The 64,949-nt window shown below is 45.0% G+C and overlaps 2 protein-coding genes across 2 annotated transcripts; one reads left to right on the top strand and one right to left on the bottom strand.

Annotated features, from left to right (window-relative positions):
* The first annotated feature begins 9,443 nt into the window (after positions 1-9,443).
* Positions 9,444-44,401, top strand: shc3 (SHC (Src homology 2 domain containing) transforming protein 3). The gene is made up of 12 exons (XM_066645888.1): positions 9,444-12,289; positions 21,718-21,788; positions 25,658-25,721; positions 28,669-28,788; positions 30,397-30,450; positions 30,612-30,663; positions 32,058-32,187; positions 33,996-34,143; positions 36,372-36,426; positions 38,683-38,877; positions 39,093-39,400; positions 41,142-44,401. Exons 1-12 carry the CDS (start codon positions 11,663-11,665, stop codon positions 41,268-41,270), a joined length of 1,953 nt encoding a protein of 650 aa, XP_066501985.1. The 5' UTR covers positions 9,444-11,662; the 3' UTR covers positions 41,271-44,401.
* Positions 44,402-48,917: 4,516 nt separating this feature from the next.
* Positions 48,918-52,591, bottom strand: LOC136668443 (sphingosine 1-phosphate receptor 3). Its single transcript, XM_066645965.1, has 2 exons — positions 52,406-52,591; positions 48,918-51,861 (listed from the first exon to the last, which is right to left on the bottom strand). Exon 2 carries the CDS (start codon positions 51,650-51,652, stop codon positions 50,570-50,572), a length of 1,083 nt encoding a protein of 360 aa, XP_066502062.1. The 5' UTR covers positions 51,653-51,861; positions 52,406-52,591; the 3' UTR covers positions 48,918-50,569.
* Between the last annotated feature and the right edge of the window lie 12,358 nt (positions 52,592-64,949).

The following is a 64,949-nucleotide window of genomic DNA, read 5'->3' as shown; positions in this document are numbered from 1 at the left end:
AGAGGTGAGGCTGGGTGAGTGTGTCATATTGCCCACAAAACATAAATGGATAAAATACCGTGACGTGCTGATTTTCACACACGGTTTGTTCCCTACACCCTTGTGAATTTGTCATAGAAAAATGTGTGTATTTACCTATATGTTGTACGCCATTGTTGGTAACGGTTGGGCAGTTATTCAGAGTTAACATTAACAGTTTAGTCAACCAAGCGCACTGTGTAGGGCGTAGAGAGCGATTTGGGACAGACGCACTTAAAATGGCGGCAAACGGTCGCAGCAAATGGACGACGCAAACGGACAAATGAACCAGGAGACGAGTGAATGATTTGAGTTTAAACGTGACTTAAAATAATGTTAAAGACCTAAATGAGAAGAGTCTACCTCTCAAAGACAAGTAGAGAATATTTGGGGGAGGTTGAATATTTATAAAACGATAATGGTTTCCTCAGGATATTTTTTTTCACTCACCAGCTCAACACAAGTACTAAACATTAATGTCACGAGACATACAAATTTTATTTCAAAGTTTACAATTAGGCATTCGTATGTTTTAAGTTATTTCACACAATTCAGAGGTTAATGTTGGAAATCATTGCCAGTGGAATAAGAAAAGCTAACGTCAGAGTGCCCCCCAGCAGTGTGCTGTTTGTTGTCCAGAATTAATCATGAAACATCAGCACCAGATTTCACTAAAATATGGCTGAATGCCATTCACAAAATGTTCCAATATCTAGAACCCCCCCCCAGTAACTGATTAACTATTTAACCTGATCACACATGAATAAAGGCACACTCAATTACAAAAGTAAAACACTTGATTGCAAAAGAAACTAACAGTGTTAGTCAATGATTTATCAGTGTAATGTTGTGTATATAGGGAATGCATTCGATGATCATATTCTGTATTACCACCATCTGCTTCAGTTGACAGAATTCATGATGATGGATATGGGAAGAGAATGAAGTACTAGAAACCACTTAGATGGCAGAGCAAGAGCAAGTTTTATAAAATTGACAGAAAGAGTTGTATGAGGTGTGTAATCATTCTGATATTAGAAATCAGGAAAGTGTAGGAAATGTCCTGTTTAAACTTAAGGGATGATTACATTTTTAACAAAATTATATCTTTTCAGGGCTGTCATATTGTGTGCGTGAAAAATATTTTCCATTGCGGTATAATCACTGTCCAATTAAAAAGCATCTTTTAATACATCATTTGAACACAACAGCTGTCCTTTACACTTTGTGAAAATTACTTGATGAATTGACCAATTGAAATATTCCAAAATTACTAGGAATAAAATATTTTTAAACTGACTTCCACTGAAACTTAAGAAGGTTTTCCTTCTTCTGTAAAGTTACTATTTTGGGGGATACATGTATTTAATTGGATAGTGTTGATATGGACAACACGTGTTTTCGTTCACCATGATAAGTCTACAAGAGAAGTTTGGGATAGAACATGATTTACTCTCATTTAAAGGCGACATCCAAGATTTTAATAAAAAAAAAAAAAGTTTTATAAATATCTGAGGATATGACCTCACCATTTGCTGGAAATCCGATCTAAAGTGTATTCGAAGCACCGTATCTGTAAATGGGTAAAAAAAACAAAGTGTCTCGTCTGGTATGCTAGGCTTTCTCTCTCGTTCACGGTAGAAAGGTGGCATTTTTGAGGATTTTAGACAATGATGAGATCACCAAATGTTGAAAAGTGTGAACCGAGATGAGAATATTGCTCTATTCCTGCTCTATAAGTGTAACTTGTTTTTGCTGTTGGTGGAAATGACTCTAAGCAGAGAGCTACATTAAAGTAATCACAGACCTAATGTGCTACAAAACTAAACAAATTGAGTACCAAATGCTTTTCTGTCGTAATTCAAACAGTGAATAAAAACATACAAATTAAACTTTAGCCGTGTGCAAAAAAGTCGTTTTTCCACTCAAACATACGGTTCCACCTCAAAAGACGCAGAACCTCTGAACATACATAAACAAACCCCACAAACGTAGACATACACATATTAAACCCTTTTCTTCCAGAAACGAACGCTCTTTATTTAATACACATCTAGACATGCTTTGGTCAAAATAACACTTGGATCAAACACCACATCACTTTTCTTACCCTGACTAAACCGCCCTTTTCAGAACAACCTGTTTCAGCTCCTTTTGAGAATAATAATCTGTCAACTTTTAGGTGTGAGGTGCCCTTTTCTTTGTTATTGTTTTAACCATATTCAATCAGTAAACTAGTTTCATGCTCGTTGTGTTTGTTTTCCTTTAGGCAAAATCATCTTTGCATTCTCACATAAATGTAGGTCCAGTGCTGTGATTGGAGAGGCTCAGACTGATCCAGCTCTGTGATTGGAGAGACTGAGGGAAGGAGGCGGACCCGTTATAAAGGTAAGATGGAGGTGTAAATCAGGTCTCATTTGATTCCATCTTTTCAGACTTCAGGCAGATCATAAAAACTGACTGAGTTATTTTATTTCACAGTTTGTGGTCGGTAAGATCTCAAGTTCCCCTCATTAATGCACTCAAAATGTATTTATTTATTTTTAATAATATGTCCCCTGGAAGTGTCCTTATTTACTCCCAGTCTTACACCTATGGGCAGTTTCACACAGCTAATCCACCTACCAACACTCGGAGGAAACACACCACACTCTATAAAACCAGTGACTCAAAGTGGGGATTGAGCCCAGGACCTTGTGAAACTGACGCAGTGTCCCGGGGGGCTCTACCTGCTGAAATTGTCCACTGTGCTGCCCCTATTTTGTCACCATCACTGCTACATACCATTCTCAGTGCAGAACATTAAAACCTTAAATGTACCTTAAATACGCTGATACTAATTATGTTTTAGGCGTAAAGACAAGTTTTAAAGTGTTTCAAATATTCAAAAATATTCTCTTGTCATTTTATGATAACTGTTGTATAGTAAAATATATAAAATTATATATATATTTGGAGATGACTAAAATCAAAATCACCATTTTAAATCGTCTAAACCAAAACTTACATATACTTTTGGATAGAATATTATCCCCAAGAAGCATTGCAGCGTTTTTTTCTGATGGAGCTCATAACGACTGCAACAACCAATAAATTCTTCACTTGTCATTTTAACACTACAGTGGAACCTCTACCTACGAACTTGATCTGTTCCGTGACCCGGTTCGTAAGTAGAAAAGTTCGTTTCTCGAGTCAATTTTCCCCGTTTAAAATAATGGAAAAGCAATTAGTGTGTTCCAGCCCCCGCCCTGAAAGTCACCCTTTTTGCACTGATATATGTTTACAACACTCTCAAATTAGTAAAAAAATACATGTAGCGTTACTAAAAATAAAAAAGAAATACAGTGGTAACAGTAATAAAAAAGAAATAATAAAGTTGTAAGTGGTTACACATTGCTACCTTGAAGACGTGACGACTGGCTGGAGGAGTAACACAGGCACTGGCTGTATGACGGGGGGTGGGGGGAATAACGGAGAGTAGGTGGTGAATGTGGGGAGACGAAGCTTCGATACGGCTTAACTTAGCACGAATTTCGACGTCTGCTATTTACGCTAATGCTAAATTGCTAAAGCTACAATGTGCTAATCTTAAAAGCTCACTCAAGTCTGGGCGCTGGGAGACTCGCCTATTGGGGTCAGTGGACATTTCCAGCCGCCGACTCGGAGGAGGCTCGGGTTCGTTTCTAGAGTCGTGGTTCGTTGGTGGAGGCAAAAAATTTTCAAATGCCCGGTTCGTATCTTGAAAAGTTCGTTAGTAGAGGTTCCACTGTACTTTACTTTAAGGTTATTTTTTGTTGAATATAATGACAATTATATTGAATAAAATGTTGAATAAAATGACAATTGTCATTTTTAATATTACACAACACTTACCCCAAAAATTACTAATAAAGTAGGAGAATGTCTGAATATTAAATTAAATTTCAATTATACATTAATCAAAAACACTTTAAGACATAAATAATATATTTTATATATTTATTTAATAGATTATTTAAACTTAATTGAAACCTATGTGCTGTGTTTGTGTGGTGAGTTTAGAATGGTGCTGGTGCAGTGTGCTATGCTGAATGTGTGTGTGTGTGTGTGTGTGTGTGTGTGTGTGTGTGTGCAGTCAGGATGTACAGTATATATTAATAGCAAGATGGGAGTTGGTAACCTAGTAACACACTTCCTCAGCGCCCCGTTCCCCAACACCACTCTTCAGATGGTGATGGGTGATGGCATGAACACCAGCAAACTGCAAACCTCGCAACACACCAGCCAACGGGCATCAGCCTCATCCCAGCTGTCAATCACTACGTCCCACCCCCTCCCCCCATTCTTGTTGCTATGCTGTCTTTGAAACTATGGCTACGGTAAAGGTGCCTGTTCAGAGTAAACCACCTCTTCTCTTTGCCTTTGAGGTTATTATTTGTATATTTCATGGGATGATAATGGTATTATCTGTCTGTAAAAGCACAGGAAATCACAGCATTGTGTGTTGATCTGCTTTGCCTTGGGACAAGCGACTTTCGGTATGAAACAAGCTTGCCTTAGCGTCATTAGTGCTATTGCTGTATTATGCTCAGTGACACAGAACACACATCTGATTGAGTAATGATTAATGCCCAGAATTAGACTGTTTCTTCATTAATTTTGAATAATGCATTTCCCTATAACAACATGTGGGTGTTTACTGCAGCAGCCCTACCACGGAGTACTTAAACCCATACACACACACACACACACACACACACACACACACACTTGGGTCATTTTATATGTTCCTTGATTAGGACCATGTGTAATTGACTGTTTGTTTGTTGATTGTGCACAGGTAAATCCAAGCTCACAGGTAAAACTCACACACACACACAGAAAAATACATGTATCTATGAGAATTAAAAAGCAATTTATCTGAGCAGTAAAGGTTTATTTCCTCAAAGCAAACTCACAAACACTAATTTTAGAATAAAAAAATGTAATATTGTGTGTGTGTGTGTGTGTGTGTGTGTGTGTGTGAGAGAGAGAGAGAGAGAATGTGTTGGTTTGAGGTTTTCGTCCAGTCCCTAGTTTTAGAGGTTAATAAATGCTTCGTTGTGTTAAATCAAGTGTGTTGTAGATTTAACAAATCCATACAATCAGGAGAACATCTGGGAACAAACTTGGTTCTTCACATTCGCTCACAACTCAGATACTAGTTTTTAGGGAAGTGAATCCTTCTACTTTTACTGTAATTATGTTTTTGTATTAATAGTAATTATATATGCAATTTTTTGCCACTACCACGCTTACTGAGAAGTGTGGATTTTTTTTAATAATAATAATAATATTCATCTTGGGTGTCTAAGACCTTTGCACAGTACTGTAGACATATATATAAAACAAAGTTAAATTACTAACAGGGCAGCACAGGTAGTGTCACAGTCACACAACTCTGTGAGGAGTGTGGTGTGTTCTCCCTGTGTCTGTGTGGGTTTCCTCCGGGTGACTGACTGTGAGGAGTGTGGTGTGTTCTCCCTGTGTCTGCGTCGGTGTCCTCTGGGTGACTGTCTGTGAGGAGTGTGGTGTGTTCTCCCTGTGTCTGCGTGGGTTTCCTCCGGGTGACTGTCTGTGAGGAGTGTGGTGTGTTCTCCCTGTGTCTGCGTGGGTTTCCTCCGGGTGACTGACTGTGAGGAGTGTGGTGTGTTCTCCCTGTGTCTGCGTCGGTGCCCTCTGGGTGACTGACTGTGAGGAGTGTGGTGTGTTCTCCCTGTGTCTGTGTCGGTGTCCTCTGGGTGACTGTCTGTGAGGAGTGTGGTGTGTTCTCCCTGTGTCTGCGTGGGTTTCCTCCGGGTGACTGTCTGTGAGGAGTGTGGTGTGTTCTCCCTGTGTCTGCGTGGGTTTCCTCCGGGTGACTGTCTGTGAGGAGTGTGGTGTGTTCTCCCTGTGTCTGCGTGGGTTTCCTCCGGGTGACTGTCTGTGAGGAGTGTGGTGTGTTCTCCCTGTGTCTGCGTGGGTTTCCTCCGGGTGACTGTCTGTGAGGAGTGTGGTGTGTTCTCCCTGTGTCTGCGTGGGTTTCCTCCGGGTGACTGTCTGTGAGGAGTGTGGTGTGTTCTCCCTGTGTCTGCGTGGGTTTCCTCCGGGTGACTGTCTGTGAGGAGTGTGGTGTGTTCTCCCTGTGTCTGTGTGGGTTTCCTCCGGGTGACTGTCTGTGAGGAGTGTGGTGTGTTCTCCCTGTGTCTGCGTGGGTTTCCTCCGGGTGACTGTCTGTGAGGAGTGTGGTGTGTTCTCCCCGTGTCCGCGTGGGTTTCCTCTGGGTGCTCTGGTTTCCTCCCACAGTCCAAAAACACACGTTGGTAGGTGGATTGGCAACTCAAAAGTGTCCGTAGGTGTGAGTGAATGTGTCAGTGTGTCTGTGCTGCCCTGTGAAGGACTGGCGCCCCCTCTAGGGTGTTTTCCCGCCTTGCGTCCAATGATTCCAGGTAGGCCATGGACCCACCACGACCCTGAACTTGATAAGCGCTTACAGATAATGAATGAATGTATTAGGGGGTTGTGTGTATGTGTGTGTTAAAGACTGCAAAAGACTGTGATCAAAGATGACTTCATTAATAGACTGCTGCTTCTTAGAATAGAACTGAATGTGCATTATTCCTCTGTTTATAATGAGGTCCATTTAACGGGAAGTGAACAATTCTGTTAAGAAACTTTAGTGGCAGACTTTTCTTAATAGGTTTATTTCGTGTCGGTCTTTTTACAGACACTTTTCAGAGGAGTGGGAGTTACCTGCTTTTTAACCCAACACAGAGACACAGAGGACTGTGGCTTCTGTTTAGATGTTTTGTGAAGTGGAAGGTTGAAAGGGAAAAGCCCTTGGCTTCCTCTTTATTGTTCAGCCACCTCTCACTGTTATACTCTCTCTCTCTCTCTCTCTCTCTCTCTCTCTCTCTCACCCTCCATTTCCTGCCAGTTTAATGAGTTAGTGTAGGAGTGGACCTGACACACTTCAGTCACGACTATGGAGATCACCACACACACACACACTCATTCTCTCTCTATTTCCATCTCACTCTATTTCCTCTTTTATTGCTTTTATTTTAAGCAAAAGTTCAGGTGATTTTCATTAGAGGTTCCACCACATGGGGTGTATATATATTTTGTTCCAATGTAATGCTACTGTGCTAAACTGCACATTTAAATGTTATGGTCTGCTATAGTTGCTGTTTCTGTAGGTCATATATGTAGAATGAATATACATTTACAAAGACCACAATTAGATCACATTTCTATGAAACATTCTGGACATCTACATCGGTCCGCAATCCCCATGTTGTCCCCTAAACATTCTCACCGTTCACAGCCAACTGAACTATCCTGAAAAGGAGGTAAACCTTATTCTTAATCAGGACTTTGTGAAGAATATTCCGATGTATTCAGATGTAAAGAGCCCCGGCCCCACAGACATGTGTAAATAAATTATTTAGTGTGTTGCTGGCTTTGCAGCATGAGCTGATGCATTTAAGAATGAAATGAACCCAGTGAACTGAGGTGAGTAATGCACCGTGAGAGCCAGAGCTTTAAAATGTTTAAAGGCATAAGAAACACTCCTGAATATGACGACCGTGGCTCTGACCCTCTAAAGAAATGCCGTACGGGGTTTATCATCACCACGGGGAAGTAGCAGCTGGTTTTCCTTGAGCATTTGCCTGCAACGTCTCAGCAAACTGAGAGCTGAATTGGCTTAGACCACATTTTATTATGGTGTCATTGCAGCATCGCAGGGAGGAGCTGGCCTAGTTGTGTATTATTGTATATAATTAACTAAGATGTCTGAGTTAGTTGAACGACACAAAGAGAAGTCTGTATTTGTTTGTTTGGTTTGTTGAGGTTTGTTATCCATTTATCAGAGATGGGGAAGAATAATTAATTCAGTAATCAATAATTGCTGTTTTCTCTTAGGGGAACTGAAATCACCCTCTGCCTCATTTACTGTGTCCTGACTGTGAATGATGTGGGTAAGCAACACTTCAGAGGGAGCCTGAGCCTTTGAGCATGAAGTCTGTGCGTCAACCCAGAACCTACATAAAGCACTGACCAGTCAGAACAAAAGCGTGAGACTTAAACGGGTGAGTATCTACCAAACCTTATGAAATCTATTAAAAATAAACAGTGCAGGCCAAACAGGAGAAGGGTGACCTACATTTTTATTTGTTTAAACGTATTAAAGCCACACTACGTAATATTTTACCTTAAAATTGCAGCTTCCAAATCATTGTGGTGCTCCACTGAGCTATAATCGTGAGAATAAAGCCTCTGGGCTCAGCACTGCAGAAACGGCACTATGTAATGGCTAGACAATCAAATAAAAGCAGATAAAGAGTTTCTCCATTTTTCTGCCCAAATGAACAGAACACACGCTCCGGTTCTGGAGTCACCCAGGGGTCCATAAGCCCTTAATGAGATTATGAACGATAAGATGATGTCAGAATGCGAAATTCTATGTCACATTTTAAATGTATTTTTTTGCAATCTCACCTCTCACCTGTTACTGCAGTAGATAATGGGTCTGTCCCAAAACCTAATGAGCTGTCTACAGAGGGAGCGTTTTACATCACAGTGAGCCTGCTTCCGACACATAGGCTCTCCCAGTTCTTAGACACCTTAAATACGCTGCCCACTGTCATACCTTAATCTGGCTGAAGTTTAAGGCAGCACCGAATCATTCCTCAGCCACTAAGGCAATCCCAAGCACATTTCTCTTATATTTCGGCCTTCTAGAAGAGCACAAAAAAAAAGGATAACCAGAAGGTCAAGATCCATGGCGCTAACACACTAAGGTGACGCTAGCGACTGAGGGAAGTAAACACTGGTGGGTGCGGTGGACAGAAACAAGCTGTGACACATTCAGTCTCTAACTACAGTGTCTCAATAATCGGCCTCGTGAGGACAGACATCCGTTACAACGCTGCCGACTTAAACAGCAGCTTATGGAGACCTATAGTGTTGGTTAAAATATAGCATGAGGACGTTATCCGTAATAATATAATACATTTAACCCTTGATATCATCATACACAATATTACTGTCTGTCTGTGTAATTTAGTTTAAACTGAGAAAATGAACCCCAAGATAAAACTGGAAGATGAATCACTTGCAGCATGGCTTTCTGTGTGACATTCATACTATGAATGCCTGGTCAGGACGTCTGAATGAGAAAAAGGAGCCCCTAGAGGGCAGGCGGAAATAGGGGACATCAGCTTCAGTTTCATGCCCTTAACTGATCCCCATTACATGCTAATCAAATCTAAAGCACGCTCTGACAGTGGAGGAGCGCCGCAGCGGCCGGAGCGACTGAGAGCACCAACCCTGGTGTTATTTTAAAAAGATGAAGTAGTCTGCTGATTTTGCAGTGGTGCGTCTTTTTTGAGAATGGTCTCCTCCGTCACCTGAGCCGAGAATGGTTCGTCCCACTATTCAGCCTGCCTACCCTGAATGAGTCATCCTGCCCGGCTCTGATTGGCCGGCTGGGTTGCATCCTGAGGGATTTTGCCTTGCAGAAGGAGAAGAGGCCTGCCTCCATTCACAGAATCGAGGCCGTGCTCGCCTGCTGCCCCATTCACAGCCGGACCCAGTCCGATTTGGCCATCTCCTGCTTTTTCAGCATCCTTTTCTCCGGCCTGAATCTTTGCTCTCTCCATCCGCAGCAGCTTTGAGGGGCAGAACTGGTCCCTCCTTTTTTTTTTCTTTCCCCTGTTGTCTCTGGAGAACAGAAACGTGCTGCCTCTATTTGCCTGCCTCTCTCTCTCTCTCTCTCTCTCTCTCTCTCTCTCTCTGTCCTTTTCCTTTTTTTTTGATTTGCAGGAAGGCAAGACATTGGTAGGGACTGCAGTGCGAATGCTGCAGCAATGAGAGCAGAAGAGAGAAGAAGCTTATGAATGACGGACGGTCTCCTGGTGCACACTCCTGTGGACAATTTTACATGAATGGCGTTTTCTCTCTCTCTCTCTCTCTCTCTCTCTCTCTCTCTCACTGTCTGTTTCTCCCGGACTAACGCTGTGCGCTTCACACCGCTAGCTGCGTCTTAATGAGACACCGATAGATCGGACCGTCTGATTTGTTATGCCATTCCATTCAGATGCCAGATCTCTTCTTAGTGTTGTGCTGTTGGTGTGATGATTAATAATTGAGCAGGAGAATACAACACAATAGCCTGCTCTTATTCGCCTTTAACAGCAGAACAGTGTGTTTGAACAGTGTCTGTCTGCTGTCTTTCAGTATGTAGAGGCAACCGGACACGACGAACTGTTAAACAAAGAAATGTCTTCAGCTTTATGTTGCGGTTTCCAGAATAATCCCGATCCCGGCTGGTCACCATGGAGAACGCAGTGATATAGGCGCAGTGGAGAATGAGGCAGATGGACGTGGTTCAGGTTATTTATGCGTTTGTTTTTAGGTAAGGTTTCAGGGGCTGTGTTTTATCTGCAAGGCTGGCTTTTCCCATGCTGTCGGATCCTATTATTTTTATCAATGAGAGCTCTGCTTCTGATGGAGGCAGCGCAGAGCCAGTGAGCTTTGTCGTTCTGTGAGGTGTCTGGAAAATTAGTCGTCATCATGGAGAGTGGTTTAACTTTGATTCTCTCCTGTGGACAAAGAAACGGAGGTCTCGGCCCTGGCGCTTGTTACAGCGTGGTCTAATGTCATCGTTTGAGGCACGTTGTCTTTTTCCTGTGATCATGGCGTGTGACGGCCATTAGCTGGTATGTTACATTATTTCCATTCATGCGTTTGTTGGTGCTCCTCTTCTGCCTGGTGTTATCGTTTCTGATCAGTTGTTGTGGAGGAGACCAGGTCTCCATGGATTTAGACTCAAACCCAACACACAGTACGTGCTTTACGTTGGATTATCGATTATCTTTGAGCATCTTTATTCATTCCTTTTTCTTCTTGGAGTGAATTAAATGCTGAAACATTCCTGCGGATGATAAAATATTGTTGGGAGGAAATTTGAGAATTTTTGAGAAATTTGAGGTTCTAGTGTGCTGTAAGTGGGAGGCTTTTTTTATTTTTTTTCTGCAACAGGAAGTGATCTGCGGTGTTGAGTGAGTCTTTTGTTGAGAAGGTTTCTCTCTCTCTCTCTCTCTCTCTCTCTCTCTCTCTCTCTCTCTCTCTCTCTGCGAGTGAGTCATGCGTGTGCACAGATCCGCCAGGCTGCGGGGAGAGAGGGAGACATCTCCTTCATAAAGCTCCTCTTTTCTTCTCTATCGCTGGACCTCCATCGCCGAAGAGGAGCATCTCCCCACTTTCCGCTTCCCGTTTTTGTGTATCCCACCCCCTACTTCTGTTTCACCCCCACCTGCTTCTGTCTGAGCCTCTATGGATTGTGCGTTGTATTTTCGGCCCCCGGGGTGGCGTGGTGTGTAGGATTTTTGTAGCGTTCGTTTGTTTGTCTTCACAGCAGCAGCAACAGCAGTGGCAGCCGACCGTCGTGGTCACAACACTGCTTCAGCCACTGGTTCCGAGCCGAGGATCAGCAGGCGGAGGGCGCACTCGCTTCCGCAGTCACAGTAAAGCCTTGTAGGTCGTCCGTGGGGCTTTTCCTTTGAGGTCCCAGCATGTTGGAAGAGTGGACAGTGGTCAGCTTGGCCGTGCGTACGTAAGTAGGCAGGGCAGGCAGAGGGGCATGCTTCACCGCACCAAATACAACCGCTTCAGGAATGAGTCGGTGACGTCCGTCGACGAGCTGCTCCACGGCCTCTCCATGAACGCCACCAAAGTGTCGGCCGCTCCACCGCCGCCACCGGCCGGACACCAGACCCCTGCGTATGCGCCGCCGGCCGAAGTGATGCCCCCCGAGCCGACGGCGCCGACCAACGAGGACTCAGGCACCACCCTCTGCACCCTCATCAACAAGGTCTCTGGCCTCAAGTTTGCCAACTCTGGTGGAGGCCTTCTGGGCATCAAGGGCCTCCCATCTGCTGTCAAGGACCTGGCAGTGTCCAAGCTCCAGGGGGGAGGAGGAGGGGGAGCAGGAGGGGGGGCTTCGGGCAGCCCTGGATCATCCGGCCTCGTTCTGGCCGCCGCTGGGGGCAGCTCGTGCGCTTCTGGACAGCAGGAGCCAGGCTCCATGAGCTCCGCCGGGAAGAAGGGCAGAATGGACGAGGCTCCGACTGGAGGCGGTGGAGAGGACTGGAACCTGGGTGCTGCTGCCAGCGGTGGAGGATGCGCAGGGCTGGTGAATAAGCCCTCTCGAGGATGGCTGCACTCCAGCGAAAAGATATCCGGACCAGGAGTGACGTACGTCGTGAAGGTGAGGGTGTTCTGTTCTCTCTACTCCTCTTTTAGTCGTCCGTAAATCCCCACCCCACCTCCTTGTTTATTTTCGGTTTCATATTTCTCTGTCAACCCCTCGTCTAACCTTCAGTTGTTGGCATTTTGCAAGAAACAGAGGAATAACGGCAGCAGGCATCTGGCTTGGTTTGATTCAGCAGGAGAGTGGAGAATGGGGAGGGCTTTGGAACTGGCGTTAAATAATGCAGGCGATGGGGAAAAAGGTGTTCAGTGGAAAAGCACCGGCTCTTGCAGGCAAAAGTATGTGGTGGAGGTGGAATAACAAAGACGACACTGGCTAGAACGCATCAGCCTGTGAGGTTTGCTGAAACCGTGGCACTGTGCTTCACCGTCGTTTCACGGCGTGTGTGTTTGTGTGTACTGAAGACAAACATCAGGCTCAGCTTTGAGCTTTGTTTCTCTGCCATCACTGTCTCCATGTGCTATTAGCTGACTCTCTCTCTCTCTCTCTCTCTCTCTCTCTCTCTCCCTCCCTCTCTCTCTCTGTCATATGTGCAGCACGGGCACTGTGCGGCCAGGTTGTCCATGTGACAGACTATTTTTACCGCTAGCGCTGATCTATTCAAACGAACACCAAGTTTATCTCATCAAGCGGAAACGGGATGCAAATATTGTAACCACGGCGACCAGAGTTGAGGTTGCGGAGTTGCTTTCACACCAGGGACGTTCATAAATCACAGTTGTGGTCGTACGTACGTAATGAATTTGAAGAAAAAGGGATTTGTTGTCATTTTCTAAAGCTGTAGCAGAAATGTTAATCACTCCAGATTTATGGGTTTTGTGTTCTTCTTACCTGGGGATATCTTTAAGTCAGTTCTGAACAATGTTGACCAACGTTATATAGGCCTCGTATTATTTATGCCTGTTTGTTTTTAACAGAAACTCAAAGAAAGGAATCAGCAGCCGTCAGTGTGATCTGTGCCCTCGCGTTATTATTTTAATTGGCATAGCTTCCATAGATGATATTACTTCTATTAGTACACAACTCGTTAATGTTACATTTTAGTGTTAGACGTCCCTATATTGCACTTCTGCTGGAAGCACAGCAGAGATAAACATATTTTAGACATGCTGTAGACGATCCTGCACTGCGCTGTCCTTCTGGCTTCATCAGTTCATCATGCAATGTGTGATTAGAAATGCATTGAGGTAAAGGTGACTTCGATTTCTACAGGATGATTCATGCTTCATACCCTTGTTGCTTTTTTTTCCAGTGTGAATCACCCAGTGCTACAGCCTCAGAACTCAGTACCCTCCACACACACACACACACACACACACACACACAGGAAGAGAGAGAGTGAAAGAGTGAGTGAGTGAGTGAAAGAGTGAGTGAGTGAGTGAATGAGTGAGTGAGTGAAAGAGTGGGTGAGTGAGTGAATGAGTGAGCGAGTGAGTGAAAGAGTGAGCGAGTGAGTGAGTGAAAGAGTGATTGAGTGAGTGAGTGAGTGAATGAGTGAGTGAGTGAATGAGTGAGTGAGTGAAAGAGTGAGTGAATGAATGAGTGAGTGAATGAGTGAGTGAGTGAATGAATGAGTGAGTGAGTGAGTGAATGAGTGAGTGAGTGAATGAGTCAGTGAGTGAATGAGTCAGTGAGTGAATGAGTCAGTGAGTGAATGAGTGAGTGAGTGAGAGTGAGTGAGTGAGTGAAAGAGTCCGTGAGTAGTAGAAAGAGGAAGTAGGATTTTTATTTTTTGAGTTTCAAAAGAGTTGCATCTCTAATTAAATATAAAGTCAGTCTTAATGTTTTTTGCATTCTACTGCATACGAAGGAGCCAGGGCTTGTGTGTGTGTGTGTGTGTGTGTGTGTGTGTGTGAGGCACAACTAAAGTCTCTTTTCCATGCTTACTCTTGTATTTAAATATTGACTTAAATGTGTGTGTTGTCAATGACCTCATTTTTAATGAAGACCCGTGTGTGTGTCACGTCACGCTACGCTGCACTAAAAGGACAGTGACTGAATTCGACCGGACGCTGTTTTTGACACACTTTCACACACAGTGCATTAGGCCAAAACATGCTGGAAATACTGTCCGGTTCTCACTGTGTGAGAGCGTAGCCTGATCATTTATTCTTCGTAGCCTAAGTGACTTAATTTTAATTGATTTAGAAAAATAGTATAGTTTTATACTAAGAACTGAACAGAATATGAGGAATTTCTGGGAAATTCTACTTTTAATGGAGATGTTGTGGGGTTTTTTTAAGCTCCTCTTAATGACTGGCTTGATTAGAGATTATAAACCACGTCTCGTGCACTGAGTAAAAACGAAGAAAACGAGAACGGAGAAGAAAGAGAACCTAGCGAAAACGGCTAAAATCCAAAGCTCCTGCTCCTCGCACGGGTCGGGGGTGAACAGAGAGCCGCTCATTAACATTCCAATGGATAGGCGCTGAAAGCGGGCATTCTGAACAGGGCTGAGAACGCTGCTGTGGGGTTTGATCCTTGTGGTGTTTTGACCAATGTTTTAAATTTTAGTGATGATCTGTCATGACTACATCCATAACAGTGTAGCACCTGCTGCGTATTACCACACCTATCAATTTCTTTAGGTTTAGGAAGTGCTCTGATGAATTGTTTATGCAGCACATCGCCTTTTCTGTCATCTGTGGTTCTTATTCTGTGTAGTGAATGATAGTTTGCGTCTATGATTCTGGGGAAACGCTGCTCTAAGCTCCTAAAATCCCCCAGATGCCTCTGCCATGAGCGCAGAGAGAGAGAGAGAGAGAGAGAGAGAGAGAGAGAGAGAGAGAGAAAGCCTAGCATACTGGACTGAGAGAATATGTTTTTTTACTCATTTACAGACTGGGGCTTCATTACATCCGACAGGTTTCTATTGTGCAAACAGACTGGAGAGCAGCACATGGTGATGAAACATCTCCTACATGTTATAAAAAGTAATTTTTGATCACAATCATGAAATTTGTGGCAATTAGGAAAATTTACATACTGTGAGATGAATTGTTAACTGACACAAATATTGTTTATTATTTATTCATTCATTGTCTGTGACCCTTATCCAGATCAGGGTCCGGAGCCCACCCTCAGTCAAAGGGCGCATGGTGGAGACACACCCTGGATGGGGACACCATGTTTTTGTAATAATGTAAATAATTAGTTTCAGTGGAATATGACACCCATCAGACAAAATTATTAAAAAAATCAGACGGGTACTGAGCAGATAACAGAAAAATATCAGTGTATCAATGTATCAGGGACATTCTTAAAGATGTGTACTCTTAAAATGTTATTTAAAGCTACACAACATTCACACTCACAGGGAATAATGTCTCTCTGGGTTCTGGAGTAGTTCACGATTGTCACAAAACAGTGTTTCCTCACCATTTGCATGCTCTCACATCTGTTTGTGTGTTCGAAAGTGGTCTAATGTGTTTACGAAGCCCCAGTGTCTGTTTATGAATGAAAAACATATGGGCTCGGTCTAGTATGCTAGTCTCTCTAGCATAGTTTCTCTATGCTAGTTTCACACCCTCTCCTCTCTCTCTCTGTCTCTCTCTCTGTGTCTCTCTGTCTCTCTCTCTCCCTATGTGTCTCTCTCTCTCTCTGTGTCTCTTTCTCTCTGTGTCTCACTCTCTCTGTGTCTCACTCTCTCTGTGTCTCTCTCTCTCTGTGTCTCTCTCTCTCTCTCTGTCTCTCTCTCTCTGTGTCTCACTCTCTGTCTCTCTGTGTCTCTCTCTCTCTCTGTGTCTCTGTGTCTCTCTCTCTGTCTCTCACTCTGTCTCTCTCTCTCTGTCTCTCACTCTGTCTTTCTCTCTCTCTGTCTCTCACTCTGTCTTTCTCTCTCTGTGTGTCTCTTTCTCTCTGTGTCTCTCTGTCTCTCTCTCTCTGTCTCTCACTCTGTCTTTCTCTCTCTCTGTGTCTCACTCTCTCTGTGTCTCTCTCTCTCTGTCTCTCTCTCTGTGTCTCACTCTCTCTGTCTCTCTCTCTCTCTGTGTCTCTCTCTCTGTGTCTCTCTGTCTCTCTCACTCTGTCTTTCTCTCTCTCTGTGTCTCACTATCTCTGTTTCTCTCTCTCTCTCTCTCTCTCTCTGCTCATGGCAGAGGCATCTGGAGCTGTTTTAGACAACAGACATTACTGCAAACGTTGAAAAGCACTTAAACTTAAATGAGGATATTGCTCTATTCCTTCTCTATAGTAACAGTAATATTGACATATTGTTGCTGTTTCAGGTCACTTAAGGTGGAAATGTCTCTAAACTCAGGAGACAGCTAACTGCATTAGCGACAGTGCTACGAAACTAAATGACTCGAGTTACACACGTGAAACAATGTTCTGTCAAATATATTATATTATATACTACACTATGTCATATATATCCATATTTGCTTTGTATTTTAAAAGTTAAGTGCAAAAATAAAAAATGTTTGCAGCGACTATTTCCCCACTAGTTTAGCAGCTACAGTTTAACGGCAATCTATAAAGCAGATATAACATGTCACAGGCAATTAAATTTACCCCCCCCCCACACACACACATACAAACACACAAAATGTATGTAGGAGAGAGTGAGAAAAAGAACATGAGGATTACACACTGAGAACAGTGTGTCAGATCACATATTCGAGGTGACTGTGCCATGTGCCTGGTGCAGTGATGAGGCGAGTTAGTGGGTTGAATAACGCAATATCGAATGGCACCTTTAACGTTACATAACTGCCCAGAACATGCTGCCTGTGGTGACCTCTGGGACTGGACACTGACTGTGATATATTCAGATTTAAACTTGAGTGGCACCCGAGCCCTAAGCCAGTGCTGAGCAGAAACCCTTTATCACAGCAAAGGGAAGATTACTGAAGCTCCTTGAAGCTCTAGGATGCTTCTGCATAACGTTGTTCTCGACAGTACATTTTAGAACAAGAAACAAATCTATTATTAATCTGACTTAATGCCCCTTTCCTCTGACTCACACCAAATTTAGTGTTTTTCAGATAATGACAGAAACATCACAAACATCAGATCAAAAACTACACCAGCGATGAGAATCTTTTCTGTATGCAGCTAAAAATAAAAAGCTGCTGAAGAAGCTGCTCAGCTTCTACCACAGTAGTCCCCTGCTCGTCCTCATGCTCAGCGTCCTCTACTGTTTAAAAGCATCTGTAAAGTGCCAAATGCATGAGCTGAAGTCATAGGATGAGTATCATAGTTCATTCATTCATTCATTCATTATCTGTAACCCTTATCCAGTTCAGGGTTGCGGTGGGTCCAGAGCCTACCTGGAATCATTGGGCACAAGGAGGGAATACACCCTGGAGGGGGCACCAGTCCTTCACAGGACGACACACACACACACACACACACACACACACACCTACGGACACTTTTGAGTCTACTGACCAATGTGTGTTTTTGGACTGTGGGAGGAAACCGGAGCACCCGGAGGAAACCCACGCAGACACAGGGAGAACACACCACACTCCTCACAGACAGTCACCCGGAGGAAACCCACGCAGACACAGGGAGAACACACCACACTCCTCACAGACAGTCACCCAGAGGAAACCCACACAGCCACAGAGAGAACACACCACACTCCTCACAGACAGTCACCCGGAGGAAACCCACGCAGACACAGAGAGAACACACCACACTCCTCACAGACAGTCACCCGGAGCGGGAATCGAACCCACAACCTCCAGGCCCCTGGAGCTGTGTGACTGCGACACTCCCTGCTGTGGCACCGTGCCGCCCCAAATATCGTAGTTATTTTCCATTATATATTTTCGGGCACTGAGTTTAGAACATTGCAGTAAATGGTGAAAATTCATTCCTTTTCCAGTTCTCATTCTAAAGGAGCATCTGTGCCCGGCTTTGGTCAAAACGCCACAAGCATCAAACCCCACAGCAGTGTTCTAGCCCTGTTCAGAACAGCCTTTTTCAGCTGTTCCTTTAAATGATAATGAGCTCACTGTTTACACCGACACGAGCGCACAACAGTGCAGGTTTTTACCTGTTTTCGCTGTGTTCTCGTTATCTTTGAGTGTCCAAAAAAGCGGATCCGCTGTGATTGGAGAGTCTGTCTCTGCATGTGACATCAGAAGCAGTGAGGAATGCTTAGTCATGTGTGCTACTAGAATATAAATAAAACAATATTTACTTTCTTTCAACGGTTTCTGGGTTGAAGGCAATGTTTCATGTCCGTAGACAGATGCAGAGAAGGCCCTATATTTTTGCAAAGTCATAAAGAATAAAATACCTGAATGTCTAAGATCCAAATAATGCATTAAGGCACATAGATTGTGACATTTCAGACCCATTTCAAAGAAGAAACCCAATCACACATCACAGATTTTCACCAAACAACACGTATGTTTGGACTGCTAGGCCACGCTAAGGAAACCCATCAGTACGCTCCATATCCCTCACAGTCACTGACCTGAGGCGAGGATCAAGCCCAGGAACCCGAGACCACCTGCAGCATGACCATCCTGCCCAATGTCACGTGTTATCCATGTACTTTTAAATCACATTCTAGATTTTTGTAACACACGCTCACACACATTTTCTACCCAGTCGGTAACACATGTAATCAGTGCCCTCTCTACGTCTGCTTTACCTCAGCTCTTACACCAGCACAGCACCGCTGCATGAGTCACCTGAACACAGCAGTGACTCACCTGACCCGTCTCCCTCTAACCTGAACACTCGCTGTATCAATGAGATGAATGAACGAGTGAATGATTCATGTGCCTTGTTTCCTTGTGAACACAGCCCAATGATTCACCCTGAGTCTTCCAGCTCTCCTAACTCTCACTGCTGCAGTACTAGTCTATATATGACTCCCTGCCAGATATCCTGAATACTGATATTAACTGTAACAAGAACCCCGGCTTCAGTTTCTTTGCCACTAGCTCTTAGAGCCCCTCTATTAAAGGCTTACATTATCAACCAGAAATACGTTCCCTAATCCTGAAAATCACCTGTTATTTATGCAATGTGCAGCAGTCTAGAGTAGCTGTATATGAGCACAAAATCACCATGGCCAACGCAAAATGGCAAAATTCTTAGAATCAATATCAGAACGTACAGGGCTTGGAGAATGAAAGTGAAACACCTGGTTTTAGATCACAGTAATTTATTAGTATGGTGTAGGGCCTCCTTTTGCAGTTCGTCTTGGGAATGACATACACAAGTCCTGCACAGTGCTCAGAGGGATTTGAAGCCATTCTTCTTGCAGGATAGTGGTCAGGTCTCTACGTGATGCTGGTGGAGGAAAACGTTTCCTGACTCGCTCCTCCAAAACACCCCAAAGTGTCTCAATAATATTTAGATCTGGTGACTGTGCAGGCCATGGGAGATCTTCAACTTCACTTTCATGTTCATCAAACCAGTCTTTCACCAGTCTTGCTGTGTGTATTGGTGCATTGTCGTCCTGATACACGGCACCGCCTTCAGGACACAATGTTTGAACCATTGGATGCAAATGGTCTTACTGGTGCAGTGTGGAGTTAATGAAGATTGTCCACCAGGCTGCTCCAATTTAGCCATGACACCTCCCACACTACAATGACAGCTGTTTCAGTTTCATTGTCTAACCCCTGTATATATTGTGAATACAAAACAGAAAAAATGGTTACTTTATTACTTTTTGCTGATATTTGAAACTTATTTTCATTTGCATTTTGCCAGTCTTTGGTTTCATTGCTTGGGGTTTTTTTCCCACCGATAAGGTCTTTGCTTCTGGAATCTCTCTTCGCTTCTGATTTTGGAACACTTTTCACAACCAAAATACACACACACACACACACACACACACACACACACACACACACACACACACACACACAAACAAACAAAGCCAGGAGTAATAATTCTTGACAAATTCTTTTTTAAAAATAAAATTGTGACAACAGTAGATCAACAGATGTTTTTACTGAATAATCTCCTTGAGAATGAAATGCATTTTCGGCCGTGTCCGCTGTACCCACTCACAACGCAAACTCACCGTCCTGCTCCATCGATACACGTGCACAAACGTCCCAGATGGGAAACACTGACTGGATCTCTCATCAGGAATTTTTAGATGCTGAGACATGTATGCTCAAAATATTCTTTTAATATAATACTTTTTCCCCCAAATATTCTGACTTTATTGTCAAACGTATCTGAGTTTAATCTCAAAGGCGTCATAGCTGCATGATACGTTTATTTCTATGTCAGCAACGTCTGAACACTTTTGACGCCACCTCTGACACAGTTGAGAAAGGCTGATCAAGAACAAATGACTGAAAATTAGTCCCTGACCACACTACAAATAGAAAGCACGATGGGCAGGTGTCCACAAAAGATCTGATGTTTGGACCAAAGCATGGTTAAGGCCTCCTTTCTCATATACATTTTGAATTCGTCTTAAGCATGACAACTAAATAATATTTAATTCATATAAATAATATTAAACATGGGCGACACGGTGGTGCAGCAGGTAGTGTCTCTGTCTTATCTCCAGGGTCCTGGAGGTTGTGGGTTCCAGTCCCGCTCCGAGTGACTGTCTGTGAGGAGTGTGGTGTCTTGGGTGCAAGGCAGGAACACACCCTGGAGGGGGCACCAGTCTTTGCAGGGCAACACACACACACACACACACACACCCCTATGATTACTTTTGAGTTGCCAATACACCTAACAATGTGTTTTTCAAAGAAACCAGAGCACCCACAGGAAACCCATGCAGACACAGGGAGAACACACCACACTCCTCACAGACAGTCACCCGGAGGAAACCCACGCAGACACAGAGAGAACACACCACATTCCTCACAGACAGTCACCCGAAGGAAACCCACGCAGACACAGAGAGAACACACCACACTCCTCACAGACAGTCACCCGGAAGAAACCCACGCAGACACAGAGAGAACACACCACACTCCTCACAGACAGTCACCCGAAGGAAATCCACGCAGACACAGGGAGAACACACCACACTCCTCACAGACAGTCACCCGAAGGAAACCCACGCAGACACAGAGAGAACACACCACACTCCTCACAGACAGTCACCCGAAGGAAACCCACACAGACACAGGGAGAACACACCACACTTCTCACAGACAGTCACCCGGAGGAAACCCATGCAGACACAGGGAGAACACACCACACTCCTCACAGACAGTCACCCAGAGGAAACCCACGCAGACACAGGGAGAACACACCACACTCCTCACAGACAGTCGCCCGGAGGAAACCCACGCAGACACAGGGAGAACACACCACACTCCTCACAGACAGTCACCCGGAGCAGGACTCGAACCCACAACCTCCAAGTCCCTGGAGCTCTGTGACTGTGACACTGCACCACCGTGCCGTCTGATATATGGTATATTATATGTAATGAAAGCCAGTGTTAAGCCTGTTCCTCTTCTGTTGATTTACAGTATTTGGGCTGCATAGAAGTCCTTCGCTCCATGAGATCTCTCGACTTCACCACAAGATCCCAAATAACAAGGTAGGACTTTTCTATCATCAGCTAACACTCTTCACTCACAGTGACTTATCTGTCACAATGTTGTTGATACCTGCCGTTAAAGTCCAGACTTATTCTACTAACATTTCAGTCCCGTCAGTTGGCAGTTGCCGTCTCCTCCCTCAGCATCCACAACTGAGGTGCCTTTGAGCAAAGCACTTAACCCCAGCTGCTCCCCAGGCACTGCGATGGCTGCCCATCTCTCTAGGTGTGGGTGTGTGGCGGGGGTATGTGTTCAGTACCATGGATGGGTTAAATGTGGAGGCACAGTTATGTAGTATGTTGTAGTATGAAATATCATTTCTCATGTTAGTTATTACATACATACAGTACAGTGCAAACGTTTAGGCACCAGAGACTGAGATTTAAAAAGTTATTTTTCTGAGCAGTAAGTGTTTATTTGCTGAAAACAAACAAAAAACAAACAAATAACGCCCAACATTAGAATAAAACCAAATCACATTACTCCAGTGTGATCCTGTGTGTGAATGTGTTTAACGTTTTTCAAATCTCTCCTCGTGGAGTCTGTATTATTTGAGGTTATCATCCAGTGCCTAGTTTTAGTGGTTAATAAGTTCATTCATTCATTCATTATCTGTGACCCTTATCCAGTTCAGGGTCGTGGTGGGTCCAGAGCCTACCTGGAATCATTGGGCACAAGGCGGGAATACACCCTGGAGGGGGCGCCAGTCCTTCACAGGGCAACACACACACACACACACATCTACGGACACTTCTGAGTCGCCAATTCACCTGCAACGTGTGTTTTTGGACTGTGGGAGGAAACTGGAGCACCCGGAGGAAACTCACACAGACACAGAGAGAACACACCACACTCCTCACAGACAGTCACCCGGAGGAAACCCACGCGGACACAGGGAGAACACACCACACTCCTCACAGACAGTCACCCGGAGGAAACCCACACAGACACAGGGAGAACACACCACACTCCTCACAGACAGTCACCCAGAGGAAACCCACACAGACACAGAGAGAACACACCACACTCCTCACAGACAGTCACCCGGAGGAAACCCACACAGACACAGGGAGAACACACCACACTCCTCACAGACAGTCACCCAGAGGAAACCCACACAGACACAGAGAGAACACACCACACTCCTCACAGACAGTCACCCGGAGGAAACCCACACAGACACGGAGAGAACACACCACACTCCTCACAGACAGTCACCCGGAGGAAACCCACGCGGACACGGGGAGAACACACCAACTCCTCACAGACAGTCACCTCCTCACAGACAGTCACCCGGAGGAAACCCACGCGGACACGGGGAGAACACACCAACTCCTCACAGACAGTCACCTCCTCACAGACAGTCACCCGGAGGAAACCCACGCGGACACAGGGAGAACACACCAACTCCTCACAGACAGTCATCCGGAGGAAACCCACGCAGACACATGGAGAACACACCAAACTCCTCACAGACAGTCACCCGGAGGAAACCCACGCAGACACAGGGAGAACACACCAAGCTCCTCACAGACAGTCACCCGGAGGAAACCCACGCAGACACAGGGAGAACACACCAAACTCCTCACAGACAGTCACCCGGAGCGGGAATCGAACCCACAACCTCTAGGTCCATGGAGCTGTGTGACTCCTCCTCCTCAGCCATATATATATTTATATATCCCGCAAATTCACGTCATTTCTGCATCGGACAAACTCGCTTCATTTAGTTCCGGAGATGGATCTCGACTCGACTGCTTCACTACGTCAGCTCGCTCCTCCGCGCTGGGTCATTCCCCATATTCAGAGCCGTATTCGGCCATTATCAAACCCACCGAGCCTCCTGTTTTAAACTCGCTCCCACCTCCACCCTTTTCTCATATTCATTTATCCAACAGGGGGGCGGTCCAGCTTCATACGCATTCATAAGCCACTCGTTACTCCTCCCCAAAGACTTCTGAGTTCCCCTCCCTGTATCAGCCTCTACGGGCGTGGTCCGTACTATTTACCGTGATTATAACTTTATACAAGCCTCACACTCACTGAGGAGGCATTAGTTTAAATATATATCATTATCTTAGGTGCCTAAGACTTCTGCACAGTATTTTACATTTTCAAATAACGTTCAAGCTTATTGTTATATTGTGTCCAATGTCCTGAACAACACCTGAATACACCTGGTGTGAATCTAAATACGCTGTGGTATTAATTCCTATTTTTCTCTAAAATACAAGGCACTCATCACTGTGTGTTACAGAATGCTGTCTCGCTGCTACCGATGGCAAAAGTGATGGAATCACCTCACAAACAGGAAGTTCACTTACATTTTTATACAAACCGTGCCTGTGAATTTTACCCACACCTTGCAGGGAACACATACACACACTAGTGCACTAGGGGGAGAGAACCTGGGTTCTGGGGTTCTGGGACACCTGGGGTGTCCAAACTTTTGCATACAACCATTATTAGTTTTGCATTAAAAAGCTGTGTTTTCATTGAGCCTGCTACCTTTTGGTGAAGTGGAGGGGGGTGGGGCAGGGAGGGGGAATGTGAATCCAGCTCATCCATGTGCGTGGATGACTCATTGCATAATATTAGTGAGGAGAAGGCCGGATGGATCCCAGTGGACACTGGTTGTTTATCGAGCACACACTTGTGTGGGCTGATTTTCTCTCTCTCTCTCTCTCTCTCTCTCTCTAACACACACACACACACGCGCACACACACACACACATACACACAGAGTGAGAGTGAGAGCGAATATGGCATGTCACATTCACTTTTCCACCTGACTTCCTGTTCTCTACTCAGCTTGCTTTCTCTCTCTCTCTCTCTCTCTCTCTCTCTCTCTCTCTCTCTCTCACACACACGCACACACAACTTAAAACTCTCCATTCAGAACACTCAGAGGTGAAACCATATTAACAGGATTTCTAAAAGCCTATTCCAAGCCCAAGACATCAAGGAGGTGATCCGACTTCCTGTCTGATTTTATCAGAACAGATATTTTGGACTCTGATCAGAAATAAACCAATTAAGGCATTTAAAGGAACAATAGGTAAGATTTGGTATTATTGCTCCTGGGCTGCCCATACTTTTGCAGAGTGTACTTTACATTTATATCACTGCCCTGTGGGGGCGGGGGGTAGTGATAGGTTGGGGATTCATTTCCTGTGCTCATCCAAATTTACATAGTGCAGTTTCTGCAGTGCTGGACAAGGTGTAGCAAATACAGAGGCTCTTTTCTTCCGGTTCAGTAAAGCATCACAATGGTCCCGAAGCTGTGATTTAAAGGTAAAAATACTACCTAGTGTTGCTTTAAGATGATATTTATCTGTGCCTTTATTCGATTGAAATGAAGTGTCTCACACTGATTGGATTGTCATTGGTTGCTGACGTTTCTAACCTCCCCGCCCTCTGTAAACTCACACCTGCATCATTGCTCTGACAGAAACGTAGCCACAGTCTGAACAGATAAATCAGATTTGGTCATTTGTACCTTGCCGTGTGGACAGTATAATTTCTAAAAATAAGATTTAAGAAGTAAACCTGATTTGCCCTGCAGTGTGAACAGAGCCTTGCTGTGTGTGTTTATTTTCTTTCAGCAAACCCTCAGACCAGTGTTTTACACCTTCACCAACATCCAACATTAATAACAAACCAATAAAACGTAGTCACTGAGTTTTACATGATTTTAGAACCAGATTATTATTGCTTTGATTTTTTAAAAATACATTTTTTATAATTGTAATACATTTTAATATAAATTTATACAATCTTTTGTCAAATTACACTTTTAATCCTAATTTATTTCCAAATGTTACTGCATACTGCATCTCTCTCTCTCTCTCTCTCTCTCTCTTTTCAGGGAGGCCATCAGTCTGGTGTGTGAGGCTGTACCGGGTACCAAAGGAGCGCTGCGTAAACGAAAGGTAACTATTAATATAATCGTCATTATCATCATCATACAACTAGCAATAGCAATAAAGATAATAATTTTATTTATTTATAGCATCGATTAAACACAAGTTCCTCACAGTGAGGTTAAAACAAAATAATTTAAGACTTAGAAATAGATGCAGATATTGTAGAAGAAACAGAAAAGCATTGCAGTTGCACTTTAGTTATTTCCACGGTGGCCCAGCACATAGTGTCACAGTCACACAGCTCCAGGGACCTGGAGGTTGTGGGTTCAAGTTCCGCTTCAGGTGACTGTCTGTGAGGAGTGTGGTGTGTTCTCCCTGTGTTTGTGTGGGTTTCCTCCGGGTGACTGTCTGTGAGGAGTGTGGTGTGTTCTCCCTGTGTCTGCGTGGGTTTCCTCCGGGTGACTGTCTGTGAGGAGTGTGATGTGTTCTCTCTGTGTCTGCGTGGGCTTCCTCCGGGTGCTCCGGTTTCCTCCCACGCTCCAAAAACACACGTTGGTAGGTGGATTGACAACTCAAAAGTGTCCGTAGGTGTGAGTGTGTGTGTTGCCCTGTGAGGGACTGGCGCCCCCTCCAGGATGTCTTCCCGCCTCGCGCCCAATGATTCGAGGTAGGCTCTGGACCCATCCTGTACTGGATAAGCGCTTACAGATAATGAATGAATGAATGAATTATTGAATAATAAAGCAAAATATGAATTGTGCAAAGCCATGAGTCATTTTATCCAATATGTGAATATCAGCAGATTATATAGAATCTATGCACTAACTGCGTTCTGAGTGGTGTGTACCTGCTTTGAACCCAGTCGGTCTGGGTCGGCAAGAGACCCACTCACATAAGATGAATGAATTAATGAATGAACAAATGAATGAATGTCCACTAACATTAGCAGAATGATGATGCATTTACGTGTTTTTCCAGTAGAGGGTGCATTGGCTTTTTTTTATTACCTAGAGAATCATTCAAATCAATTAATTTGTACATTATGCATTTTGCATATAATGTAGAATAGTTTAAGGAAAGGAACATCAAAAACACAGTGCGTGGAAGAGAAGATAAGGTATGAGAAGGTTTGAGAAGGGTAAGATAGAATCAGGGGAAACGCCACAGTGAAGGAAGAGAAGGAGATGTGGTACAGTGTGTGTGTGTGGGTGTGCACACGGCCCACGATACACACTGTTAGAACTGTGACTCATTTGGTGCTGAGGATCAGTAATCAGCTCAGCTAGCCTGGCTTCTGTGAGTGTGTGTGTTTATGTGCTGCTGTATGAAGCAGATAGGCTTACATTCATCACCGAAGACCTGTAATGAGTTGCATCTGTAAAGTACTCCTCGTGCCTTTCCTGCGTAACCGTGAATTTCATCAGTCATTGAAAGCTTATATGCTTTATTTGTTGACGCTTAATTCTCATCTGTTTTAATGATTACAAAATATATTTTTTTACTTTGGGCATAGTTCATTTTCATTTATAATCTGCTTGAGAAATGGTTATTTAAAGTTGCATTTATGAAAGATATTTTAGTACAAACTTAAATTAGGTGTCAGAAGGAAATTTTAAAACACATTAATATATGGTGTGTGTGTGTGTGTGTGCATGCATACAGCTGTGATTCCCCTGTAAAACCTGGGGAGGGGTTTTCTGGGCGTTTTTCAGATAACGTGTCATATATTTTCAGGTTAGTTGAGCCTTTGCAGCAGAGAAAACATGTGTAGAGGTGTCACAAGGACTGATACTTGGGTACTAATTCGGTACCAAAATTCTGAAAACGATACGGTTCTTGTTTCCTATGGTACAGGAAATACCGAAGATTTCACAGAGCTCCCAGACCACACAAGGTCACCATTATAAGCCTACACCCTAATAAGCTGAGAAAGATAAGGAGCAAGGAGAAGAAACAGGTCCATTCTGAGTGGACAGGTCCTGTCTGTGAGGAGTGTGGTGTGTTCTCCCTGTGTCTGCGTGGGTTACCTCTGGGTGAATGTCTGTGAGGAGTGTGGTGTGTTCTCCCTGTGTCTGCGTGGGCTTCCTCCGGGTGACTGTCTGTGAGGGGTGTAGTGTGTTCTCCCTGTGTCTGTGTGGGTTTCCTCCGGGTGACTGTCTGTGAGGAGTGTGGTGTGTTCTCCCTGTGTCTGTGTGGGTTTCCTCCGGGTGACTGTCTGTGAGGAGTGTGGTGTGTTCTCTCTGTGTCTGCGTGGGTTTCCTCCGGGTAACTGTCTGTGGGGAGTGTGGTGTGTTCTCCCTGTGTCTGCGTGGGTTTCCTCCGGGTGACTGTCTGTGAGGAGTGTGGTGTGTTCTCTCTGTGTCTGCGTGGGTTTCCTCCGGGTAACTGTCTGTGGGGAGTGTGGAGTTGGTAGGTGGATTGGTGACTCAAAAGTGTCCTTAGGTGTGAGTGTATGAGTGAGTGTGTGTGTGTTGCCCTGTGAAGGACTGGTGCCCCCTCCAGGGTGTGTTCCCACCTTGCGCCCAGTGATTCCAGGTAGGCTCTGGACCCACCGCGACCCTGAACTGGATAAGGGTTACAGATAATGAATGAATGAATGAATAATTTAAGAGGCTTATTGGAGGTACAGTAATAATATTCATGTTCCTATTCACATCAGAATTACAGTGTCATTTGTCCAATTAGTACACACAAGTACACATAATATTATAGAATATATAATATTTTGTTACAGTGTAATACTTTTAAAAGTGCCATTGTAAATTACTTTGTTACAGGAAAAGTACATTAACAGGTTTTCATAGACCCCCACTATGCTGTAAGTTGCGTATTGTAAACATTAATATGATGGTGGATTTGTGCAGAGTTGAAGAAACCAAACTCATGATTGAGTTAAATTACAGCTCTCACTCTCACTCTTCTGCTTCTTCCACTCTCTCTCTCTCTCTCTCTCTCTCTCTCTCTGTCTCTGCCACTCTTCCTTTACCTCCTTTATCTTCCTCTCACACTTCAGCCTCCCTCCAAAGCTCTTTCTAGTATTTTGGGGAAGAGTAACCTCCAGTTTGCCGGCATGAGCATCAACCTCAACATTTCAATCAGCAGCTTAAACCTGATGACCCCTGACTCCAAACAGGTGAACACACATCAGCGCCCACAAACACACGCTCAGGCACATGTTCATTTTGAGGGTGTGTAAATAGCATTTAGGACCAGGGAACATTTTTTTTAGTATCCATATCAGCCAGGAAAATCATATCGATTTATATTACTATGCCATTTCTTAGTATATTAGCGCTCATGATATTGATGGGTTTTATTAATCTATTACAAATATTCTAGCACTTTCTAGAACGTCTTTTTAACAGTTGTCCCTGACTTGTGTGCCTTGCAGATGGAGTATGAAGTTCACATTCTTCTACTTCTGTCCTGTTATGTCTCTTCACAAGTCTGTTAAATAAAAAATAGAATAAATATGAATGTTTTATCCACAATATGGAATTTCCTCTTTGGTCACTCATAGCATTAGCAACACGATGTATAAACACAACAAACACCTACACACATGAACAATAGCTTATATTATTTTAGCTTATTATAAGCAGCATGATCTATCCATGTTTATTTATTGTTTTATATTTCCCTGCTTATATATATATATATATATTGTACTGTGCAGAAATATAAGATAATAATGTTTTTCTATAAAGCAGTAGGTGAGAGTGAGTTTGAAGAACATTGTTTTGTTCAGATTCTCCTTGATTTGTATGAATTTGTAAATCAACAGCACACATTATTTAAAATCAGTATTTATTAACCACTAAAACTAGGTACTGGATGATAACCTCAAATAATACGAGGAGTAAACTAACTGTCAGGATCAGGGGCGGACTGACGGAGGCGGACACACACTAAAACACAGTAAACCCTTTATTTATAGAAACATAACAAAACAAAGACAAAGACTCAGGCAAAAACAAAACGAAGAACAGACGAGACACAGACTTGGGCAAAAACGAAACAAAACGGAATGAGGAAAGAGAACGAGCGACAGACAGGACGGACAGACTGGAGGGAGCAAAACAATAACGGAGGAAATGACAACGGTGAAACGGCGGAGAACTGTGGAGACAGACAGACTAGACTGAGTAACAAGACAAAGGAAACGAACAGAAGGAAACAAAGTGAATGATAGTAGAGACAAGACGAGATGAGATGAGACGAGACGATGACTGAGAAACGAATGACCAACAACCAGGAAGTAAGACATGGGGTCTTAAATACCTAACATACACAACAGACACCTGGGACAGATAATGAAGGGGCAGGATACAAATGACACTGACGAGGAGGAGGAACAAAGGCGGGACATGGACGGAGACATAGACAATAACAAACAGAGACATGTGCCAAGAGAGCACATGGCAGGGAAAACAGACATGACAGGACAAGGGCGTGACACTAACACATTCACACAGAATATTATTTATTTGTTTGTTTGTTTTTTAGCAATAAAACACTTACTGCTCAGATAAATAGCTTTTTAATTCTCAGTCTCTGGTGCCTATAACTCATGCACAGTACTGTGTGTGTGTGTGTGTATGTATTATATCATATTTTAAAAACATTTAGGCTGCATTCCGTTTATGAAAGGTGTTATAGATAGATTTAAAAAAAAACAACAACCTTTTATTATTATTGGTTTAAAGATCAATAATCCTCTCTTTCCTGTCTCCTCTGGTAGATAATAGCCAATCACCATATGCAGTCGATATCCTTCGCTTCTGGTGGAGATCCGGTAAGGAGCTAGGACTTTATACATAAAAGTCCACTGGGTCTGGACATTCTGGGACAATTGTGTGGGATATTCATGCACAGAGTTAGGCATGTCACCTTTTTGAAAGAGTGTGTACTGTAATGGTGGGTGAAATAGTTGTCTCGTCTGTGCTTCATTTACAGGACACAACGGATTACGTCGCTTATGTAGCGAAAGATCCGGTCAACAGAAGAGGTAAGATACCCCTCCGTCTGTTTTCCTGTTTGAAGCCGGGGGGCACGGTGGCGCCGCAGGTAGTGATGTCTGTCACAGCTCCAAGGATCTGGAGGTTCTGGGTTCAAGTGTGGCTCCGGGTGACTGTCTGTGAAGTGTGTTCTCCCTGTGTCCACGTGGGTTTCCTCCAGGTGCTCTGGTTTCCTTCCACAGTCCAAAAATACATGTCGGTAGGTGGACACTTTTGAGTCGCCAATCCACCTACCAACGTGTGTTTTTGGACTTTGGGAGGAAACTGGAGCACCCAGAGGAAACCCACGTGGACACAGGGAGAACACACTTCACAGACAGTCACCTGGAGCGGGACTCGAACCCTCAACCTCCAGGTCCCTGGAACTGTGTGACTGTGACACTACCTGCTGCGCCACCGTGCCACCCTAAGAGTATTTAAAAGGGGCATATTATGAAAAAACATTTTTTACATCAAGTGTTCATGTGAGAGCACAAAGACAAGGTTAAACAGAACAAAATAAACACATGGAGCGCTGAGATATAAGAGCACTGTGTCACAGAGAAAACGAGAACGGAAAAGAAAGCAAACCAAGGGAAAACGACTAAAAATCAGTGCTTCTGCTCCTTGCTCCTCACTGCTGTGCACTCAGGGTCGGGGTGAATAGCGAGTGGCTCATTATAATGTGCTGAAAGCAGCCGTTCTGAACAGGGCAGAATGCCGCTGTGGGGTTTGATCAAATCAAATTTCATTGAAGGTTCTGTATATGATCCAGAATCTATGACCAAAAGAAATCCTATACATTCAGTCACAGCCTTCTGTTCAGCCATGGTTCTGCAGTGCATCCAACAGTAAACACAGCACGTAATGCCTTTCATAGAGCAATACGTAGAAAACATGGAAACTTCATGGACATACATGCTGACTTTACTGAGACAGACACTGTATATTGTCATCTAAACCCAAAGTCTACAGCTTGTACCTATATCTTGACTGCTTTTGTAAATGGCGGTCATTTTGCATCACACTGGCCACACTTTGATCTCTTTAATAGCCATTATAGCCTGCAACTCAGCTTCCGAAACCAAATGGTATTGATTGATCCTGTGTGGCTGTATTTAGCTTTGTAAAAAAAATCAATTTTAGCTGCTGCTCTCTGTCTGTTTTTCTTTTCACGTGTCTTCAACATCCTGTACGTGCAGGAGCCTTGTGCTAAAAAGGCCTTCTGTGCTTGAGAATGCATTTCCGATGACGTTATGAGGAAGATCCGATAATGAGTTCAGTGTGGGGAATGAGTCAGCAAATTGTCTTCCGTTTTCCGGGGCTATCTTCTGATATCTAATCCTGTGTGTGTGTGTGTGTGTGTGTGTGTGTGAACCTGTGCGTGCTCTTTTGTGCTTTACAGCATGCCACATTCTGGAGTGTTCGGATGGCTTGGCCCAGGACGTGATCAGTACGATAGGGCAGGCGTTTGACCTGCGCTTCCAGCAGTATCTTCAGTGTCCCTCCAGCAAACTCTCAGCTATACATGACAGGTAAATAATGAAAATGATCCTCGTTAAGGATGGGTGGTATCCACTCTTTTCGTACTCATTACATCATATAAACACAGAATGCGGTATTACTGGGGGGTGGTGTTGAGCCTGATATCTGTGAGCACAAAGTCAAGTGAAGGGTTTTTTCCCCAACCCATTTTCAGAGCATGACATCACCAGTCAGTGTGCTTCCAGAGCGCCCCCTCCCTGTGCCTCTCAAATGCACATGAATTACCTTATTTTGCCTTGAACTGAACAGAACAGAATAATAATTTATAATATCCGCCCTCATTTTGAGATAGGATTGACATTTTTAAGTACCGTGGTGTATAGTTGTACTGTTATACTGTTGAACCCTAAGAATTATATTAATAATAATAGTAATAGTAAGCTTTATGCACATTACATATATCATCATTCATATATAAAGTGCAGCTCAGTGCTTCAGTGTGATAAAAGGCAAAAGAGACAATATGTTTTATTTATAAATAAAATAAAATAATAATGTGCAGCAGGTAGTGTCGCAGTCACACAGCTCCAGGGTCCTGGAGGTTATGGGTTCAAGCCTCGCTCCGGGTGACTGTCTGTGAGAAGTGTGGTGTGTTCTCTCTGTGTCAGCGTGGGTCTCCTCCGGGTGACTGTCTGTGAGGAGTGTGGTGTGTTCTCTCTGTGTCAGCGTGGGTTTCCTCCGGGTGACTGTCTGTGAGGAGTGTGGTGTGTTCTCTCTGTGTCTGCGTGGGTTTCCTCCGGGTGACTGTCTGTGAGGAGTGTGGTGTGTTCTCTCTGTGTCTGTGTGGGTTTCCTCCGGGTGACTGTCTGTGAGGAGTGTGGTGTGTTCTCTCTGTGTCTGCGTGGGTCTCCTCCGGGTGACTGTCTGTGAGGAGTGTGGTGTGTTCTCTCTGTGTCAGCGTGGGTCTCCTCCGGGTGACTGTCTGTGAGGAGTGTGGTGTGTTCTCTCTGTGTCAGCGTGGGTTTCCTCCGGGTGACTGTCTGTGAGGAGTGTGGTGTGTTCTCTCTGTGTCTGCGTGGGTTTCCTCCGGGTGACTGTCTGTGAGGAGTGTGGTGTGTTCTCTCTGTGTCTGCGTGGGTTTCCTCCGGGTGACTGTCTGTGAGGAGTGTGGTGTGTTCTCTCTGTGTCAGCGTGGGTCTCCTCCGGGTGACTGTCTGTGAGGAGTGTGGTGTGTTCTCCCTGTGTCTGCGTGGGTTTCCTCCGGGTGACTGTCTTTGAGGAGTGTGGTGTGTTCTCCCTGTGTCTGTGTGGGTTTCCTCCGGGTGACTGTCTGTGAGGAGTGTGGTGTGTTCTCTCTGTGTCTGTGTGGGTTTCCTCCGGGTGACTGTCTGTGAGGAGTGTGGTGTGTTCACCCTGTGTCTGCGTGGGTTTCCTCCGGGTGACTGTCTGTGAGGAGTGTGGTGTGTTCTCCCTGCATCTGCATGGGTTTCCTCCCATGGTCCTCACGTGCTCTGGTTCCCACCCACAGTTCTAAAACACACGTTGGTAGGTGGATGGGCAACTCAAAAGTGTCCGTAGGTGTGTGTGTGTGTGAGTGAATGTGTGTGTGTGTGTGTTGCCCTGTGAAGGACTGGCGCCCCCTCCAGAGTGTGTTCCCGCCTTGCGCCCAATGATTCCAGGTAGGACCCACCGCGACCCTGAACTGGATAAGGGTTACAGACAATGGATGAATGAATGAATGAATGTATGGGTTTTGCACTCGTCCAGTTGAAAGCGTAAAAGTAACATGGATCAAGATCACTTAACTCTGGATTCACTTTTAATGCAAGTCTCTTTCTCTCTCTCTCACTCTCTGCAGGGTACTGAGTGTGGAGGAACCTTCATGGACAGAGGAAGGGGAAGAACCTCCTGATCATCCATATTACAACAACATCCCGGGCAAGATGCCTCCACCCGGTGGCTTTATTGATGCCAGACTAACCAATCAGACACCAGAGAGCAGCCAGGTCTTCTCAGTCAATCAATTACCATAACTTAGCTACTCCAGTATGCAGATTACTGTAGACGCCAACCCTTTGTTTTTAATGTAATATCAGTTTTGAGTCTGACAGCGGTGCAGTTAGTGCTGTTTTGTCTAAGTTTAGTAACAGTGTATTTTAAATGAAAGGTACAATGAGTGAAGCTTTAATCTGAGGAAATGCAGGTGTTTTTTACACATCGTCAAACTGATTATGTTCTTTATGTCGAAAATAGCTGATTAATTGCATCAAGGTTCTAAACCGATGATACACAGGCAGAGAAGAGACAAACAACTCTGAAAGAGTTCACAGTGATCTAAAACAAAGAATAAAATATGGAATTATTATGAAATTAATCACTTCCCAACAACAGGCTGAGATTATGTTTTGTCTCCAATTTCAGTTTTTTTACAGACAACAACATAACTTTTAGCAGTCTTTAGGTTTGCTTTTGTTTCTTTGAGAGGCTTCTCAGTGGTTTACTACATCGTTGATTGTAATGTTTGGTGCGTCTGTGCATCTACGTATTCTGTACAGGGCTCTTTATCTGTTCCGACAGTTTTCTTTACGGCTAAAGGCTTTGTCGAGTGTTATTTGCTAAGCTTCCCAGTGTGTAGAGAAATCCACCAACAGATTGTTTGACTTTCACTATGGTTGACTGACTGTAATGTTTGAACTATATGTTGCTAGTGTTGGCCCTGCTCTGTTCCCATACGTTAGGAGAAGACTATATAATTCACCAGAGGCAAATGCTACACCTACAATAAAGTCTAGGCCTTTAGTTGTCTCTCCTTTGCCGAAACTCATAAACCAACATGGGGTGACTGAGAAACAAGCCGGCAGCCGACTGTCTAATTTCTTTTGACACATTAAAGGGAATTTCTACGATTGTGGGCAAAGGCAGCTCTAAGTGGTGCATCTTTTAAGGTGGAACTGTGTGTTTGACGGGAAAAATAAATGTTGTTTGTACGCAGCGAATATAAGTCAATATTATCCCCCTATGGAACAGGAATAGAGCAGTTCACATTTCAGTTTGTGCTTTTTTAACATGTGGAGTTCTCTCCATTGTCTAAAATATTCCAGATGCCTCTGCCATGAGCAGTGAGAGAGAGAGACAGAGAGAGAGAGAGAGACAGAGAGAGAGAGAGACAGAGAGAGACAGAGGGAGAGAGACAGAGAGAGAGAGACAGACAGACAGAGAGGGAGAGAGACAGAGGGAGAGAGAGAGAGAGACAGAGAGAGAGAGACAGAGGGAGAGAGAGAGAGAGAGAGAGACAGAGGGAGAGAGACAGAGAGAGAGAGAGACAGAGGGAGAGAGACAGAGGGAGAGAGACAGAGAGAGAGAGAGAGAAACAGAGAGAGAGAGAAACAGAGAGAGAGAGACAGACAGAAACACAGAGAGAGAGAGAAACAGAGAGAGAGAGACAGACAGACAGAAACACAGAGAGAGACAAAGCCTAGCATACCGGAGCAAGTTGGTTTATTCATTCATTTACAGACAGACTTGAGAGCTACTGAATGGTGAAGAAGCCATCTTTTTTATAACGTCTTTTACAACTGTGAACTACTCTTTAAAGTGGAAAGACTGTATGTATTAAAGTATCATATCTGTACTGTTCACCCAATAGGAACGTACAAGCTGCCAAACACTTGTCTACAGCTTCACCCTCATGTTTATATTTTAACCCTAATGGGCAAAGTACAGAGCCAGAACAATCAAACCTCTGTCAACATTAATAATGAAGCAGAAATGCTAACTTGGCTAACACCGAAAGCAAATAAAACCGGATAACGTGTACCTTCTTTAATTGAACATGGCTGCCCTTGCCATGTTCTCTAACACAGGTAGCCTTTTACGTTTTGACGTTTTGATCGCAGCTGACATCAGTCCCCTTCGCATCAAGACTTACTGAAGGATGCTAATTGATTTTAGGATGCTGTAAAAATGGGTCCCATTGGAGTATACATGCTGATCTAGGATTATTTTACATTAACATTGCATTATTGCATTCATTACGGCATTTAAAGGGAAACGATCTGATCCTGGCTGTGCACTCTCAGCTCGCATTCATCCTATGTGTGATGACTCCAGTGTTACGTAAGGTCTTATTTGCAGTGCATTAGTATTGCAGCCTGCAGTTGCAGCGATGCGGAGTGGCTGCTTTATTACTGGGGATGACTCATATGCTCTCTCTGCTGTTTCTCTTTTATCGCAGGGGGTCGGAGTAGACCAGACATACTACCAGGGCAGGCCTATACTCATTCAACAAGGTGAGAGATATTCCTCCTCTCTTTCCTTCATTTTGCAGGTTGGGTTGGGATTAGACGTTAGATTATTCACAGAGGTGCTTTAAAGTGAGCAACTGAAACTGTTATACTATGTGTGTGTGTGTGTGTTGATACATTATACATACAACAGCTTGTAGACCCCTAATAGTGGATTCAGCTACTTTAAGGTGCACCCGTAATGGACACAGATTTTGACCTGTATTTAAGGTGAAATAATAAGAACAAATGTACGTGAACTTGGAGATCTAGAGCCCACCAACCCACACACTGTGAAACAAGGCCACTCAGTTTTTTGGACTCCATAAATAGCTGTTCTGATTTTGTGCTCTTCCTAAAGTGCAGGTGCATTCGAGTTGTACCCTCCCCAAGAACCTCCAGTCACAGCACTGCAGCGTACATGAGCAAACCAGATCTGTGTTCCCTTTTTAACAGGGGTTAGAATGTCCCCCTTTAAGTTCACCATAATGTCACACTGCCAATGTCTGGAATGATGAAGCACTATCCAGTAACTTTGAGATGAGTCACAGTGAATCCCTTTTTTTGTCTCAATACGTGTTGGGAAAAGGGGGTAGGCCGGGGTGGGGGCGGGGTAAATTGAGGTTTTTCAGGGGTACACTTTGTCAAACAAAGGCAAAATGGTGGTGTCCTTAGTATTTTCTCTTTAATAAACTATGATCATCAGTGTATTATCTTATTTTAAGGTAGTTTCAGTGCATTATGTCCCTTTACTTCAGAACAAGCAGAAAAATACTTAATAGTTTACCAATGTCTCGAAATTTCCAGTTCCACCTTAAATGGGGGCACAGTTACATTGTGTTAAGAGTGGGTGATGATATATAATTGTGGGATGGTTTTGAAGGCCCTTTTCTGATACCGCTACAGGCTTGCAGCAGATCACCGAAACGCTGATTCTTTTTTTGTGTTCTGATGATGCATCAGGCGGCACGGTGGCGCAGCAGGTAGTGTAGCAGTCACTGGAGGTTGTGGGTTCGATTCCCGCTCCGGGTGACTGTCTGTGAGGAGTGTGGTGTGTTCTCCCTGTGTCTGCGTGGGTTTCCTCCGGCTGACTGTCTGTGAGGAGTGTGATGTGTTCGCCCTGTGTCTGCGTGGGTTTCCTCCGGGTGACTGTCTGTGAGGAGTGTGGTGTGTTCTCCCTGTGTCTGCGTGGGTTTCCTCCGGGTGACTGTCTGTGAGGAGTGTGGTGTGTTCTCCCTGTGTCTGCGTGGGTTTCCTCCGGGTGACTGTCTGTGAGGAGTGTGGTGTGTTCTCCCTGTGTCTGCGTGGGTTTCCTCTGGGTGACTGTCTGTGAGGAGTGTGGTGTGTTCTCCCTGTGTCTGCGTTGGTTTCCTCCGGGTGACTGTCTGTGAGGAGTGTGGTGTGTTCTCCCTGTGTCTGCGTGGGTTTCCTCCGGGTGACTGTCTGTGAGGAGTGTGGTGTGTTCTCCCTGTGTCTGCGTGGGTTTCCTCCGGGTGACTGTCTGTGAGGAGTGTGGTGTGTTCTCCCTGTGTCTGCGTGGGTTTCCTCCAGGTGCTCCGGTTTCCTCCCACAATACAAAAACACACGTTGGTAGGTGGATTGGCGACTCAAAAGTGTCCGTAGGTGTGAGTGAATGTGTGAGTGTGTGAGTTGCCCTGTGAAGGACTGGCGCCCCCTCCAGGGTGTGTTCCCGCCTTGCGCCCAATGATTCCAGGTAGGCTCTGGACCCACCGCGACCCTGAACTGGATAAGGGTTACAGATAATGATTGAATGAATGAATGTTTGTAGGAAACCAAACTGAACAAATACAAATTGAAAGTAACTGATTAAAGCTCACTTTATTTTTAAAGAGGCCCTGTTTTTGATTTGTTTTATTCTGACAATTCAATCGTGATTTTTTGTACAACAAGTTTTAGCCTTACATTCATTCGACTTTTACTGGTGAGACTTTTACTTTTACTGAAACAGTATGAAAGTTAGACTTTGAATGATGGACAGAGGTGTCCATCAGTATGATGACTACAGTATGAAAACTATTTACATAATTTCCCATGATTAGGAACTGTAAGTGAACCTGAGGTGATGCAAAGTGTACAGCTGAATATGCAGAGATACTACACAAATACTACTCTATTTTTATAAGACACTTTAGCGTCTGTGGCTTTTGATATCCGGAGGGTGTCCTGGAACCAGTCCTCCATGGATGCAGATGGATGACAGGGTGCCATTTCCCACTTTTTTAACTCATTGTGTTTGTCTAGGGTCCTGTGACATATACAGCCTGCCTGAGGCCAAAGGTCAGAGCAGTAAAGTAGGAGAAGTTCCCACATACGTGAACACGCAGCAGATCGACTCGCAGGTTCTGGCGGCGCTGCAAGGGGAAGCAGACACAGCCTCAGAGCCAAGCGCAGGGGCTTCAGCCAAAGACAGCCCCAGGAAAGACCTCTTTGACATGAGTGAGATGGAATAACTTTTATAGGCCTTTCCAAACTCCATTTGTTAGATAAATGTCTGTCTGTTTATCTATTTATTTATCTGCACATCTAGGAGTCTGTCTACCTTTCTGACTGTCAGTCCGTATATTACCCCCTCTGTCAGTCTATAAATCCTTCCATCTCTCAGACGTTCAGATAAGGACAGTCAGTCTTATTTTTCCCGTGTTGTTCTCCAGAGCCGTTTGAAGATGCGATCCTGACTCAGTCTCCGTCTGCAGCCCCTTCCTCGAGTCTTCATAAAGCAGCTTCGGTGGATAACTCTAGTCCCCTGCTGGTGCGCTCTGCGGCTCTCAGGGCCCTGGAGGAGCTGGAGGGCCAGGCCTGGTATCACGGAGAGATGAGCCGGCGCCAGGCCGAGAAGCTACTCCTGAACGATGGAGACTTTCTGGTGCGAAAAAGCACCACTAACCCGGGCTCCTATGTGCTGACGGGGATGCACAACGGACTTGCAAAACACCTGCTGTTGGTGGACCCAGAGGGCACGGTGAGTGAGTGAGTGTGTACACGCAAAAGTAAACAATACTGTCAAAAGACCACCCAGTCAGTTTACCGTGTGCTGCCTAAACTAGCAAACATGGGATAAGACGAATCGTTCCGATTCTGCTTCGTTTCTGGCGTCAAGTTCAGAGACTTTAGAATTGCCCCGCCCTCTCATCTGAGTCTGTCCAATCACAGCGCTGGACTCATGTTTATGTGAGAGCGCAAAGACGAGGTTAAACGCAACAAAATATACACAACATGCGCAGAGAAGTAAGAGCACTGAGTAAAAACGAAGAAAACGAGAACGGAGAAGAAAGAAAACCGAGTGAAAACAGCTAAAAACTGCTGTGAGGGAGAACGCTACTGTGGGGTTTGATCCTCGTGGTTTTTGACCAAAGTAGAACAGAGGTTTCATTAAGACATATTCTTAAGTAGTACATGTCCCCTTCAAATATTTTCTGCTTTTATTTTCAGACACTGATAAGGGAGCCCCTAAAAGATAGTTTCGGGTTTTCCGGCTAAAGCAGGCGCTAGCACTTGCCCTCGTTCATCAGTACCTCTCAAAACCTTATTATAGCACTGTACTTAACAAAGCTTGGGTTCCATCGACACAAAGTTTAAGTCTAGACATTTAATCCACACAGCAACCGAAGAAAAGCACTTATTACCAGAATCAATGTCTAACAGGAAAAAGTGAGCTAATCCGGCTAAAGTTAGCAGCTGCAAACCCTGGCTCAAAAAGAGATTATAACACTTCCGTCAACAAAACTAACACTAACTAGCACCGCAACACATGAAAAAAGGGCAACAAACACTTACTGCTCCAACTTGTGTCCTCAGGTCTGTTTCAGCTCACTGTACTGTGTAAATTCAGTCCAGTATTAAAAGTATTCCTCCTATTTCCGACTGTCCCCTATTTCCGGCTGTATATATTGCCGTATATGGTGCAATTCCGCTCTCTCTCTTTGCTAATCGAATTGGGTAAAACAATAGAACATAAGATCAAGCCTTAGTAGGGCATTTAAACATCAGTCTCACAAGAAATCACACATCTAAACAATATTTAAGTGTCTCCCTATTTCCCTCAGTGTAAAAGTTAGCTTAGCGGTTAGCTTCCTTTTCTCTGAGGGGAAAATCTACCGCCATTTTAATCCTTACATGTAGAGTACGGATACCAACACAGGACAAACGTAATTTCATTGTGAACCTCTCAAAACCACTGAATGTGGTAGTAACGGTCTCGTTTGACTGTCACAAGCAGGGGAGGTGGCCGAAGTTAGGGGTCGCTAATAATCTTAGCAGCATTAGCACCTACTTAAACAAAAACGTCTTTATATAAAAACATATTTACTGTCAAAGACAAACAGGTCTTGGACATTAATCTACACATATTTGACTCCTGAAAAATGTTGATTTGAGTGAGTAAAATACTTCTATTTATTTACAGTTAGCTAAGATTTCCAATATTGTAATTAAAGTGGCCGGAAGTTGGGGTAATTACGCTAACTCTTATACGGCTTGTAGCTAGGCAACCATCCACCTGTGAGCTGTAAGCGTTAAGCGTTACCCATTTCTCGCGGGAGTCCTCCGCCCCGTGATTCAGAAGTTGCTTAGTACACTAAACCGTAAGAGGACCCGGAATACGTTGAGTAGCCCATCACTTTTAATGAACTGCATTAATGTCGCGTCTGTCCGTGGGGAACGTTGTGACTCACCCTCGTTTCTCTTACATCTGTCCTCAAAAGGTACGAACTAAAGACCACATATTTGAGAGCATCAGCCACCTGATCGGCCACCACCGCGACAACAACCTGCCCATCGTCTCGGCAGGAAGCGAACTGTGCTTGAAGCAGCCCGTGGAGAGAAAACAGTGACAGCCTCCGGAACCCTGCACGAGGGGCAAAGGGTTCGAGCCCTGCACCGCCCCGAATACCCGATACTTGAAGATGAATAAAGAGAGTGTGGTGGATGAGGATTGTAAGTCAGCGGCGGAAGGTATGAGGACGTGGTCAGTTCCGCAGCAGTGAGCTGTGATCCCTTCGGACTCTGCGAGAAAAGATTGCGGATGTAAAGATGACACCTGATTTATAGAACTGTTAATTATTTTGCTGTGATGACTGAAATTCTATATTTTTTGAGAAGACATAGGTGCATTTGGACATACATGTTGATTTGGTGTTTTAAATCTTTAAAAAAAAGGCAAACGTAGTTTAGACGACAAGGAAATAAAACAACCTCCAGGAGGGATGAGTTTAAAAAGTATTTTAGAATAAGCTAAAAAAAAGTTTTAGTTTTGTCTATCAAGCACAACCGGATTTACACGTTCGTTGGTAAGAGTTAGACGAGAAGCTAATATTTGAGACGAAAAAAAAGTTGTTTGTATTGAACTATTTTAAGAATCGTTCTTTAACCGCAGCAGGAGGCGTCTATCACACCACTGACGGGTCTGCGTTTACGGAGGATATCAGTGGATATCAATGTGTTTGCTTTAACAGTAGTCTCTCTCTCTCTCTCGCTTTCTCTCTCTTTCACACACACACACACACACACTGCTTTAAAGTACTGACACTTTTCTATGATGTTGAATCTGTGGCACCGCACTCGCATGATTTGAAACCTTACTTGTTCTTGTGGTCATCGTCGGTAGCCCTCAAGGCCTTATGAGAGGTGCTTGTGTATGCTCACAATGTAAGATATTTATGCTTTTCCGAATATTTATTGAATTTGGTTCCTTTAAACTTGTAAAAGGTGTGTAGTTACTATGTTCAGGGCTTATTTTATACCATGGATGTTTCTATCATTTATGGTTTCATGGCTTGATTGATTGTGGGCTTAAAAAAAAAAAATAACAAAACAAACAAAAAAAACAAAAACCACATGGATATTATGATTACTATCATTTAAAATGAAACAACTGTAAGTGGATAGCACAAGCAACACTCGAGCCCAGATTTACTAAGGCGATTAGTACGTGTTTAAACCGTTAGCTGTTTTAGAAAATCAGAAAGGAAACTGGGCGCTTGCTAATGTCTTTAGTGAATCTGGTGCTTAGATCTGTCCGTACGCCAGAGGATGCTCGCAGCTATGTTTTTATGCACAGTGCCAATGAGGGATTAGAAAAGCTCATGTTTATTATTTTTTTTTCACAGTGCGCATCCTCACTTTTGAAGGAAACGGAACACCGCTACTTGACGAGTCTTTCCAAAGTAAATCACGTGTCACGAAAGTGCACCTGCTACTCCTGACTTTTCTTAAGGCGGCGCTTTGAGGATGTTGCTTACGGTTCACAGTGTTGTACGAAACGAATCATTTTCTTATGCAATGACTTCTGGAGGATCCCGTGGTATGAGAGCGCAAATATAAAGAATCAGCAACCTCGGTAACCATGGAAAAGGCTTTTGAGTTTGTGTGATAATGATTCGTATCTATCAGGTGTGTATTACGAGGCACTGGGACTAATACTAAAAAAAACAATCCAGTACTTGCATAGGTGCGATGGTTATTTTCAAACGAGCTGAAAATGTAGAGTTCTCCACATTTTGGTTTTTGCGTTCCCTACCGAGTCATTTCTGAATCACTCACTGGACACTTGATATTGATGTACGGATATATTTTTCACATAAAACACGCAGAATGCCAGTAGCCAAGACGTGAGAGAACGTGAGGTTGACGTTACGAATGAGCGGTTCGGCTGTACAGAGTACGGTTTAAACGACGGAACGATCCGCTTTCACGTCGGCCTCATCGCTGACCTCCGTACGCCTTTAGTGCTGCAGTTTTCTTTAGTCCTCCCACAAAAACATCCGCAAGAGCTTTGTCTCCGGAGTTTAGAACACAGACCCACTGAACCCCACCTCGCAAACGGGCCAGGAATATTTTGGATGCCAAATCGGAGCAGAATTTTATGTAATAACTTGAAATCAGAAAGATGTGTATATTTTACTGCATATGTGATATATTCCCACGTAATAGGACATAATCCTAGCGCTATGTATTTATAAATGAACTGAATGTAGTGACAGCTATTTTAGTTTTTTTTTTAGGAAGTCCTCTGTATAGAGAGTTGGCGACGTCGGCTCCTTTTAAATCTGCTGTAGTTCAGTGGTTTTGAGGACGTAATGAACTTAGGAGAAATTTAAAGTATATTTTGACTGTACTATAACTGCATGTGTGGGATAAAATAAAACTTGCCTATTTTTATTGTTAGTTTTAACTGTTTAATAAGATGTTGCTTTCGATTACAGTCCTTTCCCAGAAGCCCCAAAGCATGAGTCAGTGGCCACAAAAGAGACTAGTTTTGCCAGGTATCTGTTGATGAAAATGTGCCTTTTATTTGTACTAATGGTCTTTTTTTTTTTCCTCTGTAAAGTGCAATAGCCAAAATCTCTTCATGGACGAGGCTAGTGCCTTCCGTGGAGCTGAGTTTGGTGAGATATTGCTGCCTGAGATAAACGTATGACTCCCGTTTTTAAGTTTCCTTTGCCTCACAGCCACCGTAGTCCATAGAACGACATTCGAACCCCAGCAGGACCGAGAAGGGTGGAAGAACTCAAACGCACGAGAAAGTCCAAACCAATGTTTACAGAGTTAATCTTTGGTTTGTATGGGTTATCATTGTTCTGTATGACTGTTGGCAATAAAATGGTGAATGTGTGTGCTTCTCTCGATAGCGTCTTAGTCCGGTGAGATTTCAAAGGGTCCGCGTCCTACGGGTTTTACTTTGGTTCCACACCAAAAACCCACCCTCTTTTAAAATTTCCATTTCCAAAGGACGCTGCTTTTACTGTTTCTTTCAAACTGAGGCATGTATCTGACGTCTGTCCACAGACTGAAACACTCTTTATCACTTCAGGACGCCTGGCACAACTGTCACACTTCTTTGAGCTAATCACTATGATTTTTCATTATCTGTACCCACTTATCCAGTTCAGGGTCGCGGCGGGTCCAGAGCGTACGGAAGCCCTGAAGTTCAAGCTGAATTTAAAAAAAATATTATTATTATGTTCCTTAAATGATGCTAGAAATGTTTTTTCAGCTGTTTTTTTTTTTGTTTATAACCGGTAGAAAAAATTAATAATGTGGAACTACATTAAACTTTTTTATTCAGCTTGACCTTCAGGGCTCCTGTATTTTCTAGACCCCCAAAGTGCTTCACAATTTTTGGGACATGGGCCGTCACCTCAACCTCCACCAATGAGCAGCCTTAATCTGGATGATGCAACAGCAGCCGATCCCCTCACCAGAGCCTACCTGGAACCATTGGGCGCAAGGCAGGAACACACACTGGAGGGGGCGCCAGTCTTTCACAGAGCAACACACACACACTCACACCTACGGACAATTTTGAGTCACCAATCCACCTACCAACGTGTGTTTTTGGACTGTGGGAGGAAACCGGAGCACCCGGAGGAAACCCACGCAGACACAGGGAGAACACAGCACACTCCTCACAGACAGTCACCCGGAGGAAACCCAAGCAGACACAGGGAGAACACACCACACTCCTCACAGACAGTCACCCGGAGCGGAACTCGAACCCACAACCTCCAGGTCCCTGGAGCCATGTGACTGCAACACTGCCTGCTGCTCCACCGTGCCGCCCATGATTTAAACTAAACAGCATCATTTTTCACATATTTCACATGCATAGACTGATCTGTTCTTCAGCGAGTTAATGTGTGTTGTGCTGGTGTAGAGTGGATCAGACACAGCAGTGCTGCTGGAGTTTTTAAACCCCTCAGTGTCTAGACTGCGAACAGTCCACCGACCAAAAACATCCAGCCGACAGCGTCCTGTGTCACTGATGAAGGACTAGAGGACGAGCGACACACACTGTGCAGCGAGAGATGAGCTACTGTCTCTGACTTTACATCTACAAGGTGGACCAACGAGGGAGGAGTGTCTCACAGAGTGGACAGAGAGTGGACACGGGGTTTAAAAACTCCAGCAGCACTGCTGTGTCTGATCCACTCTACACCAGCACAACACACACTAACACACCACCACCACCACGTCAGTGTCACTGCAGCGCTGAGAATGATCCACCACCACATCACACCTGCTCTGGGGGGGGTCCTGAGCGCTGAGGAACGGGGAAGGGGGGTAACAAAGTATGCAGAGCAACAGATGGACTACGGTGTGTAATTGTAAAACCAAAAAAATGCTATTATGATGCAATTGCAGTTAATCTTTTTTTATTATTATCTTTTTGTTAACCAATAAAGTTATTAAGAACAGCTTCTTATTTACAACGGCAACCTGAGCCTGATCAAACATAACTATGACAGGCACAAACCTTAAAACTAATGTAAGATGAACATTAGTTTTTTATTTAAATGACATCACGAAAACATGAATACCATATGTTTACAGCTTAGGATTAGGAAGAGAAAGGTACATCTTAGAGCTTGTTTATAGTGTTTTAAGAGTGATTCAACTATATTTTATGCAAGTTTAAATTTGAATGTTCCATTTGTGCAGTTTTTTTCTTACGGAAACCCTGAAGGTCAAGCTGAATAAAAAAAGATCATTCATTCATTCATTCATTGTCTGTAACGGGGTGGGTTACCTGGAATCATTGGGCGCAAGGTGGGACTACACCGTGGAGGGGGCACCAGTCCTTCACAGGGCGACACACTCACTCACACCTACGGACACTTTTGAGTCGCCAATCCACCTACCAACGTGTTGTTTTTGGACTGTGGGAGGAAACCGGAGCACCCAGAGGAAACCCACGCAGACACAGAGAGAACACACCACACTCCTCACAGTCACACGGAGGAAACCCACGCAGACACAGGGAGAACACACCACACTCCTCACAGACAGTCACCCGGAGGATACCCACGCAGACACAGGGAGAACACACCAAACTTCTCACAGACAGTCACCCGGAGGACACCCATGCAGACACAGGGAGAACACACCACACTCCTCACAGTCACACGGAGGAAACCCACGCAGACACAGGGAGAACACACCACACTCCTCACAGACAGTCACCCGGAGGATACCCACGCAGACACAGGGAGAACACACCAAACTTCTCACAGACAGTCACCCGGAGGACACCCATGCAGACACAGGGAGAACACACCACACTCCTCACAGACAGTCACCCGGAGGATACCCACACAGACACAGGGAGAACACACCAAACTTCTCACAGACAGTCACCCGGAGGACACCCATGCAGACACAGGGAGAACACACCACACTCCTCAGTCACACGGAGGAAACCCACGCAGACACAGGGAGAACACACCACACGTCTCACAGTCCATCCATCCATCCATTATCTGTAACCGCTTATCCAATTTAGGGTCGCTGGGGGTCCAGAGCCTACCTGGAATCATTGGGCGCAAGGCGGGAATACACCCTGGAGGGGGCGCCAGTCCTTCACAGGGCAACACAGACACATTCACTCACACACTCACACCTACGGACAATTTCGAGTTGCCAATCCACCTGCAACGTGTGTTTTTGGACTGTGGGAGGAAACCGGAGCACCCGGAGGAAACCCACGCGGACACAGGGAGAACACACCACACTCCTCACAGACAGTCACCCGGAGGAAACCCACGCAGACACAGGGAGAACACACCAAACTTCTCACAGACAGCTGTGTGACTGCGACACTACCTTCTGCTCCACTGTGACGCCCTAAAAAATCCAGCTAATTATTATTATTATGTTCCTTAAATGATGCTAGAAATTATTTGTTCAACTCTTTTTTTGATGTGTATAACCTTTTTATTCAGCTTGACCTTCAGGGCTTCTTTATTTTCTAAACCCCCAAAGTGCTTCACAATTTTTGGGACATGGGCCGTCACCTCAACCTCCACCAATGAGCAGCGTTAATCTGGACGATGCAACAGCAGCAGATCCGGCCGAGCCGGTTCTTCGAGGATGGGGACGGTTGTGAACACAGTGGCAGATTTAGCCGGACATCCTTGAAACACCTCGACTGTTCTCCAGGAAGTGTCCTGTGATCTTAATGACCTCAGAAAGTCAGGTCTGTCCCACTCGCTGCTTTGGGGTCCACACAGACCACAGGGTCTGTGAGGAATGTGCTGTGTTCTCCCTGTGTCTGTGTGGGTTTCCTCCAGGCACTCCGGTGGCCTACCACAGTTCAAACTCACATGTTGATAAGTGGAGTGACTGAAACTGTTGGGTGAATGTGAAACTGTCCACAGGTGAGTGTGTGAGAAAATGGACACAGGTACGAGTGACTGGATGAGTGTGTTATCATCAATGAATGTGTGAGTGTGTGTGACTAGGTAAATGAAACTGTCTTCATGTGTGAGTGACTGGGTGAGTGTGTGAGTGACTGTGTGTGTGAGTGACTGGGTGAGTGTGTGAGTGACTGTGTGTTTGTGTGTGAGTGACTGGGTGAGTGTGTGAGTGACTGGGTGTGTGTGTGAGTGAGTGACTGGGTGAGTGTGTGAGTGACTGTGTGTGAGAGTGACTGGGTGAGTGACTGTGTGTGTGTGTGAGTGACTGGGTGAGTGAGTGAGTGACTGTGTGTGTGTGTGAGTGACTGGGTGAGTGTGTGAGTGACTGGGTGTGTGTGTGAGTGAGTGACTGGGTGAGTGTGTGAGTGACTGTGTGTGAGAGTGACTGGGTGAGTGAGTGAGTGACTGTGTGTGTGTGTGAGTGACTTGGTGAGTGAGTGAGTGACTGTGTGTGTGTGTGAGTGAGTGACTGTGTGTGTGTGTGAGTGACTGGGTGAGTGAGTGAGTGACTGTGTGTTTGTGTGTGAGTGACTGGGTGAGTGTGTGAGTGACTGGGTGTGTGTGTGAGTGAGTGACTGGGTGAGTGTGTGAGTGACTGTGTGTGAGAGTGACTGGGTGAGTGACTGTGTGTGTGTGTGAGTGACTGGGTGAGTGTGTGAGTGACTGTGTGTGTGAGTGACTGGGTGAGTGTGTGTGTGTGTGTGAGTGACTGTGTGTGTGAGTGACTGGGTGAGTGTGTGAGTGACTGTGTGTTTGTGTGTGAGTGACTGGGTGAGTGTGTGAGTGACTGGGTGTGTGTGTGAGTGACTGGGTGAGTGACTGTGTGTGTGTGTGAGTGACTGGGTGAGTGAGTGAGTGACTGTGTGTGTGTGTGAGTGAGTGAGTAAATGCCTCCCATAAAAAACAAAGGCCGTTACTGCAGCAAAAATTGGACAACTTCTGTCAATAAAGCTTGACATTGTAACCATAAAAGAAATGTTTTTGGCGCCTTATAGAACCATCTCCATCAATCTGAAGAACTCCTCCATGATGCAAAGAACCATTTAATCATGCAAATGTTCTTCAAGTGTTCAGGGTTCTACACAGAACCATCTCCTTTAATAAAGAACTCTTGAAGGACCTTCATTTTGAGAGAGTTAGCAGACAGAACTGTTCCGTTTTGCTTGTTTGTGTCCAGCAGAGGGCGCCAGATGTATAACTCCAGGTGAAAACAATTTAAACAGTGGCCACATGTTTGTGGACACTTCATCCTACATTTCTCAGGAAATGAAGGATACTGATGACGAGTGTACCCCACTTCTGCAGTAATAACAGCCTCTACTGCTGTGGAAGGCTTTACACCAGACTTACAGCTTTTAAAGACCCATATATTCTGATGATCAGTCCGAGTGCATCGCAGGCCGGTCCTCATTTATTGTAGATCAGTTAGAAGCACTGTACAGGTCAAATGTGAACCAAATAATCAAATAAATGGGTTTAAAAACGACGTCTTATACATAGACCATGCAAACGTGGCAATAGTAACATCAACAAACCCCACTGAGAGTGAACACACACGTGGACACATCAGTACACTTACTGTTAGCTTAAATAGCAGCTAGCTTCTGAAATAGCGAACCTCTAACTTTAAAACTTACTGGGAACTGAGGGTGGACTACGTGGAGTCTCTAAGGTCCAAAATGAGTCCAAAAGGAAATTTGCGCAATGTACGTTCTCTCAGTGTAACTGACTTTTGAGGAACATAAATATAGTCATGTTTGGGTCTTAGCTTCATTCTTAGCTGCAGCAGCGAGTTCTGGCGTGGGTTCGGTTTGTGAAGTGTGTCCAGTCGGTTTGTGCTACTGTGTCATTTGCTAAAATGGAGACGAAATGGAGAGTAGGAGCCGGGAAATGGAAGCAGCTCCCCACCCCATGCCTTCCCTCCCTCCACCCTTCTCGAATCTGTTGCCAGCTCTTTGTGGTGGTAACTACTTATGGGCAGGAAAATTATAACACGTCCAAGAGCAGTTTTCCAGAGTCTTGAAGAGAAACTCCTGCTTGGAAGCTTCATTCCACATCAGGAGCCCTTCCTCCCAGAGTTATTCTGGCTCCTCGGCCTCGCTGGGAAAGCGTTGAAGAAGGCTGATGAAGCTTATTGATTCCTAGACTAGCATTAGCATGTTTTTCCATGAAGAGCAGGAGAGTTACAGTAAGACTCTGAGATCTACAAGTACAACCTGCATTTATTTAATTTGAATTCAATTCAAACAAAAGTTCAAACTACCATTTTTTAAGGAGGAACTTTGGTGATTAGAGTTCCTCTCTCATAAGTGTTCTCTCATAATGAGATCGCATTAAAACTGTTCCCCATTAGTAATAACAGCACATGAAGCTTTAAAGCAACACTATGTAAGATTAGATTTTTTTCTCCTGGGCTTCCCCTACAGTTGAAGAGTGTAACTGACTTTTACAGCACTCTCGTAATCAAAGGGTGGGTCGGGTAGGTCTCCAAACATTTCATAGTGCAGTTTCTGTAGTGCTGCACCCAAATTAACAAAGACAGAGGCTCTGTTCTCCATATTATAGTCCAGTTAATCATCACAGTTAATTTGAAGCTGTAATTTTAATGTAAAAATTCCACCTAATGTTGCTTTAATCTCAAAGATTTGAAGCTGACAAAATATGGATGCACTAAAACAATTTAAAGCATGCCTTAATAAATAGTGGAATAAAACTGAACACCTTGTGCTTAATCGTCTTTTGGAAGTGATGTAATTAGAGGGTGACCTTTGACTTTGGCACAGTCCTGCACTGGCCAGGAATCCAGTCCTGAGAGTTTTATGATTGCAGACGAAATACGTGTCCATGTTTTCACAAGCTAAAAGAAGAGTAAACCCTCCATCTTCTCCACCTGGTAACGATGAATCCCTCGATCCCGCGAGTTGTCAAACGCCACCTTCTCAACACTCTCCTCCGTGGCTGTTTTCCGGCACCTTCTTTGACGCGTGTGTGACGACAATTCCAGGGCTGTCCTCTTGCTCCTCCGCTGGTTTCTGACTCTGGCTGGAGCTCATCTTGCTCCTGCTGGCGTCCCCGCTGGGTTTGCCGTCCCCGGTGCCGCACTTCACCAAACAGCCGCACAACAGCCCAAAAAAGGCTCGCCGCATCTCCCTGCTGGCCAACGTGTAGATGACGGGGTTCATGCCGGAGTTGAGCATGGCCACGGCGATGAACCACTCGGCTTTGAGCAGGACGCTGCAGTACCTGGGCCCACAGGCCACATCGACGAGCAGCAGGACGAAGAGGGGAGTCCAGCAGGCGATAAAGATCCCCACCACGATGCTGACAGTCCTCAGCAGGGCCATGGAGCGCTCCGAGTTGCTGTGCTTGGTCACCTTGCGGCCGCTTGACTTCACCAGGACGAAGATGCGAGTGTAGAGCACAGAGATGGCCAGCAGCAGAGCCATGAAGATGCTGATACAAAAGGCTACGTATTTCTTGCTGTAGAGGGGAAGGACGGTGGAGCAGTCCGGCAGGTTCTCCAGGCAATTCCAGCCCAGAATTGGCAGTGCCCCCAAAGCTATGGCGATCAACCAGCAGGTGCCTATGAGCAGAAACACCCTGTAGTTTTTACTGGCATCGTAAGGCCTCATCTTAATCATGGTGAGATGCCTCTCGATGGCGATGGCCAGGAGGCTGAAGATGGAAGCCCCCAACGCTACGAACATACTTCCCTCTCGGACGAACCACTCCACCGGCGACAGGTGGAGAGTCCGATATCCCGACATCAGCAGGTTGGCTGTGTAAGCGACGCCGGCCAGCAGGTCGCACAGGGCCAGGTTCCCGATGAAAAAGTACATGCGGTTGTGGAACTTGTGGTTCTTCCAGATGGCTACCAGAACGATCAAGTTCTCCAGCAATATGAAGCCACATATCACCAGGAACACCACCTTCTGTGGATCCAAGGGGTCCTCAGATTTCTCCATCCTCTTGTGCAGCTTTCCTGTGTAGTTGTAGTGTTTGTATATGAGTGTGTTTATCATGGCTGCAAGCTTACTCCAGCAGGGGGCAGCAGGAATCCAGAAATGGGCTTAGAAACACCTGAGAAACGTCTGAGCCTGGACACACAGGCGAGTGCCCTCTGCTTTGGGTACTTTATAGGATTTGGAGATCGCCTACTTCATCTCTCCATGGTCACCGAGGCTTCAGGGAGCAGGGTGCTGAGACGGAGAGCTCGGTAGATCGTCGTCATCTGATGAAACAAAGGACAGCATCTTCCTAAACTTGCTCTTCAGCACTGAGAAGAAGATCTTAACAGCCACATCAAACACAGCTCTGACTAGTCACAATGTTTTACATGTCTCAAATGGACACTTACTCCCTAGACGGGGCATGATAAAGGTGCTCTGCGTCGAAATTACAGAAGGAGGTGGCTCCTTGGACAGGGATTGAGCCTAGTCTTGGAGCACATAAGACTGTGGATGGTGATTTTCCATTGATGGACTGATGGGGTCCAAGACTGAGGTGAATTCCTGGCCAAGGAGCTGGTCCTTTATGTCCAGTTAGAGCCTTTGGAGGTTAAGCCCCAGGCATTGGTCGTGTATTAAACATTGTAATTCAAATTTTAAAAGTGATACCCCCATTTTATAAAGTTTATAGAGATATAAAAGCTACATTAAGAGCAAGCATAATTATAAAGTATTGCAGAATGTATGTCTTTGCTTGTAATCAATTCATATTTATATTTTACACTTACAACATTAAGATATACATTATTGGATTAAAAGTATTCTTACCACCAAAACAGCCCCAGCTCCTCTGATTTTACAGAAACTCCAAGTCTTTTAGCTTTCCTCACAGGGAATGAGAGCTGCTAAATCCAAGTAAACGCAAAGCGTCTCCAGGGCGCGTGTAAAAAACCTGCAGAATAGTGTCCACATGTCCAGAGAAGTGTCTGTGTCTTGGTTTGTGGGAAAGCACTGTCCCACCTCTCCTACAGCCTTCAAGCAACGCCACAGCACCGTCTCTTTCCCCTCCCGGTTTCCGTCAAACCCCGCCCCCTGCGCTATGATTGGCTACTCCTTCAAACTCAGATAAACAAATATAGAGATTGGAACAATTGGACATCTTTGGTCTGATGACGTGTTCTGTTCGTTCTCAGGGTGAAACCGTTGAACACATCTTTTTTTTAACGCATTGAATATATTAAAGTTTTATTTTTTATTTCACTGTAGAACAACATAGTTGTGCCTTTGCTTTTAACCCATTTGTGGGGGAGCACCCACACACACACTAAGCATTGGGCAGTCATCGCAGCCAATAGGGGAGCTTCTGGAGTTTAGATGCCCTGGATGTTTAGGGAGGAGACAACTCTCTACCACCCCCATCCACCCCCTTTTACCCTGAAGGTTGAGTAAATTTAACCAGTCACATTAATGCCCCAAGTCATTCATTCATTCATTATCTGTAAGAGCTTATCCTGTTCAGGGTCACCTACAGGTTCATCCATCTACCAACGTGTGTTTTTGGACCGTGGGAGGAAACTGAAGGAGTCACCCGGAGGAAACCTACGCAAACACAGGGAGAACACACCACACTCCTCACAGGCAGTCACCCGGAGGAAACCCACGCAGACACAGGGAGAACACACCACACTCCTCACAGACAGTCACCCGGAGGAAACCCACGCAGACACAGGGAGAACACACCACACTCCTCACAGACAGTCACCCGGAGGAAACCCACGCAGACACAGGGAGAACACACCACACTCCTCACAGACAGTCACCCGGAGGAAACCCACGCAGACACAGGGAGAACACACCACACTCCTCACAGGCAGTCACCCGGAGGAAACCCACGCAGACACAGGGAGAACACACCACACTCCTCACAGACAGTCACCCGGAGGAAACCCACGCAGACACAGGGAGAACACACCACACTCCTCACAGGCAGTCACCCGGAGGAAACCCACGCAGACACAGGGCGAACACACCACACTCCTCACAGACAGTCACCCGGAGGAAACCCACGCAGACACAGAGAGAACACACCACACTCCTCACAGGCAGTCACCCGAAGGACACCCACGCAGACACAGGGAGAACACACCACACTCCTCACAGACAGTCACCCGGAGGAAACCCACGCAGACAAAGGGAGAACACACCACACTCCTCACAGACAGTCACCCGGAGGAAACCCACGCAGACACAGGGAGAACACACTACACTCCTCACAGACAGTCACCCGGAGGAAACCCACTCAGACACAGAGAGAACACACCACACTCCTCACAGACAGTCACACCGAGTGGGAATTGAACCCACAACCTCCAGGTCCCTGGAGCTGTGTGACTGCAACAGTGACGGCCACAGCTGCCCCCTCCCAAATGTTGGTACTTCCAGTAAATACAAGTTCCAGCCACTGGAGCCATCTGCGGCTGTGGTGCCAGTGCCAACGAGAGGGTGGCATCAGGAAGAGCATCTATCATAAAAACCTGAGCCAAGTCAGGTGTGCAAATCACAATGGTCCACTGTGGAAACCCCCATGAGAGCAGTCAAAAGACAAATTAGAAGATCAATTGTAACATATTGGGAAAATAAAACAAACGTGAACTTTGGAAAAACATTTATGAATGCAAATGTTATTTTTTAAAATGTAATTTTTGTTATATTCTAAACAGAAATAGACACTTAGTTACATAGTGTTGATTTTTACAACCCATCAATGGAACATACAGTTTTCCTCCTTCCTTCCTCCTTTCCTCCCCACTGAGGGGGCTCAGATCTGCCATTATCACTACTAATGAGACGAGGTCACTTTAAAAACCTAGACATAATTATTATGACTTAATAAACAGCTATGTCTATATTTTTAATACGGAATCATTTAATGTACATGACTTCCATAGTACACTGGGAACGACTGGGCTAAAGTACAAACTGACCCTTTACTAAGCCCCAGAACACTCATCTGCCAATCACGTGTCAGACAATCAGATCGTCAGCCAAACAAAAATCCTCAGCCAATCAGTTTCTAACATCGTCACATTCTCAGCCAATCAGATACTTGCCAAAAAATATTCACAGCTAAACAGATTCTAGCTAGTCTGAATAATCCTCAGCCAATCAAAGCCTTAGCCAAACAGATTTTCAGCCAATTAAATTAGTTAAATAGATTCTTAGCCAGTCAGATGCTCAGCCAAATTATTAGCCAATCCACTTCGCAGCCAATAGAGTCTTAGCCAATCCACTTCGCAGCCAATAGAGTCTTAGCCAATCCACTTCGCAGCCAATAGAGTCTTAGCCAATCCATTTCTCAGCCAATAAGATTCGCAGCCAATAAAACTCTCAGCCAATCAGATTGCGAGGATGTAATGAAGCGGCTGAAGCGGTTGCAAAGAAAACAAAGCTCAATCCACGTGAAAAAGCTGCAAATCCCTGAAACAACTCTGAAAAATATCGGACTTTTTTTTCCTGCGATGGTTTAAGGTAGGACTCTGGATAATTAGCTTCATGTGGATCACAAGGTTAATGTCTTTTGCTGTACTATTTAAGGTGGTCTGGAAAATTAGATGGGGGTGAAAAGGAAGCTGTCTTCACCTTCTGGTGTTTTGTGCAGTCGTTTGTTTTGGTCACGAATGTCAAAATATTTCCCAAATCTGTTTATATCCAGCTCTCACCTGCACTCTAGCCCTGACACTAACCCAAACCCAAGCAAAAAAACACACATGGAATTGGTTCACATTCATGTCGCATGCCCATGAATTGTAGATGTGTGTGATCTAGGACCAGGTGTGAAATGGACCTTAATTTGATTAGAAAAGAAGGGATTTGACAGATCTCTGTCACTTTTAAGGTTAAGAAATAAAATCAGATTTGAATAACTACAGCATAATACAGCCGCTGTGTGATAAGTGCTTTTTGTAATGTAAATCCTTGTTCTTGCAAAAAAAAATGGTCATGACATGTTTTGACTGAAGCCCCAATCTGTGCGGGGCCTGTGAGGAGTGCAGTGTGTTCTCCCTGTGTCTGCGTGGGTTTCCTCCGGGTGACTGTCTGTGAGGAGTGCAGTGTGTTCTCCCTGTGTCTGCGTGGGTTTCCTCCGGGTGACTGTCTGTGAGGAGTGTGGTGTGTTCTCCCTGTGTCTGTGTGGGTTTCCTCCGGGTGACTATCTGTGAGGACTGTGGTGTGTTCTCCCTGTGTCTGCGTGGGTTTCCTCCGGGTGACTGTCTGTGAGGAGTGTGGTGTGTTCTCTCTGTGTCTGCGTGGGTTTCCTCCGGGTGACTGTCTGTGAGGAGTGTGGTGTGTTCTCCCTGTGTCTGTGTGGGTTTCCTCCGGGTGACTGTCTGTGAGGAGTGTGGTGTGTTCTCCCTGTGTCTGCGTGGGTTTCCTCCGGGTGACTGTCTGTGAGGAGTGTGGTGTGTTCTCCCTGTGTCTGCGTGGGTTTCCTCCGGGTGACTGTCTGTGAGGAGTGTGGTGTGTTCTCCCTGTGTCTGCGTGGGTTTCCTCCGGGTGACTGTCTGTGAGGAGTGTGGTGTGTTCTCCCTGTGTCTGCGTGGGTTTCCTCCGGGTGACTGTCTGTGAGGAGTGTGGTGTGTTCTCCCTGTGTCTGCGTGGGTTTCCTCCAGGTGACTGTCTGTGAGGAGTGTGGTGTGTTCTCCCTGTGTCTGCATGGGTTTCCTCCGGGTGACTGTCTGTGAGGAGTGTGGTGTGTTCTCCCTGTGTCTGCGTGGGTTTCCTCCGGGGGACTGTCTGTGAGGAGTGTGGTGTGTTCTCCCTGTGTCTGTGTGGGTTTCCTCCGGGTGACTGTCTGTGAGGAGTGTGGTGTGTTCTCCCTGTGTCTGCGTGGGTTTCCTCCGGGTGACTGTCTGTGAGGAGTGTGGTGTGTTCTCCCTGTGTCTGCATGGGTTTCCTCCGGGTGACTGTCTGTGAGGAGTGTGGTGTGTTCTCCCTGTGTCTGCGTGGGTTTCCTCCAGGTGACTGTCTGTGAGGAGTGTGGTGTGTTCTCCCTGTGTCTGCATGGGTTTCCTCTTAATGCTCAATAATGCCTCTACATAGAGCTGTGTATGTGGATGTTGTGTCCTGGCGGCACGGCGGCGCAGCAGGTTAGTGTCGCAGTCACACAGCTTCAAAGACCTGGAGGTTGTGGGTTCGAGTCCCACTCTGGGTGACTGTCTGTGAGGAGTGTGGTGTGTTCTCCCTGTGTCTGCGTGGGTTTCCTCCGGGTGACTGTCTGTGAGGAGTGTGATGTGTTCTCCCTGTGTCTGCGTGGGTTTCCTCCGGGTGACTGTCTGTGAGGAGTTGGTGTGTTCTCCCTGTGTCTGCGTGGGTTTCCTCCGGGTGACTGTCTGTGAGGAGTTGGTGTGTTCTCCCTGTGTCTGTGTGGGTTTCCTCTGGGTGCTCCGGTTTCCTCCCACAGTCCAAAAACACACGTTGGTAGGTGGATTGGCGACTCAAAAGTGTGTCTGTGTTGCCCTGTGAAGGACTGGCGCCCCCTCCAGGGTGTATTCCCGCCTTGCGCCCAATGACTCCAGGTAGGCTCTGGACCCACCGCGACCCTGAACTGAATAAGGGTTACAAATAATGAATGAATGAATGAATCTACTTGTGGGCGTGGCTAGGTCCCAGGTGGTTTTGGAGCGTTAAATGTGTGATCAATTAGTGATCAATGAAGATTCAAAGTGAAAACCTTCTTCTAAGACCCTCCCACGTGTGAAATCTGTTTAATAAAAATAAATAAACAAAGCAGAAGCAACAGACCTTAGTGGAAAAAATCCAAAAAACAAAAACAATGAAAGCAAAGACGAGCAAAAAATCAGTATCAAGTAACTGCAAAGAGTACAAAGGTAACTCTTTAACAAAGGTATATTTTAATTGTATAATTTTCATATATATTTTCTGTTTTGCTTTCACAATACATACTTTCTGCTCTTGACTCCAGGAACTTTGCTTACAGATTTATTCTTGCTTTTGTAGAACTTTTGACACAAAATTCACTCCATAAAACATCCTCGGATTTATATAAAAAGTGTTGTTTAAAATTGTGAATGTCACCTTTTAAAGTTAATTTACTTTATTAAAAATTCTATGTGTGAATTTGCATCCCACCAACCCATGCACCGTGAAACAAGATCGCCCAGTTCTCTGTGTGCTGCACAAGTCTGAAAATATGGGATAAATAACCCTGCTCCACTTCTGACGTCAAGTACAGAGACTTCAGCATTGCCCCGCCCCCTCATCTGAGTCTGTCCAATCACAGCGCTGGACCCGTGTTTATGTGAGAGCACAAAGTCGAGGTTAAACACATCAAAACAGACCCAATGAGCGCTGAGAAATACAAGCTCTAATTAAAAACGTAGAAAACGAGAAGAAAGAGAACTGAGCGAAAACAGCTAAAAATAAGAGTTTCTGCTTCTCTGAAACAGATCAGAACGGCTAGTTGTGGGTTGGACTGGGAAAGTTGGACTGGGTGGTCTTGTGTATGAATTGGTGGACTCCACATGCACTGACTAGGGCCTTTTTTAAAAATGATTCGTCCTCTTTAAATTCACATTCATGTGGATCCACTGTAAGGTTCCAGACTAGAGATTAACCGGGAGGAGATGCTACGTTGCTAAGGTCAGTGGCCTAAACACAGTATCATATGACATTAAAATAAGCCACAAGCTTGCTGTCTCAGGCCTTTAGCTCTGTGCTGCGGTAAGAGCAGCTTCATTTCTGACGTGTGTGTGTGTGAGACAGACGGAGGTAGAGAAGAGCAAGCACAGTTGAGTGTTTGCAGGATGGCGGTGGTGTGTTAGCCAGTGGTGGAGTACAGAGACCCAGGGTAAAATACTACTCCAGTAAATGTAATATAAGAGTAAAAGTACATCAGCTTTTGTCTTCAAATGACCTTAAGCTGATGATTTATCAAGGCTCTAATATCCTTTATTATTTGTGTAGCAGGGCTCTTTATTAATCAACTCATTTTGGGTAAAAATACTTCAGAGTCACTCTGTGTTCAGTGATATTTCAGTACAATGTCATTCATTAATCTGTCACTGAGAGACCCACGTGTGAGTTCACGTCCGCAGACACTCTCCTTTCTGACTGTTTGGCCCAAACCCACAGTCCCACGAGTCAGATTCAGAGCTGGAGTGTGAGGGTCGTGTTTTGGGTCGCCGACTGTCCCGTGTTTGGACACTGAACGCCGTGCTCCGTTTAGAACCGATACTGGGGGCTTTTTATTCCATGTTTCTGACTATGGCACAGTCTGCCCCTTGATATTAGACTCTCTGAGTTCACATTGTGTTCTCCCCCCACCTGCCAACACACATACCAAACACACATTGGTAGATTGATTGGCTGTTTGTGTGTGTTTGAGAGAGAGATGAAAAGAGAGAGAGAGAGGAGATGAGAACACAGAGAGATGAAAAGAGAGAGAGGAGATGAGAACAGAGAGAGATGAAAAGAGAGAGAGGAGATGAGAACAGAGAGAGATGAAAAGAGAGAGGAGATGAGAACAGAGAGAGATGAAAAGAGAGATAGGAGATGAGAACAGAGAGAGAGAGAGGAGATGAGAACAGAGAGAGAGAGAGGAGATGAGAACAGAGAGCGAGAGAGGAGATGAGAACAGAGAGAGAGAGAGGAGATGAGAACAGAGAGAGAGGAGATGAGAACAGAGAGAGAGGAGATGAGAACAGAGAGAGAGAGAGAGAGAGAGGAGATGAGAACAGAGAGAGAGAGGGAGGAGATGAGAACAGAGAGAGAGAGGAGATGAGAACAGACAGAGAGAGAGAGAGAGGAGATGAGAACAGACAGACAGAGAGAGAGAGGAGATGAGAACAGAGAGAGAGAGAGAGGAGATGAGAACAGAGAGAGAGAGAGAGGAGATGAGAACAGAGAGAGAAGAGATGAGAACAGAGAGAGAGAGGAGATGAGAACAGACAGAGAGAGAGAGAGAGAGGAGATGAGAACAGACAGAGAGAGAGAGAGAGGAGATGAGAACAGACAGACAGAGAGAGAGAGAGGAGATGAGAACACAGAGAGAGAGAGAGGAGATGAGAACACAGAGAGAGAGAGAGGAGATGAGAACAGAGAGAGAGGAGATGAGAACAAAGAGAGAGAGAGAGAGGAGATGAGAACAAAGAGAGAGAGAGAGAGGAGATGAGAACAGAGAGAGAGAGAGAGGAGATGAGAACAGAGAGAGAGAGAGAGGAGATGAGAACAGAGAGAGAGAGAGAGAGAGGAGATGAGAACAGAGAGAGAGAGAGAGGAGATGAGAACAGAGAGAGAGAGAGAGAGGAGATGAGAACAGAGAGAGAGAGAGAGGAGATGAGAACAGAGAGAGAGAGAGAGAGAGGAGATGAGAACAGAGAGAGAGAGAGAGAGAGGAGATGAGAACACAGAGAGAGAGAGAGAGGAGATGAGAACACAGAGAGAGACATCACCAAGTCCAAACATCCTCACCACACACTCACTCAGAAAATCAGACCCCAACACATCATCATCCAACAACAAAACAATTATCTCACACACTGGACCCACACCATACACCAACAACACAAACTACAGAGCTACTCAGCCCTAAACAGAGAATACACACTGGCCAAATACCTCACAACCATCAGGGAGAGGTCACTGAGGAAGACACTGACCATGTACAGACTCAGTGAGCACAGTCTGGCTGTGGAGACCGGCCGTCACAGACAGAACTGGGTCCCCAGAGAGGACAGGCTGTGCTCTCACTGTGAGCTCTCGGTGGTGGAGACAGAGCTGCACTTCCTAACCCAATGCCCCAAGTATGAGTCCGTCAGGAGCAGGTTCTACCAGAGAGCGAGTCGAGTCTGTCCTGAGTTCCTGCTCCTCACTGATACAGAGAAGCTCCAGTATGTACTGGGAGAGAAGGAGGAGCTGATCCCACACGCAGCCAAATATGTGACAGACTGCCACAACCTGAGGGACAACCAGTGTGGTCAGTCAACAGTGTAACTAATTATTACTGAATATTACTGATTATTAATGATTATTAAACATCTATATTGTCTCCATGCTCTTATTTTCCTTTTCTTATTTAATTATCATTAATCTTGTAAATATCATTTCCTGTTGTTGTAACTGTATCTGTATCTATATGTTTATGTATTTTCTGTAATATGCTTTAGCAACAGTGTATTGTTTTACATTCATGCCAATAAAGCACTGCTGAACTGAACTGAACTGAACTGAGAGAGAGAGAGGAGATGAGAACACAGAGAGAGAGAGAGAGGAGATGAGAACAGAGAGAGAGAGAGAGGAGATGAGAACAGAGAGAGAGAGAGAGAGGAGATGAGAACAGAGAGAGAGAGAGAGGAGATGAGAACAAAGAGAGAGAGGAGATGAGAAGAGAGAGAGGAGATGAGAGAGAGAGAGAGAGGAGATGAGAACAGAGAGAGAGAGGAGATGAGAACAGAGAGAGAGAGAGAGAGGAGATGAGAACAGAGAGAGAGAGAGAGGAGATGAGAACAGAGAGAGAGAGAAGGACTGGTGCCCCCTCCAGGGTGTGTTCCTGCCTTGCGCCCAATGATTCCAGGTAGGCTCTGGACCCACCGCGACCCTGAACTGGATAAGGGTCACAGACAATGAATGAATGTGTCCACATCTTTATTTTATTTGTGTTTAATTACGTGTGTGTTTGTGTGTTTAATTATCTTTTATTATTTTACTTTTATTTTAATCAGTTGCTTTAATTAGCTGTGTTTAAATTTCTGTTTAAATAAGTTTTAAATAGTTAAATAAATGAATCCCCAGCTGATGGAGAGGTCAAAGTTCTTACTTCGTCTGAACCAAGTGAAGTAAGCCCACCACCCCCTCTTCACCTCCTGACAGTGAGTAACATATCAAACCATCTACAACCTTTCCTTTACATTCTCCACCGTGTCTAAAGATAACACCTTGGTTATGAGGTCAGAAACCACGTTGGCGAAGCGAATGGAGATTTCACTGTGGGGGATTCCAAAATGTCTCTGTATTTCTGTGTAATTTAACACTTATTTCTTTACAGTGGTGGTTAAGTAACCAGAAACACACTCGTCTGCTTTTATCAGCCCTTGTGATCATACATCTCTTTGCAGTTTCCCAATTACAGCCTGTAGACCATCTGATGCTCTGCATACTGTTTTATCGCACTTTTACAAGGTACTATTAGTGCTCAGGACCCCCACAGAGCAGGTGTGATGTGGTGGTGGATCATTCTCAGCGCTGCAGTGACACTGACGTGGTGGTGGTGTGTTAGTGTGTGTTGTGCTGGTGTAGAGTGGATCAGACACAGCAGTGCTGCTGGAGTTTTTACACCCCTCAGTGTCACTGCTGAGCTGAGAATGGGCTACTGTCAGTGACTTCTGTCTGTCCATCTACAAGGTGGACCAATGACGGAGGTCTGTTAATAAATTAAAATAAATTAATAATTAATTAAACCCAGCCTCTGTATATAACCTATAATGGGTTAATGTAAAGCGAGGGTTGGACTGACCCAGGAACAGTTTCAGAGCCCGAGAAGGAGCCAAACTGTCTGTGACATGAACGGAAAGAGCTGGAGCTTGGCCTCGTTATAAAAAATGGATGAAGGGTGACACAGCTGCAAAGGCCAACAGACAAGACCCACAGGAGTTATGGCACAGCACTGACAACAGGAGCGCTTCTCCCTGGGATAAATTCATAATGACGTATGCAGTGATAGCCTTGATTCATACAGAACCACGTATCTACAGGAGAATTAAGAAACATTCTTAATAACGACATAGTCTCCTATTTTCCAGAAGTGAACAGTCCTGAATCCGTCTAATGAACCGTCTGTGTCCTGCTTTGGTCAAAACACCACAAGGATCAAACCCTGCAGCAGCACCAGCCCTCTTTAGTATACCCACTTTCAGCGCCTGTTCCTTTAAACGATAACCAGGCGCTTGCTGTGGTTTTTAGCTGTTTTCGCTCGGTTCTCTTTCTTCTCGGTTCTTGCAGGTGCAGCACACTTATTGGAGAGACTCAGACGAGGGGGCGGGGCATTTCTAAAGTCTCTGAACTTGACGTCGGAAGAGTCTTTCAGACTTGTGCGATCCGCTGTAAACTTACTGGGTTGTCTTGTTTCACAGTGTGGGGGTTGGCAGGGACTCCCGGTCCACACACTAATGCAATAATTTGCCCTCAAAGGTTCAATGTACATCGGTGTAACAGGATTCAACCCTGAGTTTTTCTAAATCGATGGCAAAGATGAAGGCCAAGGCGGATGTATATCAGCGCCAGGGTAAAATAGATTTGGTTCCCGGTGACTCTGGAGTGTTTCTGTTGTGGTTTTCTGTGCTCAGAGGCGTTATGGGCGTAATATTACAGTAAACAGCTACCGCAGGAAGAGATCAATCATCTCTAAAACAAATAAACAAACACACTCGTGTCAGTGAATTGTGGGGACATTACATAGACTTCCATTCATGTGGAGTATGTACTGCTAACTTAACCTTAACCAGGTCTTCACAAGAGTTTGGTGCCTGTGTGTGTGTGTGTGTGTGTGTGTGTGTGTGTGTGTGTGTGTGTGTGTGTGTGTGTGTGTGTGTGTGTGTGTGTGTGTGTGTGTGTGTGTGTGTGTGTGTGTGTGTGTGTGTGTGTGTGTGTGTGTGTGTGTGCGTGCACTCTCAGGGCTGAGCACTTCCAGGAAGAGCTCTCAGACTTGGGGTTGAAGTGGAGTTCCCTTTTAAAAGGTTTTACAGCCTCTTTACGTTTATTTCAGACCACGCCGGTACGATCGAGTCCAGAGAGACGTACAGGGTCCAGGCCTGATATCGATAACACTCTCAGCTTTACACACAGGGATAACTAACACTATGTAGTCCTCAGGGATGGGCATTACAGCGGGCATTAGATGAAAGATTTTTCACAGCATTGATCAATGCATTATTGATTAATCCGTCGCAAAGTGCCCCCCGTGTTTAGAGCAGTAGATTATCCAGACATTCAAGTGTAAACTGCACTGTGCGTTTGTTAAAAGATTTACAAACTCAGTCCTCCGCGCTCAGTTCTGTGCGACGTGCTGTTACACTGCCACTGTTTGAGCTTCTGTTTACGGTCATTGCCCGTCGTCTGCATCCTCCAGCCTGAGGTGAAGCTGCGGACGACCACAGGCCTCTCCGCGCCGCTATTTTAAACTGTATTTTAAGAATTACATCAACAAAACCACGACGCGCACAGGTCCTTTTTAAACCAGACAATGATGAACGAAACTGTACAGAGCCCCTCGGTGGAGCTTTATTTGTATTGAGACTTTACGCCACCTAACAGCTCCACGCCGCTCCAGGTCGAGGCGACAGCATGGAGTGGGGTTTACAGTGCCCTCTAGTGGAGAACACAGTTCAGACATGTCTTTTTTATTATTATTTCATTTGAATTAATGAATATCAAGTTTACTACTTGATTAGTTGATTAACGGAAGGGTCCTGTCTGTCCCTAGTGCTCGTATCATACACGCTTTGGTATTTAGACACAGATTCAGTCCAGGAACTCAGACTGTGGAGTTCTGTTGGCAGCGCGAGTTCACTGTTTATATGACGACGTCTTCAGCATCACATACAAAGAAACAACCCCGTCACTAACTAACTAACTAACACCTATGGGCAGTTTCTCTCTCTCACACACACACACACACACACACACACACAACGATTATAGTCACAATTTCTGACTCTCAAATAACAGATATCCTGCTGTTAACCGCCATCATAAAAAAAGACATGTTAACATCCTGCAGTTGAGCAGCTCCAGGAACCAAAGAGAAGCCATTTGTAGCCATAACAAACCCATACGACTCACTACAGTACCACTGCATTACAGCAGGGCTCCATCAGAACCACACCACAGAACCCAGCAGGACATTCACACACATTCAGGAACGGATAAATGAATAAAGAGTTGACTCCGCTGTTTTAAACTGGTGACCAATTACATCAACAACCTCAACACGCTCAGGGTCTGTTTAAAGCCACGTTAAAATAAACAAAACCATACAGAGCCCCTCCAGGTGACATAATAAAGTCAAAATGAGAGAGTGAGAGAGTGAGAGAGTGAGAGAGAGAGAGAAAACAGAAAGACAGCTGACAGAGATAACGTGAGAAGGGCCGCATTCAAAGTGAGACAGCAGACACACACACACACACAGAGAGAGAGAGAGAGAGTGTGCTAAACTGCATCCATATGAACACACACACACACACACACATTAATGTGGCCTAAAGGTTAAAGGACTAGGGTTGTGACTGAAAGCACTTGGGTTTATCCCCTCGACTGGCAGAAAAATTAGGGGCCGGAGGAGGTAACAGTGGTGTCTTCTCCC

The sequence above is a fragment of the Hoplias malabaricus genome, chromosome 15 (assembly GCF_029633855.1).
Source record: "Hoplias malabaricus isolate fHopMal1 chromosome 15, fHopMal1.hap1, whole genome shotgun sequence".
NCBI classification, from domain to species: domain Eukaryota; kingdom Metazoa; phylum Chordata; class Actinopteri; order Characiformes; family Erythrinidae; genus Hoplias; species Hoplias malabaricus.
This window is presented reverse-complemented; position numbering and strand designations above follow the sequence as displayed.

Bases quoted from the DNA above. Each gene is read 5' to 3' on its own strand.
- shc3 (XM_066645888.1), top strand. From the start codon at position 11,663: ATGCTTCACCGCACCAAATACAACCGCTTCAGGAATGAGTCGGTGACG. The intron at 12,290-21,717 runs GTGAGGGTGTTC...GTTGATTTACAG, and splicing joins GAGTGACGTACGTCGTGAAG to TATTTGGGCTGCATAGAAGT. The intron at 34,144-36,371 runs GTCTTCTCAGTC...CTTTTATCGCAG, and splicing joins AGACACCAGAGAGCAGCCAG to GGGGTCGGAGTAGACCAGAC.
- LOC136668443 (XM_066645965.1), bottom strand. From the start codon at position 51,652: ATGATAAACACACTCATATACAAACACTACAACTACACAGGAAAGCTG.